Source organism: Solanum dulcamara, chromosome 5 (assembly GCF_947179165.1).
Source record: "Solanum dulcamara chromosome 5, daSolDulc1.2, whole genome shotgun sequence".
NCBI classification, from domain to species: domain Eukaryota; kingdom Viridiplantae; phylum Streptophyta; class Magnoliopsida; order Solanales; family Solanaceae; genus Solanum; species Solanum dulcamara.
The window spans coordinates 58,271,903-58,343,991 of NC_077241.1; the positions used below are offsets into that span (position 1 = coordinate 58,271,903).

Here is a 72,089-nt window from a genome sequence, read left to right on the forward strand (position 1 = left end):
GCATGACATGCTCACCAAATTCCTCAAGCTCAAACCTCTAGTTTTTTAGGGTACTAAAAATGAGGATGCCTACGAGTTTATTCTAGATTGCTATGAGTGGTTACATAAGCTAGGTATAATGTATCATCATGGAGTAGAGTTTGTGACTTTCCAGTTGTAGGGATATGCCAAGTAGTGGTGGAGGGCTTATATGGAGTGTCTTTTGCTTGTGTTACCTCTACTTACTTGGGCTTAATTCTATGATCTATTTTTAAAGAAATGTGTGCCCCGCACCCTGAGGGACAAGAAAAAGGATAAGTTCATGCCCTTAAGCAGGAAGGGTTATTAGTGGCTAATTATGAGGCCAAATTCCATACATTGTCCCGATACGCTACTCAGCTGGTTACTACTAGGAGAAGAGGATCAAGTTATTTGTGAACGGGTTGGACCCCGAGTTGATGGTACTTTCTATTCATATGACTTCTTCTAACAGAAGTTTCAACGAAGTCACAGACTTTGTTAAGAAAGTTGAAGGTGTGAGGAAGGATGGGCAAGCTAAGGCTTTGGCTAAAATACCCAAGAATACAGGTAACGTTCAGGTATCCTATTCTAGAGGGTCAGGCAGGCCGGTGGTTACTGCCTGGCCAATTCAATCAGCACTGCCCGCTTCCGCTGACAGTTTTTCAGGGTTAGGAAGCATCATTCCTAGGTAGCCATCCATCTTTTAATCGTGGTTGTTTTAATTGTAAAGAGTCAGGCCATATACAGAGGGAGATTTCTCACCCTCGCGGGACGGTTTTAGCAACCCAGTAGGCCCGAGCAGTAGTCCCAGCAACTGGAGGGAACAGTGGTAGAGGACGTCCATAAAGTGAGTGAGAAGGAAATTTGAGAGGCCGGGAAGGCCGAGGCAGTAGTAGTGTAGGTCAAGAAGCAGTCCAGACAGGTAGGGAGGTGGCCCATTAGGATGACCGAGCTCAGTTTTATGTATTCTTGGGAAAAACCAGCATCGGACGTAGTTATCACAAGTACTATTCTTGTTTGTGACCAAATGGATACTATTTTATTTGATTTGGGTTCCACTTATTCCTATGTATCTATAAGATATGCCTTGGGTGATATATTGGATGCCCCTATTCATATTTCTACCACTGTTGGAGAGTCAGTCATAGTCACCCATGTGTATCGTTCTTGTTCTATTATGTTTATGGGATACCAAACTTGGGTTGACTTAGTGATCCTAGACATGACGTATTTTGATTTGATCTTAGGCATGACTTGGTTGTCCCCCTACTTTGCAGTACTTAATTGCAATAAAAAAACTATAGCTTTAGAGATCCTGCAAAAGGAAAGGTTAGAGTGGGAAAGGGTGTACAAACCTAAGCAAGCTAAGGTCATATCCTTTCTCTAGGCTAAAACAATGGTGGGGCAAGGTTTTTTGGCCTATTTGGCCCATATACGGAATGTGGAAATAGAGTTTTTTTCTATTGAGTCTATTCTAGTAGTGTGTGAATTTTCGAAGATTTTTCCTTCAGACTCTCCTGGTATGCCTCCTGACCGAGATATAGACTTCTGTATTGATTTAAAGTCGGGTACGCATCTAATTTCCATTCCTCCCTATTGTATGGCTCTGGCGGAGTTGAGAGAGCTTAAGGCTCAGATTCAAGAGCTTTTTGACAAGGGGTTCATTCGTCCTAGTGCTTCCCCTTAGAGTGCTCCGGTGTTGTTTGTCAAGAAAATGGATGGTAGTATGAGAATATGCATTGACTATCGACCGCTGAATAAGGTCACCATCAGAAATAAATGCTCGTTGCCTTCTATTGATGACCTGTTTGACCAGCTACAAGGTGCTTTAGTCTTTTCAAAGATTGATCTTAGGTCTGGATATTATCAGTTGAAAAGTAGACCTGAGGATGTGTCCAAAACAGTTTTTAGGACTAGGTATGGACACTATGAATTTTTAGTAATGTCCTTTGGGTTGACCAATACACCTGTAGCTTTTATGAGTTTGATGAATGGGGTGTTCAAACCATTCCTGAATTTGTTTATGATAGTATTTATAGATGATATCTTAGTGTATTCAAAGAGGGAACAGGAACATGCAGATCATCCCCGAATTGTGCTAGGAGTTTTGGGAAGACAAAAGTTGTATGTGAAATTGTCCAAGTGTGAAATTTAGCTGCCTTTAGTTATTTTTTTAGGCCATGTTGTTTCAAAAGAAGGGGTGTGGTGGACCCACAAAAGATTGATGCAGTTAAGAATTGGGCTAGGCCTAGTTTTGTGATGGAGGTTAGAAGTTTTGTGGGACTGGCCAGCTACTATCATCGATTTGTGAAAAACTTTGCTTCTATTGCTACGCACTTGACCAGGTTGACTAAAAAGGAAGTACCATTTGAATGGACTAACAAGTGTGAAGAAAGCTTTCAAAAGCTCAAGACTCTCATAAACACAACACCAATTTTGACCCTATAGGTCGAAGGTAAAGATTTTATTATTTATTGTGATGCTTTACATTTCAGTTTGGGAGTTGTGTTAATATAGGATAAAAATGTTGTACCATATGTTTCACTGCAATTGAAGGTGCATGAGAAGAACTACCCAACTCATGACTTGGAATTGGTAGTGGTAGTGTTTGCACTAAAAATCTGGAGACATTACTTATACGGCATCAAGTGTGAGGTTTTTACTGATCACCATAGCTTACAACACGTGTTCACCCAGAAGGACTTGAATTTGAGACAGCGAAGGTGGATGGAGTTACTAAGGACTATGATGTCATTATTCAGTACTATCTAGGCGAGGATAATGTAATAGTAGATGCATTGAGTCGGAAGCTGGTGAGCATGGGCAGTTTATCTTGTTTGGGGGCTCTTAAGCACCCCCTGGCTAGAGAAATTCAACCTTTGGAGGCCAGATTCATGAGGCTAGGCATCTCAGAGAAGGGTAGGATAATGGACGGAGTTCATCTAAGGCCCACTTTCATATAAGAGATTAAGACCAAGGGATTTGAGGATGTATACTTAAATGAAAATAGAGAGAAGGTGTTAATGGGCAAGGCTCTAGACTCAACACTAGATGAAAGATGGGTTCTCCATTTTAGGAGAAGGATTTGTGTTCCTCGGATAGATGGACTAATTCAAAGGATCCTTTTTTAATCTCATGGATCACGATACTCTATTCACCCTGGAGTGACTAAAATGTATCAGCACTTGAAACGGATATATTGGTAGCTGGGTATGAAGAAAGACATAGCCAAATATATAATCAAGTGTCAGAACTGCCAACAGGTAAAGTATGAGCACCAAAGACCTACAGGTTTGTTCTAAAGAATGTCCATTCCTGAATAGAAGTTGGAGATAATAGCCATGGATTTCGTGATGGGACTCCCTAAGACTTTGGGAAAGCATGAATCCATTTGGGTGGTGGTTGGTAGGTTAACAAAGTCAGCACAATTTATTTTGGTTAGAGTGGATCATAATGCGCAATAGTTGGCCAGAATTTATGTGAAAGAGATAGTAAGGCTGCATGGGGTGCCCTTTTCTATCATTTCATACTGTGGTAGGCAGGTTACTTCTAAATTTTAGGGTAAGTTACATGAAGAGTTGGGTACTCAACTCACTTTCGGCATAGTTTTCCATCCACAGACAGACGGGCAGTCAGAAAGGACTATCCAAGTGCTGAAAATTATGTTGAGGGCATGCGTGATAGACTTTGGGGGATATTGGGACAGGTTTCTGCCCTTGTGTGAGTTCTCTTACAATAATAGCTACCACTCCATTATTGATATAGAACCATTCAAAGCCCTGTATGGGAGGGGATGCAGGTCTCCCATATGGTGGTTTGAAGCTGAGGAGGTGGAGCCATTGGGGGTTGACTTAGTGAGGGATGCTCAAGATAAGGTAAGAAGCATCCAAGCTAAGCTTCTAGTGGCTCAAAGTCGTCAGAAGGAGTATGCAGACCGAAAGATAAGGGATATGACATTTGAGGCTGGTGAACAAGTACTTCTAAAAGTATCACCCATAAAAGGAGTGATGAGATTTGGCAAGAAGGGCAAACTCAGTCCTTGTTATATTAGCCCTTTTGAAATTCTTGATTGTGTGAGGTCAGTACATACAGGTTGGCCTTACCTCCTAGCTTGTCTGGGGTACACTCGGTATTCCATATGTCTATGCTGAAAAATTATCATGGAGATGGAGACTACATCATCAAATGGAACTCGGTGTTTTAGATAAGAAACTTCGATATGAGGAAGAGCCAGTTGCAATTCTTGATCATGACATCCAAAAATTGAGGACTAAGGAGATAAATATGGTTAAAGTGCAATAAAAACATCATTCAGTAGAGAAACATACTTAGGAGATTGAGAAAGAAGGCTTCGTGGAATTGCATTTGGGCGAGTAAAACTCTCAGAATTGAAGTTTGCATGAGAGGTATATTTTAATACGTCTTTGAAAGGGGGGTGTTGTGAAAGAGGAGCTTGGAGAACAAACTTATAGCTCTCTATTTCCACCTATCCCACCAAAATGGGTTTATTCCCGCCAGAGTGGGGCCGTTAGAATGGGATCTGAGCGGGACAGTTATGACTTAAGTTGTGAAAAAGATCATAAATGGTCTTTTTCTACAAGTTCAATTTCTAAAACCCCAAGAGGCAACCTTGGGTGATTTCAATCGATTTTCCATGGATTTCCATGCTTAAGGTAAGGTTTTTACTCCCTAGATTCATACTTTGATTCTTAGGAACTAGAAGTATATGTGATAATCATTGGGGGAGTGTTTGGACTGAAAATCTAAGGTGGAAAATAGCCCTAGAATAAGGTTAGGATCATGGGTTTAGCCTAGGGAATGAAATTGTGTTATATTTCTTGATAGTTAGGCCATTATATTGATCCTTTATATGTATTTAATGTTTCTAGACAAGAATGAGAAGAACGAACCCGAAAGGGGAAGGCTATTGCGTTGTAAGTTTCTGAAAGCTTGAATTTGAGGTAGGTAATGGTCTTGTTTCCCGTATGTGTTTCATATACTTTTTCAAATTACTTCATGATATGCATATGTGTATATGAATAGGGAAGCATGCTAGATTATGTGTGAAAATGATCACTTGCTGGCCTGTTATTGTGATAAACATGTTCTTGGTGGCTTAAATATTATAAACATTGAATGTACTTGTGATTGTGATGTCTTGAGATTGGGTGTTATGTTCCGATACGTATTTGGATTGGATATCACATTACGATACATAATTTGGATCGGGTGTCATGTTCCAACACACACTTGGATCGGGTATCACATTCCGACACATACTTGGATCGGGTGTCATGTTCTGACACAAAGTTGATTGTTGTAGGTACCTTGAGAGGACCCTGGTATGAAAATTATGGTATGTGAAATACATTGAGTTGTGATACTGAAATGCAGTTGACTTATTCTGTATATGTATATGCATATTATGTTGAGATTTACTTGTCTATGATCCTCTTACTGGCTAACCGCATGATCCTACCAGTACATCGTGGTTTTTGTGTACTGATGCTACTCTTGCTCTGCCTTTTTGTTGAGTACAAGCCATATTCAGCCGGTTGCGGAGAGACTTCACCTGGAGGAGTGATCGTGTGTTTCGAGTTCAAGGGTGAGTTGTTCCTTCAGGCTGTCGTGGACTCTATCGTTGTTCTAGTCCTTTTTCTTTCCAAGACTTAGATGTTAGACAATGCTTTATTTATTACCAGTTTCTATTTGGGGTTACGCTCCTATTCTAGACTTGTTATATTAGAGTTTTGGTATGATGACTTTTAGTTTCTAGGGGTGCTAATTCCTCACATTTGAGGTTATAACTAGTTAGTTTTCTCTATTTATGGGAACTCAACACTTATCTCGATTTAAATCTGCTTCATCAATCTTTAAACTTGTGCACATGTTGTGATTATTATTGTTGGGCTGTTAGAATGGTACGATTCTCCTACTAGAATAAGTATTGTAGGTGTCAGTCACGGCGGGTTGGGGTTGTGACAGTCGGTAATTCTAATTGGTCTCTTTTCTACTAATAGATCTCTTAACTTTGTATCAACATTATTCCATTGACTAGGATCATATATATTTTTAGGAGTATGATTATTTAATTCATTTATAAGTTCGTGATTTTCTTGAGAATCTACATTCAATTTTTCATTAGTTTCCTCCCCTTTTTCTTTTTCTTCTTTTTGGATTATATCCTTACCTAATTCGACTTCAACTATGTTAGTGACTTGTTCATCTAAAGATCAATTTCCTATATTTTTTTATCTTAATTTGGTATTATTTTCTAAAAATTTATCAAGAGCACCTTTTTGAGATTTTATCAAGTTATCAACTTTTCTTTTTCTTTTAAGTTTTGAATGACCGGATTCATATTTTCTAATTGACATATTAAGATTTTAATAAATATATAAACACTATCTATAATATCAAATAAAAAATATAAGAAACAAAAGACACAAAAATAATATTAGAATTTAGAATGATATTACTCAATCCAAGAACTATGAAGACTTGATTTCCAAAAAAAATTGGCTACCTAGATATTTTTTTCCACAATTTAAATCATAAACTATCTTCCCTTCAAGTTGAAATTATCAATAAAATGAATAAAAATTCTTAAGCTTTGAATGAGAGAATAGAAGAATAAAATGGAAAAAGAGAGAAGGAATAGAAAAGAGAAAGAAGAAGGAAGAATATATAAAAACCAAACAAAGAATAAGGTAAAAAGAAATGATAACTTAAAAAAAAAAAAAGTACACCTTACTTTTTATTGGAAAGATAAAAAGTGAGTAGTTATATCAAATTTCACTTCTAATTATCCGCTTGAAATTGGGACTTTTCTAAAAAAAATATTTTTTTAGGGTCTAACCCTAACTAGTACACCAAAAAATGGTGTCCCTATATTTTGGGGGCCTAAGGCTAAAGACTTTTTCCCCACAGTGTAGACGCCCCTGAAAAAATAATAGTATAATAATCAAAAAATAAAATAAAAAGTATGAATAGTAATTTTCCAAATTTGGAGCACTATTATTCACCTCTCTATAATTGGAGACTAGAGAGTGAAATAGAGAACTCATTCTCTATATTACTCTCCAAATATAAAGAATATAGAATAAATATAGCGGGGTTAGAGATGATCTTAACAAGTGTCCGTTTTGAATTGACTTATTTTAGGTGATAGTTTTTGGATCAAATTAAAAAAAAATGTTTATAAATTCTTGTTTTTAAGTCATTGAGCATTCATCCAAATGCATATAAGTGAATCAATCTAATCATCCTATTCCAATGGTTTATAGCAACTGGCCAGAAAATAAAAAGTAAAATATCCTTGGTAAAGATTTTGTAAAACTTATAACCATCATCCAAATACATATAAGTGAATCAATCTAATCATCCTATTCCAATGGTTTATAACAACTGGCCACAAAATAAAAAATAAAATATCCTCGATAAAGATTTTGTAAAACTTATAACCATCATCACTCAGAATGATTGGCGTACCTATTATCATCAAGATTAATTCCAACCACCGCCTCACCAAGCCCACAGCTAATGTAATGAGTCACGATGGCCTGTCCCCGTCCCCGACTAATAATATTCACTCTTAAATACATCTTCTCTTATTATATATAAATTATTATTTGAAAAAATAAAAAGTGTGTTATCCCAAAATAGAAAAGATATTTTGTCCTAAGTTATATTTGTAAGAAGATAAGTTAAGGGTAAGACATAATTTAAAATGGTTGGAGTAAAATGTATGTCCATGTCCACAATTATTGCATCTTCATCTCTACCACCCACTGACCCCAAGCCTCCATTCCTCAAAAGCCAAACAAGAGTTGAGCAGAATGAAAGGAAACTCTCAGTTGCAGAGATTGAAAGAGCCATTGGTGCTGGCATTTTCAGAGATAGAGATACCAGCAGGTACCCCTCCTTTTACTCTATCTATTATACATACCTACAATCTCAATTATTTCTTTTTCTTTTTTGGTTTGTTAAGGAGTCATGTAAAGGAGAAGAAGACATTGTTTGATTCAATTTTGTCCAATTCTGTTGGGGAGAATGAAGGGGATGTCGAGAAGAAGCTAAGACAAACTGGTGAATGGCTTATTCATAAAACTCAACCCACATCTGCCTCTGCTGGTAATTAATTAGTAATTATTTAATCCCTTTTATTTTATTTTATTTTTTAATATAGAAATATAGAAATATTATTTTTTTGTCACAGGAAAACAGATTTTAGTTGCTGTGTTTCAATGGATTCTACCTATGTGGATTCTTGCATTTCTTCTCGCTTCTGGGATGCTCAACCTACCATTTCTTGATGACTTGCTTTTGTAAACAATTATCCCCTAATTACCACTACAAAAAGAAAGTTTTAAATTTACATTTTGCCAAGCCCATTATATATGTATTAGTGGGGTTAAATTTGAATGTTGTGGCGCTGTAATTCGTCTTCTGTTTTGAATTTCTGATTCTATTATTCAGATGTTAGTGCCTGAAAAATGGTTCTTCAGCTAACTAATCATTTTACTGCAAACAATAAATTCACGTGATGGGCAAAAGCTTAATAAAGATATATAATTCATAATAATTAAGGTGATTAATGCAAGCTACATGAGTAATATAATTAATTAAGAAGAACATGCTTGTTTAGCAGCTGCAGCCATTTGATCCCTTTGGATTCCAGCATTGCACATGTTAGAAAACCCACGAACGTGTTTTCTACCATAGCTACTCAATGATCCACAATGTGACTCAAATATCTTCACCTGTACGTACGTACATACATCAACGTAACATTAATTTTTTAATATATATAATCGTTGTTATAACATATATAGACGTGTAGTATATACTTACAAAGGATTTAAGACAGTCCCAATCATCAACAAGGGGTTGTCCAGCAGGTCGAACAATGTTGAGCACCTCTGGACCATTCTCAACTCCAAACATAATTTGTCCAATATGTCTTACACTCTTGTCTACATCTTCTCTTTCTGATATAGCTGCATTTAGTTTCCTATAAGCTTCTATTCTTCTTATAGACCCTTCAGGAGCACCCTCAAACTGTCAAATTAATTATTCAAGAAAACTTTTACATCTCTTATTTTTTTCACCTTTCCATTAATTATGTGATATTATTTTACGTATGTAAGAACATTAATTACCTTGGACAAGAGATACAAGAGTTGAACATCGCGCTGATTAACATGTCTTGAGTTTGAGGGGTAGTTGTTGGTAGAAGAAGTATGTTTTGGAGAATTAGAACCCATATATCTGGAAAGAGCATCCTTATGTATATGTAAATCACCATATTCCATCATATGGGAACCTTGTGTACCATTATTTAAAACTCTTTTACGAATCTGATCGAATTCAAAAAAAAACAACAAAATTTAACAATTAACAACTATGTACTCCCTAACTATATGATATTTGAAACTTTGCATAGAATAATTATATATATGTTACCCTTCGATACTGCTTCTTCAAAGTTTCAAGTCGTCGATCGTGCAAATCACTGATACAAAGTATAGTTAGTTTAATTTAACATACTATATATAGTATCACGGTTTAGTTAATAGAATTTCTTCATTATTCCAGCTATAGCTTGTGAATGTAGCTTTTTATTTTCCTTAATTTAATAACAAGCATGTGAAATCAAAGAATGGAACAAACATATACATACCTATTCTCTAGCCAAGAAACACTATACAAATCTCCCAAGCAGATATTCTTGTAATCCTTTGGTGGACACTCACCATAGCAGTACTTATGATCATCATTATCACTGAAAGAACAATACGTAGCCCAACTATTTTCATCGGGTTTTGATGCAGTCGTTACATAAATATTCAAACCTTCATGAAGTAGACCGTCAAACATGCTTCCAGACTCACAAGCTTCCATGTAAAATACCTAATTAATTAACAACCAACACGTTCATTATTCATACATTAATATATTAATCTCTAGCTAGCTAGTGATGAAAAGAATTAATTACCATCTTTTTGTATGTCCCAGAAGCATGTTTTTTCTTCAAGACCACATTCAAGTCCTTGGCATAAACAAATGGTCCTACAGGCATTCCTAAAATCATGACAAAAGATTAATTAATTAATTAAAAACTTTAGTGAACAATATTGTATTTTAATTGGAGTAAGAAATTAAAAAGCTAACCAATTAAACCAGGACCACCATGATCAGTATAGTAAATAAAAATATAATCATTTGGACCACTGTTCACAACTTTTCCACTGCCTCCAGTTAGAGCACTCTTATTTCCCAGGATAACACCATAAAAGTTTTTAGCGTTACAATCTTTTCCTGTGTAGTCCTACATATATATCTCACAAAAATTAAAAGGGTGTATATATTAAATTTAAGTAATAAAATCTTGACAAATAATCAGGGTGGAGGAGCTAGAAGTCTGGATATGAGTTTGGCTGAATCCAGTAACTTTTGCACTATATGTTATTGACATTTAAAATTGTTGTTATAAATTAAAATTCTAGCTTCGCCTCTACAAATTATGCATAAAGTACCTTGGATACTCCTTTGTACACATTATGACCATGTGGGTTATTTATGATAACTCCAGGTCTAGGATTTTCAGGATGGTAAGCAATGTCATCATACATGAATACAATGATGTGTTCATCTTTTAGACCTCCTTTCTTCAGTAGTTGATAAGCATGACATACATCAGCCTGAAATTATAACCCCAAATTAAGAAATTAATCAATCTTAGCAATAATATTTTTTTATTGAGGTTGAAACAAGTTAATATATATATATATATATATATATATATATATATATATATATATATATATATATAGTATGATTAGTGATTTTCTAAGGGAAATAAGACATTTATTTTGTCCTTCCATTAATTTATTTTTAACCATAAGTTTACTTATTCATATCTTTTCAATTTTACGACAAATTTGATTGCGTGCTTAGAGAATATATGATTTTTCATGTGGAATTAGCACATGTGGTGTCTCATTGAGATTAAAAGAGAATAGTAAAATATTAAATTTGTAAGGAAAGAATTGTAAATATATATGACCTGATGTCTGTAATTATACCAATTATTTGATCCAGCTACCAACACAGCCCATTTAGTTCCAATTGAATGGTCATGATCTTCAACAATACTTTCTATCACATTACGACCCTCAGCTAGTAGCACAAAAAGTGCAACTAGGAATGATATTTTGACAAACATTTTGAACTTTAGAAAACTAATTATATATTTTGTTGCTTTAATTTGATTAGTGATGAGTTGATTCATTGGGTAACATAAATTAAATTTATAGAGATTTCTAATTCTCTTATTCTACGCGTGTGATGGTGAATATAATTATGACGAGCTATTAATTTTTTTCTACATTTGTTTTCTCTACATATATGATTAATTAGTAGTATTACCATGTGGGGTAATTAGTCTAATAATAAACGTTCATCAAACATATAGCAAAGAGAGTTGTTAGAATTTGCCTACTTATTTGAACAAACAAACGACATTTATATATAAACGGGCAAATGATTTATGACCCTACTCCATTTATTAATCCTTAAATTCAGTGTAATTAGTTAGAAGATAATGGAGTAATATGTGGAATAATATAGAGAAAATTATGTGATAAGTCTGCTTTAAGACTTATAAATAATAGTAGTCCAATTATTAATCCTTAAATTCAGTGTAATTAGTTAGAGAATAATGGAGTAATAAGATCACTACCTGTGGAGTGTGGCCATACACTTGTCAAATAATATACTCCACTTCTTCACCTTTACATGTATTCTCCTTTAAAAAATATATAGTGAAGTGCATACTATTTGGTGTCTAAAATTAATTTATTACTCCTATTTGGTGTCTAAAATTAATTAAATAATTCTATTAGTTTACTTATTTAAATAGTTTATGAGTAATTGAGGTGCATATACAACAAATAATCCTACAAAATTGATTATTTAAACCTCTTAGCTCTTTCCTGCAAAAATTCTCAATTTTTCGACTAAATCCTAAATCAAGTATAAGTTGCAGAAGGAATCCATATTTTTGGGGAATTCTGATTCTCTTCTCAACCATTTAGCCCATTTGAATTGTATTCTATTCATCAATAAAGCTCACATTCATTGATTTTGTGATTTGCCTATTTTGCTTTAAATTATACAATTGTTAATTCTATTTTAAAAGTTTTTATAATTTAGTCACTGCCAAGGGATCGTGTACAACGCAATTATTCATACAAAATATAAGGATGCCAACTAAAGGTACCACTGTAAATTGTTACAACATTAGATGATCAGTCCCTGCACAAATGGATTTGAGGGACAGGAATACACAGAAAAAGATGAAACTTGCAACAAAAAAATACACCAACTTTCATCCGGGGGTAAATTTGAAAGTTACAACACCCTTTTTAATGTCAAAAAGTATTGCAAAAGCCTATTGTATAATGTTTTCCTATATAACACGAATTTACCACATCATGTCATTTTCGTAAGAGAATTTGTGCTTCCGAGTTATTCTACCGCAGTTGAGAGTCAACTCCATTCCAAACCTATTTGATTGCTCACAAGGATTGCCAATAAACCCCAAACCCTTAACTCAGCCATCGATTGCAAAAACCAGATCATTCAAGATGTCCCTTCCCTTTTTGTTTTTGATTTTTTTTCAAAAGAGTGCACTGATTAGCACTGACATTGCCCTAAACAACAGTTACAAGAGCTGACATTCAAATCTAAGAGCACATAAACAATGTCTTTCAACAGTTAAAAATCATATTTTAATCTGGGCAGGAAACTACAGATGCAAAGGTTTAAGAATAGACCATTGCCTCTTTAGCCTTGACCAACAGTATTTTGGTGTCTTCAATCTTACCTGCCTTCTCTTCTGCTGAAGACATAGTGTGGTTAGCCTTTACAGATAATTCAAGTCTTTTCTCCAGAATTTCAGCCTTCCTATTCCTAAGGAACATAAGCATAGTTTCCATTTCTCAGCCACTTCTTGATCATACTTTAACTTCAATTCCATTTCAGTGTTCCTCAAGTCATCTAAAGTTTTCCTATCCTTCTCAAGATCAATGAAGAAGTCTTGGCAACTAAACTGTCTGTCTTGCATCCCTCAGGTCTTGAACCATCTAAGGGAATATATGTTTGATCTTTACCAACAGCCTGGCTTGTTCGTCAGTGAGTAACGAGAGATTCTCATTCAGTAGGTTAATTGCTTCCTTCAATATCTTTTCATTAGCTGGGTCCGCCAACATCTTCAATGGTCCTCCAACAAATTGTCTTACTGTTTCCTTGGCAGAGTCCAGATTAGAAATTGGTGTACCTGATGGTGAAAGAAATGTTCCTCTGGGATAGATTTCAGGAATGATTCTACTTTGTGGAAAGTTGAGTTCACATCTTGAATTATTGTTGGAGTTCGATTCCGATTACGTGCAGATGTGCTTTCCTCGGGTCGATCCTGCTTCATGCATGGGAAGAGAAGAAGATAAATCCAGGATAACCATATTAAATAAACTGTCAGGATGACTTTTACTACCTTTTCCAAAGAAAGAAAATGACTGCAAAAAGAATTTCGACAATCAGCTTGAGGGGTAGTGGCATTTCCAATATCAGAAGATATTTTACTTTGGCCTGGTGCCATGTCCTCTAGTGGTCCCACAATGTCTGAGGATGCTGGCGGAGTTGCTTGTAGCATGGCCTGAAAAGAGAAGACAGATTGTTACACATCTAAAGATAAATCCAGGAAAAACATATTAAAGAAGCCGACAGGATAACTTTACCAACTTTTCCACAGAACAAAGACTTGAAACAGGACTTCGACAATCAGCTTGAGGGGTTCTAATCAGCTCATTTTCATTATCAGAAGATGTACTCCTTTGGCCTGGCGCATGTCCTCTAGCAGTCCCACAGTGTCTGAAGATGCTGGTGGAGTTGCTTGAAGCATGGCCTGAAAAGAGAAGACAGATCGTTATGCATCCAAAGAGAAATCCAGGAAATGCCAATCCAAAATCAGGATTCATTCTTTTGGTTATCAAAAGAAGCTGTCAAGATAACTTTACTACCTTTCTTGCAGAAAAAAGAAGAATTGAAACAGGTTGGACCTCGACAATCAGCTTGAGGGGTTCTAACCAGCTCATTTTCAATAGCAGAGGATATTTTCATTCCCAGTGGCATGTCTTCTGACTGTCCAAAAATGTCCAAGGATGTTGGCTGTGTTGCTTGTGGCATGGCCTGAAAACAGAAGATATAGATTGTTATACATCTGAAGTTAATCCAGGAAAATCATACTAAAGAAGCTGAGAGGATGACATTAATACATTTTCTGCAGAAAGAAGATGACTTGAAACAGGACTACCACAATCACTTTGCGCGGTTCTAAACAGCTCATTTTCGATAGCAGAAGATTTCCTTCTGGCTTGTGGCATGGCCTGAATACAGAAGATATAGATTGTTATACATCTAAAGATAAATCCAGGAAAACCATACTCCTGACAGGATGACTTTAATACCTTTTCTGCAGAAAGAAGATGACTTGAAACAGGACTCCCACAATCAGTTTGCGCGGTTCTAACCAGCTCATTTTCGATAGCAGAAGATTTCCTTCTGGCTTGTGTCATGTCCTCCGACTGTCTCACAATATCCAAAGATCTTTGCTGAGTTGCTTGTGGCATGGCCTAAAAAGAGAAGATACAGATTGTTAAACATCTAGACAGAAGCTGGTCTTGAGTAACGGCGTGTCTTCATATTTCACTTACGTCTTGCAATTTGCTGAATGGAGTTGATGACGACATTACAGACAGAGATTTGACACCATCCATGTTCGAATTGTTCCTTGTTGTTCATACATCAAGACGATAATTATTAAGAAAAAAGTGGTAGTTGTACTGAGAGATCATGGGGAAAGGTAAAAGTGCACCACCACCCTTAAAGTTTGTGAGAGGCAGCTCAATGCATAAACTTATACTGCCTCTGTCCCAGTGAAGGAAAACATAGTTCAAGACATTCAGTATACTTGCACATTAAATTACTGATAGTGGAAGAAAATACCTGTTCAGTAATAATTTAGAAGTTAGTTTAATAGAGAAAACATAACATCCAAGATTTAAAATTTGAATTGTAAAATGGATCTTAATTCTTGAAAGTTGTGAAATTGGTATATATGAGTAATAAAAAGGTCTCAAACATTTTGGAACGTCCAAAGAGTCATTAAAATGGGATAGGTGGTAAAAATTACAAAATTAATCTTCTGATATGTTAAGACTGGGAATCTGTATGGAAAGCGTTCAAATGTTTCCTTTTGGGGGTATAACTGCTTTAAAACAACCTGGTGGCTGTGAAAGGCACAACTGGAGAGGAAGAAATAAAAAAGGAAGAGAGCCAACTGCTGGGGGACACTAATAGAGGGTTAACTAAGTTTTTAAAAATCTGGGGGGGAAGGAGTTAAGAAGCCATCCTTCTAATTAGCAAATTTATAAGGGTAACACTATATATTCAGTAAAATAGTGGCCATTGAAGCAGCTATAACGTTTATGTCGCCAAAAATGCAAAAGTCTACAGGAGTGATGCAATTTTCTCAAAGAGACGAGAATCACAGAAAATTCATGAAACAAATATGACTACAAACTTTCTGTTAGTGCATCAGTTAAAGAGAAAACGTTCAGCCACAAGTACGGAATAACAGTTATAGTTGATAGCAAGACCAGCCTCTTGCCAAGAGGACTTCAAGCTAGACAATGACACCTCTACTCTAACCATGTCATTTCAGTACCACTGTTGATCAAAGCTTAACATGTTAATCCATCTTCCAGGCAACAGAATTACTAAAAAGACAATCTTATAGAGAAGATAGTCACATGTGCAGCTCAAATCACCAGGACCTACGTAATAAACAAACTGCAATCAATAACACAATTTGTTTACACCAACAGATGAAAAAAATGAACTGAAACAAGGAGAGGGAGTAAGGAGGATAGCACAGTTAGGAGGATAGCACAGTTTCAGGTGATACTAACTCAAGATTTCTCATTCCCAGTTCGCAAACAGCATTCCTCATGGCATGAAAAATCATCTTTTTGACCTGTGGTACAAAGAGCAGATTATCACCTTTACCAAAATTATGTTCAAGCAAAACTAAATAGAGGATTTCTGCAAAAGGTTCCACACTCCTAAAAATGTAACTGAAAGATTTAGAAGGCATCATCAAAGCAATATCCACCAAAAAAAGTAGAATAATAAGACAACATCTAATATAAGGACCCAGTGATGAAACTATATCAACTATTTGCATAAACACTTGATACGGATAAGTTATTGTTAGAATATATGGTAATATATTCTGACAGATTTGTAACAAATTTTATATATTTAGTTTCCATATATAGATAGTTAGTTTCTTTGTATTAGACGCTTGTATTAGGTGTATATATACTTATTATGTTAATGAAATAAAGCAAGGGATTAATTTCTTTCATGGTATCAGCTGTCTAGGGCAAATTGTCTCCTCCTTCTTCTAGGTCTCCCGCCGCCGCAGCCCCCCTCGCCTTTCTCGTCCTCGCCTTTTCACCATGTCTACCTCCAAATCTTCCTTTCATCCTGCTCTTGCTGTCTCCAACATCAAGAACCATGTTCCCATCACTCTTGAGATGGAGAATGTCCAATATTCCACTTGGGCGGAACTATTTAAGATTCATGCACGATCCCATCGGGTAATTGATCATATTATTCCTCCGGCGGCAGGAACGGAGAAACGACCTCAACAGGAGGAGGACAAAGAACTGTGGTCCACCCTTTACGCCACCGTTCTCCAATGGCTCTACGCTACTATCTCTCATGATCTATTGCATACAATTCTGGAACCTGACACCACGACAATGGAGGCTTGGAATCGCTTGCGTGATATCTTCCAAGATAACAAACACTCTCGTGCTGTCACCCTTGAGTACGGCTTCACTCATGTTGACATGGCCGATTTTCCCAATGTCTCTGCCTATTATCAACATCTTAAATCTCTAGCGGATCAACTCAAGAATGTTGGCTCTCTAGTGGCTAATGATCGTCTAGTTCTTCAATTGGTCTCGGGCCTTACCGAGCCCTACCAAGGTGTGGCGACTCTTATTCGCCAACACGACCCTTTGCCACAATTTTATCAAGCCCGTTCGATGCTCACTCTTGAAGAAGCTGTCTGTGCTAAGAAAGCAGCCCAAAGTTCCTCCGCTGCATTAGTTGATCGCTCGTTCCGAAGGTCCCACTGATGTTCCTGCTAATTCCTCTTCCCACCGCCATAATAGTGGTGGAAAGAGGCACCACAACCGCAACAATAATGGAGGCAGATCTCGCAGCAGCCATGACAGTCGTGGCGGCGGCAGAGGAGCTGGCAGCAGCGGTAGTCCTACTGGCCGTGGTGGTCAGCTGGGTGGCAGCAGCAGTCGCGGCAGCACTGGGCAGCATTCAACGGCGCAACACTCTCCACAATTTTCTCCTTGGTCTGGCGGACAACAGTGGCCATGGCTGGCCTCTTGGGGTCCTTGGGCTGTCCCACCATGTCCATATCCATCAACCACTTAGTCCCGACCCACTTATGGAAAGTAGCAGCCATAAAGAGCGGGTGTTCTTAGCCCCCGACCCCAGCAGGCATACACCGCAACCCCTACGCCTATAGATATTGAGGCCGCAATGCATATTCTTGGGATCACTCCTCCGAATACAAATTGGTACATGGATACCGGTGCCACTTCCCATATGACATCCAATCAAGGTAACCTCATATCCTATTTTAATAAGAGCATTAATCGTGGTATTATGGTTGGTAATGGTCACTCTATTCCAATTCACGGCTATGGTCACACAACTTTGTCTTCCCCGGGTCCTCCCTTGCACTTAAAAAATGTCCTCCATGCACCTCATCTAGTTAAAAATTTAGTGTCCGTCTGCAAATTTACCACTGATAACTCTATTTCTGTGAATTTTGATCCCTTTGGTTTTCTGTGAAGGATTTTCAGACGGGAAGGCTGGTAATGAGGTGTAACAGTTAGGGAGAACTTTATCCAATCACCAATCCAGGCACTTTACCATCTACTTTTACGGCTTTGGCACCTTCTCTTTGGCATGATCGTTTGGGTCACCCGGGCGCACCTGTGTTGAATTCCCTTAGAAAGAATAAATTAATTGATTGTACTCAAAGTAGTGATGTTCGTATTTGTCATTTGTGTCCTCTTGGAAAATATGTTAAGTTTCCCTTTTATGCGTCAACTTCTTTCACTCTTATGCCATTTGATATTATACATAGTGATCTTTGGACATCACCCATTTTGAGTTCCTCCGGTCATCAATATTATGTCTTGTTTATGGATGATTATTCTAAATTCTTGTGGACATTTCCTTTATCACACAAATCACAAACCTTTTCCATATTTTTAAATTTCAAGATATTTATTCGAACTCACTTTGAATGGGATATTAAGAATATACAATGTGATAATGACAAGGAATTTGATAATGGACCTTTTTGGGACTTCTGTAAAATCAATGGTCTGTCATTTCGTTTGTCTTGTCCTCACATGTCCCCTCAAAATGGAAAAGCCGAAAGACAAATCTGTACGATTAATAACATTGTTCGTACCTTATTAGCTCATGCTTCCCTTCCTCCTTCCTTTTGGCATCATGCTTTATAAATGGCAACTTACCTTCTCAACATTCTTCCTCATAAACTGTTAAACTATCACTATCCTCTTACCATTCTTTATCGGAAGGATCCCTCTTATTCCCATCTTCGTGTCTTTGGGTGTTTATGTTATCCTCTCTTTCCCTCAACACTAATAAATAAACTTCAACCTCGGTCAACCCCGTGTATTTTTTGGGGATATCCATCACATCATCGTGGGTATAAATGCTATGATTTTTCCTCTCGAAAAATCATCCTTAGCCGTCACGTACTCTTTGATGAGATGTAATTTCCTTTTTCCAAGTTACATACCCATCAAAATCACACATACCAATTTCTAGACGATGGACCCTCTCCATATGTGGCTCATCATCTCGCTACCCCTACGAACCCACCGGTTCCACCCCTTCCTGCCGCACTGCTGCCAGCCCCGCCGTATCCAGCGGGCGAGTCTGCCTCCTTGCCTGGGCAGCTTCCTTCCTCGCTGCCTGGGCAGTCCGCCCCGTCTTCCACTCTCCCTCCTCTCTCTTCTCCTCGACCCACTCCCGTCTTTCCCTCTAGTCTACCCACCAGTCCTGTTACTAGGAGTAAGCATGGGATCTACAAGCCTAAGAGGTCTTTTAACCTTCTTACATCCATCTCGAAGTCCCCTTTACTCCGTAACCCTGTGTCTTCTCTTCGTGACCCGAATTGGAAATTATCTATGGATCATGCTCTTATTAAAAATAAGATGTGGGTGTTGTTGCCACGTCCTCCTAATGTTAATATTATTCGGTGTATGTGGATTTTTGCTCATAAGGAAAAATCTGATGGTTCGTTTGAGCGACATAAAGCTCGTCTTGTAAGTGATGGTAAAACCCAACAGGTTGGCATGGATTGTGGTGAGACATTTAGTCCAGTTGTCAAACCGGCGACTATTCGTATGATTTTTAGTCTGGCTCTCTCTAAGGCATGGCCGATTCACTAGTTTGATGTCAAAAATGCTTTCTTACATGACGAGCTCAAGGAGACTGTGTACATGTATCAACCTTTGGGTTATCGGGATCCTAATCGGCCTAATCATGTCTGTTTGCTGCAGAAATCTCTATATGGACTGAAACAGGCTCCGCGGGCTTGGTATAAACGGTTTGCTGACTATGTCCATACTCTTGGGTTTTCTCACAGTAAGACCGATCATTCCTTGTTTGCTTATCATCGAGGTTCTTCTATGGCGTATCTTTTATTATATGTCGACGATATTATTTTAACTGCTTTCTCTGATAAGCTTCACCAGTCTATCATATCACTTCTTAGCTTCGAATTTGCTATGAAGGATTTGGGCTGGTTGAGCTATTTCTTGGGCATTGCTGTCACTCGTCATACAACCGGTTTATTTTTATCTCAAAAGAAGTATGCAGCTGAGATTATTAACCGTGCTGGCATGTCCTCGTGTAAGCCGTCTCCTACTCTAGTTGATACAAAGCCGAAGCTTGGGGCTACTACCAGCATGCCATTTGCGGACCCTTCACTTTATCGGAGTCTTGCCGGGGTACTGCAATACTTAACATTCACAAGACCCGATATTACCTATGCTGTGCAACAGGTATGCTTGTTCATGCATGATCCACGGGATGAGCACATGCACGTTCTCAAGCGCATCGTGCGCTACCTACAAGGTACTTTGGAGTATGGTCTTCACCTGTATCCCTCTTCCACAACCAACCTTGTCTCGTATATTGATTGGGGTGGGTGCCCCAACACATAACGTTCGACGTCGGGTTATTGTGTCTTTATGGGTGATAACTTGATCTCATGATCTGCCAAACGTCAGGCTACTTTGTCCCATTCGAGTGCCAAGGCAGAATATCGAAGGGTTGCCAATGTGGTTTCTGAGTCCTGTTGGTTATGAAATTTGCTTTTGGAACTTTATTGTCATATTCCACGGGCTACTTTGGTTTATTGTGATAATGTTAGTGCCATATATCTGGCTGGTAATCCTGTTCAGCATCAACGCATTAAGCACATTGAGATGGATATACATTTTGTCCGGGAGAAGGTGGCTCGTGGCCAGGTTAGGGCCTACATGTCCCCTCTCGTTATCAGATTGCAGATATCTTCACCAAAGGCCTTCCATTGGTGTTATTTGAAGACTTTCGGGACAGTCTTAGCGTTCGGCGACCTCCCGCTTCGACTGCGGGTATGTGTTAGAATATATGGTAATATATTCTGATAGATTTGTAACAAATTGTATATATTTAGTTTCCATATATAGATAGTTAGTTTCCTTGTATTAGACGTTTGTATTAGGTGTATATATACTTATTATGTTAATGAAATAAAGCAAGGAATTAATTTCTTTCAGTTATTAAAATGAGCTGTTATATTGATGCAATGAGAAAGTATTATCTTATGGAAGTAGTATTCCATCCACAAGCAATTATTGAGGAGCATAGAGTCTAGTGTCCAATCCAGGATGAAGAAATCTAAGGATTTTATTAATAGGATTCATGCTTAAGACAGAACTCGTTTATCCCTCAAACTGTATTGCAAAGTATTAAAACGACGAAGCGCTCACTTATAACAACACTGATTATGCTTACGACAGAACTCATTATCGCTCAAACTGTATGGAAGAGCATTAAACATTACTAGACTATTGAAAGCCACTTCATCTTTTCTTTCAAGGAAGGTATTATCTTCTCAAAATAAGACACAACACAAAACTCTTATTTGAACAGAGTGGGAGAATGTGATTTTGTGGTATAATAGGAAAAACACTAATACCCTAACCAAAGGATAGCGGCCTGTATCTCTGGATATCCAGCTTTGGAAGAAACTCGACTATAGCTAACCTTAAGAGCTCAATTAAAGATAAGGTTGGGTGGGCATTGAAGGCTCATTTAGTAGACTTAAAAGAGAGACATTGTTGTTGCCAGGCAAGGAACTTGTCTGGTCTGCATTATACTCATTCCCCTTACGAGAATTAAAATGTCCCCAAACAATTGAAACTTATTAGAAGAAAGATAATCCTCAAGCGTAAATAATTAAACTTCCTTTGTGTTTTCAAATATAGCCTTACATACAGACCCATGTCACACTTAGCTACATATGTCCAGAACAATTGAAGAGCCTATAAATAATAATCCCTCTGTCCTGAGAATAATCGCGAGGTCCAAAGTAACAGTCAAACATCAAATTCTAGATGTGAACTCGGAAATTAATTCCTCAAAACCTTTAAAATAGAATTTACATACTTGAAACTATATAAAAAGTAATCTAACTTGAAACTCTTTTACAACTACAAATAATTAGACATTTTAGACTAGTTTGACTCCCCAAAATAATAATGGTGTCATATGGGACAGAAGGAGTAATCTACTTAATAAGGTATGTGATTCCGTGCAAAGAGGAATTCTGACAAGAACATGGTCATAAAAAACAGAAGCATATAAACAGCTCTAAGAAACATGAAACAAGAGAAGCGCCTCTAATTTGTCTTCTTTAGCAACATGATCTCGGGGAAGTTAGCGGAATTCATCAGTCAAACTAATGCATTCACCAACATTTTCAGGTGAAACAAAGCAAAGAGTAACATTTATGCATGACTGTGGAAGAAAGAAACAATTTAGAATAACCAAACTAACAAGACCACTACTATTACTTTTTTATTAAAAAGACCAATATAATACAATTTTTTAGTCTTGACGTTACTTTACATCTTCTGTTCATTAGATATCACCGAGGTCTAACCTACACCAACTTCTAAGGAATCTACAGTTACTTCCACATCTCTAGCCACAATGCCACCACTTCTGACATCATCATCGTCTGCCTCTAGCATCAGGCCCAGATGATTCACATCTTGCGCCGGACCCTACACCTACTGCGGACTTGTCTCCTCTAATCAACTTATTGCACTTCAAAAACGTATACAATCCACTCATAATACTAACATTCATTATACCTTTTTAAGTTATCATCGTGTGTCATCACTCCATTATGCCTTTGTATAATATTTGTCCTTTGTTTCCATCTGCAAGTTTACTTTTGAAGCACTCTCATACAAGATCGTGACAATCTATAATTGACGAGATATCTGCTTTACATGCAAGTGGTACTTGAAAGTTTGTTCCTCTTCCTTTTGGTAAATATATTGTTGGTTGTCGTTAGGTTTATGCAGTCAAAGTTGGTCCAAACGACCAAGTTGATCAACTGAAGACTCACCTTGTTGCCAAGGTGTATACTCATATATTTGGCCTTGATTACAGTGATACTCTCTCTCCTCTGGCTTAAATACCATTTGTTTGTCTTTTTCTATCCATGGTTGTTGTCTGAATTGACCTCTTATCAGTTGGACATTTAAAATGCTCATCTCAATGGTGACCTAGAAGATGAAGCTTATATGGAGCAATCACCTGATTTTGTAGCTAAGGTAGGGGTAAAGTAGCCTTGTATGTCGATCGCATCAGTCGTTCTATGGTCTGAAACAGTCTTTCTCAAGCCTGATTTAGAAAGTTTAGCATAGTAATCCAAGAGTTTGGCATGACTCGTAGTGAAGTGGATCACTTTGTGTTTTACAACATTTTGCTCCAAATTTGTGTATTTATTTGGTGGTTTATATTGATGATATCGTTAGCACGGGCGATGATCAGGACGGTATCACTAATTTAAATCAATATCTTTTTTGGCATTTTCAGACAAAGAACCTCAACAGAGGGAAGTATTTCTAGGTATTGCCTATTGAGGTAGCTCAATCCATATCACATATTGTTATTTCACAATGAAAGTATACCTTAGAGATTTTTTGAGAGAAATGAATGATGGGATGAAGACCCATTGACACTCCTACAGGATCCGAGTGCTAAACTCATTTCAAGACAAAGGTAGCCACATAGTGATCCTAGAAGATATTGGTGGCTGGTTTGTAAGTTGAATTATCTCATTGCGATTAGACCTGATATTGCTTTTCATGTGAGTGTTGCAAGTCAGTTTACGGATTCTCAGTGTGATAGCCATTGTAATTCAGCTGTCTGAATTCTGCGATATATAAAGTTGGTCCCAGTTAAAGGACTACTCTTTGACGATTGAGGCCATGAGTAGATTGTTAGATATACCACCATTGATCGGCAAAAGCAGGAGGTAATTTGATATCCTTAAAGAGCAACAAATATAATGTAGTTGCTAGATCTAGTGCAGAAGTAAAATAACAAGCAATAGTTGTAGCAACTTGTGAGCTAGTATGGAAATGAGTTTTGGAAAGCATAAGGTGACAAAAGGCGACAAGGGTCTGCCTCACTGAGGCAAGACACGAGGCGCTCATCTTTTTGAAGTGAGGCGCCAATTAATACACTCTAGCTTTTTCCTTATCACTTCTTTTATAGACACATTTTACAATGCATACATTACACTCTAGGTGATGTGAGATACTAATACATATATTACTGTATTGCACCTGTACATATGTCTAGGTCTTAACTATCTACTTATCTAATACTGGAGTCGTGACTCTCTTTTTAAATGAGTATTGGAGTCATGATTTGAAGCATTCCACCTCATTTACAAAGAGGATATCATTACCTTCCAAACAAAAGCATACTGGAAAATAATAAGTTTCTAATGGAAAGAATTGGAGCTAGCATATGGCACATGCTTAGACTGGGTACTTATTGAGCAGATAACCTTGCAAATATTGAAGCCTCACAAGACGATCCCCTCCTTTGTGTCCAAGACAAAAAATTATACGGAAGTTAACACTAAGCAAATCTGATGGGAGCTGCTCAATTATGATATCTTCTTCTCTGTGCATGTAATTAAAAAAGAATGTATATATATAGGGGAAATCAAAAGGGTTTCAGAAACCGAAAGAGTTATATATAGGGGAAATCAAAAGGGTTGCAGAAACTGAAAGAGTTCCACAAAAATTATGCTAAAAAGAAGTTTGCGCAACTTCTCTTCATATTCGAACACAATTCAAAACACCTACCACCAGTTTTAAACTATACACTTCCTTGGATGATCACTTAACAACAAAAGATATGCATAACTAAATATGTGGAATAAAGTGGAAAGTTGACTGGGAAGAAATGTTATATCCCGCATTTTGGTATTTTCGGATAATTCGAGAAAAACCACGGGAAGTTTAAAACAAGACCATATTTTATTTTGTTTAGCACACAAGTTGCTTATGAAAATTATGAATTGGAAATATCAAGAATGGCTAGGGGCAAAAAAAAAGAAGGGGAAATTCGCAATATGACTCATGAAAATATGGAGGAAGCTAAGGAGCAAATTTGGAAATTAGAAAATAAAATTTTCATGAAGTGCGAAAAACAAAAAGAAAAAAAAAGGGCTTGATCACTTGAGCCTAGGTGGCCATCCATAGTGATGGGCCAAAGCCCATATGGATAAAAAAAAAAGAAGAAAAAAAAGAAAAAGGCTCAAAAGAATGACTTATTAGTCATCTTGATTTTTTTTAATTCCTAGAAGCTTCAAGAAGCTTGGAGAGAAAGAAGAAAGGGAGAAAATAAAAAGAGCCATTTGACCATGTTCTAATAGGCAAGAATTTTGGAAAAAATCTCACCAAAAATTATTCTTTCTTAGCCAAACAACTAATTGGAGGGTCCTTAACAAAGTGGAGTAATTGTTGGAGCAAGAAAACCATTCATTCTTGCAAGGCACAATTCTAGCCAAGTTGAAGAACTAAGTGAAAAAGGTAAGGTTTCAATCTTCTTTATATGTTATGGATGATTGGTATATGTTGTAGAGTGAAGAAATGGATGAAGTATATGGAAATAAGTGTGTGGGTGTTGGCCGTGTATGTGTGATGTTGTGTAGAAAGAATGGATTAATTTTATGTAGTATGTGGTTGTTGTTGTAAGGTATAGAAATAGATGAAAATTCATGAAAATATGCATGTAGTGGTGTGGCCAAATATGGGGGTGGTTTGACAAGTTATGGTGAATTGATTCTATTTAGTGTTTTAGTTGTTGTTATGGATTCTATGTTGCTAATAAAAGCTTAAGGATCCTTATAAAGTTGTAGTAGTTGGAGACTTGTTTTAGAAGTTTGTAAAGTTAATATGATGTTCTTGCATATATGGAAGCTAATGTTGTTAGTATGATGTGGTTAGTGTGTAAATTATTGGGTTGTCGTAATTGAATTTGAAAGAAGGGATTAGATTGTTATTGTTCTTATGGGAGTTAAAAGGTCTTGGAGGAAGTAGTATATTGATTTGGTATTGTTGTTGATAATTTGACCAAGTATCGGATTATTGTTGATAAAATTGGCCGAGTTAGATTCTCGGAGATGGTGTATTTACAGGGAAAGTGCTGTCGAAATTTTGATAGAAAAAAAATGTTAGTTTAGGATGAGAATCTTGGATATCTACAGCTAATGTTTGCATTCGTTAACATTGTTATAGATTTTTGGGAAGGCCAAGATTTAAGTGGGATTGACTAAGGAAGCGGACAAGGTATGTAAGACTTACCCTTTTCTTTCAAGGCATGATTCCAATGTTATGGTTTCATAAGTGCTTCCATATTTTCTTTGTTTTCAAAAGCTAGGTGTCAATGGTCCCAAGGAAATGACTACTTTTCCTATAACCCGTCAATATTTTCCAAAATGTCTATAGTTTCCCAAAACAAAGATTTACAGTATTACAAGCTTTTATGACAATAACGATGGATATGTTTTACAACGACATTGATGATGTCGAGGATGAGAATATGTCTATGATAAGAACGGCTTCATGTATGTAAGGTTTACTCTTCTTTCTCTTGGCATGTTTTGACATAAGTATATAGAGCTATCCTTTCTTTTGGCATGGGTTTTATGAAACAAGTATATGACATTTAATACAATTTCAAGGAAGTCCTATTCGTAGAGCCACTAGGATGGCCAATTTTCTTAAGTTTCCAAAGGATATTTTCTCGTGCTTAGATACGTGTATATGATTCCAAAAGTTTTATTTTGATATAATTCATGGTAATTTTTGAAGGGTACTTGACATGACTCTTATCTTGATTTTTGAATCATAGCTCATTCCGATTATTCTACGAGTCTTGAAAATTGGTCCTATGTGCATATGTATAAGATTTGGCGTCTTACGAGATTGTGACCTTATTATACGTTCTCTTAATATTATCCTCCGTTGATAGTCTCATCTTATAATAATTGTTCTTTCAAGGTGAGACAAAGCGACCATGGTTAGTCTATAATACAATTGGAGGTTACCGATCTTCCGTCACTCCGATAGATACATGAATTTCATTGAGCTCTCCTGCATGCTGTCTATATGTATATGTATATGTATATAGGGGATATGGGGAAGGTTCATATGTGGCGCTATAGATGCATTGCCACTTGGTCGGTTGGCGTAATTTTCATCCCAGACGCGGGATGCTCGGACATGGGACATATGTGGGCGATATGACATGTTATATTTTCTATGTATATGAAAAAGAAATATTTTTAAAGAAGATACAAGCATGCATGGATCCGGCCTAAAAGGGCACTCATATGTACAGGTTACTCTCTTATCTCACTATATGTTCTATGATTCTATGATATGGTTAATCATACCTTATGTTCTTTATTATGCTGATGTTCATGCCTCACATACTTGGTACATTACTCGTACTGACCCCCTTTTCTTCGGGGGCTGCATTTCATGCCACGCAGGTATACCCAGACGAGTAAAAGCTATTATAGAAGATGTTCTGGCGGGGTTAGCAACTCCACTTGTTCCTGGAGTGCTTCTTAGTCAGAGTATATGCGCTATGGTGTTTCGTTCGAAGTTAGAGACTTTGCAGACAGAGTCATGGCTATAGAGTGTTAGCTTTGTAAGCGGCGTCACCAGCCAATATGTTATTATGTCGTATGTCACGAGTTTTATGGGATGATAGATTTTGGAAAGCAAGATTCGCAAAGCTTAGCTATGTTTTTTTTATTTCTTTTGATGTCCAAGTCTAAATAGATTAAGTATGTAATATGAGGTAACGGGTTTGCTCGGCTCTGAGCATGGGGTCGGGTGCCCATCACACCCTATTAAGATCGGGGTGTGACAAAGAAAATTAGTTGTTCTTATATGAGACAGTTTTGAAGCATAGTTTACTAATTAGCACTTGGCTTTACTCATTATCTTCAATATAGAAACTTATTGCTAATATCCAAGTTCCCTTATCAGAAGTCAAAGATCTATTAGTCATCATTTATGTTCCTACATTTGGAAAAAGAAAGTCTACATACCGCTTACTCATCTCGTCTGTCTCAAAGACCAATATCGGATATTTTCAGAACTAAGAGAGTGTATTTTTATTCTTCCAACTTCTCAGCCATTAGCAATATTGCTTCTGCTACAACAGTCAAACTAAGACAAAAAATGAAATGGAGGGAGCATAAATTATCACCATCCAACTTTAAATCAGCCTTACTTTGGATAATTTTCGATAGCATATAAGCACTTAGAGTAACCTACATCCACTTTTCAACTAACCCTTAGAATAGGCTACTTTATTCACAAATTTGCACTTTGAAAGGTTCCGGTAATATGCTTCGGTCTCTAAGTTGTTTAGTCTCTTTGGCTGCAGAATGTCATATAATTAAATTATAAATAAAATAGGAAAACATTTGATAATCCTAAAACTTACCCAATATATACTGGTAAAAGAATTTTTATCCTTCACAGCCACTAAGGATTGGATAAAAATAAAAGTAGCTTTTTCTTTTGACAAGACAAGAAATGATAAACTATAAATTACTATAGCTTCAACTATTAGAATTTTTTTTGATAGGTTAAATTAAGTTTCCATAGCTTCGACTATTATCTTAAAGTTGAATTGAGGTCCGCAGTTAATTTAAAAAGGAAGAATCTAAAAAATTGAGAAGGGAAGAGAGAGAGACTGCACCTTCAAATTTCTAACTTGATAAGGGCAGCCTGCAGGTATGAAAACTGCATCCCCTAATTTTTTAACAAAGGTCCATGGTTCAATTCCTACGAAATAGAAAATAATCAAAATAAAAATGTAAGAAGAAAAAAAAGAGAGTTCCACATCGAAATAGGAACATTCAAGCTATGAGATTCATATATGAAACACTAACCACATTCTTCCTTAAGCTTATTTTTGTGATCCCTAGTCAAGTAAAATGTTTGATCATGTATAAGGTGAATAACCTACAATGTAAGACAAAGTGGAGTTGGTAGTTGTTACATGCAGAAAATTTTTGTGTTGTAAATAATAAGACAGAAAAAGAAAGAATGAAATGTCCCACAATTACCACTCTTGTATTGAATTATAAAGATCTGGAAAAGAAAAAGGGAAACCTTTTAAACATTAGAAGAAATAGAGTGATATTTATTTTCTTCATAAGTTCAAGTCTACCAAAGACATCTTTATGGTAAATTTCATAATATACAAACAACAAGCTTCATCACATGTATGGATTTCAAGATCACAAACAATATTTTCTTAAATTTCTTGTTTCATTATTCTACAATTTCAGAAGATTGTGTTTCGAAACAATCCCCTCCTCTGTACTTGAATAATGAGTTAAAAGGCAAATTTGGTCGAGTTAAAAATATGTTTTATGCCTAGGTAGGAAATATGTTTAATATTGAAAAATCTTGCTCAAGATCCAAAATTGGCACAAAGTGTAACATTATAGGTCCTGCTCTCAGGCAAAAGTCGAGGGACTGGTGACTTGGGCCAGAGGTTCGAGCTATGCTCCATGTGAACTAAGCTTGGTATTTAAGTGAAAAAGGATAAAGGGGTGGGCCCATTATCCCTGAGTTTCAAAGGTTGCGGTAGGTCTTACGGGCTGACCCAAGATAGATTTCTCGGTCATCCAAAAACAACTCAATATCTTGCCTTCTAAAGATGTCCCACACTGCACCTCCATTTATATCATCTATGAAAAATAAGAATTTGATAGAGAACTCAGATTTGTTATTTCCACAAGCTATTTTGATTTGAATAGCTATGTTTACATGTCTTAAAAAGGAAAGGAAATCATGCAAATCAATACCTAATTATAGTAGGAGTAAATCAAGCTATCTACTATATTTACATATGCTATAGAATATTCTATAATTCTAACATTCCCTCAAGTTGGTGCATACAAATTATATCTACCAAGCTTGTTGCATATATAACTCGTTCTGGGATCAGGTAGGAACTTGGTTTGGTGAATATGTCTGCAAGTTGATCACTTGATTGCACGAGCCTTGTAACAATGTCTCCTAAGAGTACCTTTTCTCTAACAAATAAACAATCAATCTCTATGTGTTTGGTCCTCTCGTAAAATACTGATTCAATGCAATGTAATGTGCAACTTCATTATCAGACACAAGTTCTATTCCTTTAGTATCTCCAAAGATATGTGAACTCATATGTATAAAGCAACTACTCAAGGAATTGAAAATTGTGTATCTTTGAGTTGGTGCGAGAGGTTGATTATAAAAGGTACGAGGAGAGGCAGAATAGGTCGAAGAAGTCTTGGGGAGAGGTGATAGGATAGGATATGAACGCAGCTTCAGGTTACCAAAGATATGACCTTAGATAGGAAGGTGTGGAGGACACGTATTAGGATATAAGGTTAGTAGGTAGTGTAGTGTTGGCTTGCTTAAGGTGGTTGGTGTATGCAACTGTACTAGTTGTATTATTGTAGCTCTTATTTTGGTATTTATCATTGTTTGGTATTGTTTTCAATAATCTATCCTAGTATGTTGTTTATTGTATTTTGATTATCGCACTGTTTTGTTGTTGTTTTTGCTCTCTTCTGGTAGACTTTGCATTGTTTCCTTATTATTTGTTGTATTTTCTTCTATGTGTCCTTCTTTGTACCTGAATTTGTTGCACATGAGCCGAGAGTCTTTTGAAAACAGTCTTTCTACCTCCAGAGGTAGTGGTAAGGTCTGTGTACATTTTACCCTTCCCATACCCCACTTGTGGGATCTCACCGGATATGTTGTTGTTGTTACTATAGAATATTCCTAGGATTCTGACATCCTCAATCATTTCACTTTTTTGCAAAAATAGGAAATCTTTCCACTCATCAATGTTACCATAATTCTTAATCCCTCCACTTGCTTCAAAAGCGCTAGTAAAATTGATTGCACCATCTGTTACCACGTTAGCAGCAATGTGTCTCTCTGGTTCCACACAGGAAGCAGATGCAACAATGATTGATTACCATAATTTAGTTCACTAGTATTGCTTTCTTTTTCTTGTTTGGATAAGTAGTTCATGAAGTCTTGAACGTCAATTAGTAGCCTATTTGGATTGACTTATTTTTAAGCAGCTTATAAGTTGAAAACTGCTTATAAGTTTAAAAAAAATAGGTGCATGCCAACTTTTTTTTTGACTTATAAGCTGTTTTCAACTTATAAACTGCTTAAAATAAGTTCATCCAAATAAACCCAACTATTTATTTGGGCTTATTTTAAGCACAAAATAACTTTAAGTTGGCCAGCCAAACACTCAAAAAAAGCTGAAAACAACTTACAAGCAGCTTATAAGTCAATCCAAACGGCCTCTAGATCAAGTATCTCACCTAGTAAAGACTGGTCCTCGTTGAACTTAGATAATGCTCTAATTTCACATTTGTGCTCCTCCTCAGCCGTTTGCAATTCTATTTTATTCTGGGCAACATGCTTTTCTTTCAATTTTTCAATATCTGAAAGCTGTTGAGGTGTCAAGTTTATTCCTTGTGTATGTGTCAGCTCATTTACCTGGAAAATAGTTTGAAAATAGATAACTTCCTAATTAGGATTTGGTGTCTTGATATGAATTGTAGCTGCAGAGGTTTCCTTTCATGCCATTTAAGAATCAACTAAATTGGATCACCCTACATTGAGATATGATTTTTTTTCTACAAACACTCAATTTTATCACAACACCATGTCTTACAAAAATTAATTTATTTGACCTACTTAGCCTCCAAATCTTAAGCTATGGTCTCATGAAAGTTGTAGGTAAAGATGTTGAGGTTATTCAACAATTTGAATCACCTAATTTGGACCATCCCATGAAGATATATGCCCATAATACAGAAGCAGTATCATTTTTGTTGAGAATTGGAACACCACATACAACTTTTTAGGGGGTGTTTCAATATCTCTCCCTTGGGATCATTCATCCTCGAATGAAGATGAAACTAGGAGACATCAAGCACGAATACCACCAATACATAAATTACTCAAAAACTTTGATACTCAAATTCTCAAACAACACGTACTCAAATAGTCAACGACCCAAATTCAAGAATACACATTGACTCAAAGGTAGAAGTAAGAAATATTAACTTGAACATTATCATTGGAAGGCACGAATAAATGAGGATATTTAGCCTTCATATCTTCTTCAGTTTCCCATGTAGCTTCCTTAACAAATTGATTTCTCCATATGACTTTGAGTGATACAACCTCTTTGGTTCTAAGCTTGCGAACCTGATGATCAAGAATTTGGATAGAAATCTCCTCATAGGAAAAACATCTTTTACTTCAATATTTTCAATAGGGAAAACTAATGAAGGATCTCCCAAACACTTCTTAAGCATCAAAATGTGAAGCACGGGATCAATAGCTGCTAACTCTGGTGGTAGCTCTAACTTATAGACTTTATTACCTACCCTCTTGACAATCTGGTAAGGACCAATATTTTGAGGACTTAACTTCCCCTTCTTTCCAAATCTCATCACACCGTTCATTGGTAAAATCTTCAAGTATACCCAATTATTCACCTTAAACTATAAATATCTTCTCCTAACATCGGTGTTGGATTTCTGGTGACTCTAAGCAGTCCTCAACCTCTCTTGGGGATGATCTTCACTTTTTCCATGGCTTGGTGAACTAAGTATGGTCCAATCAACTCAGCTTCACCAACTTTAAATCAACCAATTGGTGATCTGCATCTCCTCCCATAAAGGGCCTCAAAAAGAGCTATCTGAATACTCAAATGGAAATTGTTATTGTAAGAAAACTCAATAAGGGGTAAGTGATCATTCCAATTACCTTTGAAATCAATGACACATGCTCTCAGCATGTCCTCCAAATTCTGAATAGTGCATTCTTCCTGGCCATCAATTTAAGAATGAAATGCAGTGTTAAGGTTCACTCTCAAGCCAAACCCTTTTTGAAAGGACTTTCAAAACTGAGCAGTGAACTGGGCTCCTTTATTTGAGATGATAGACAGAGGAACTCCATAAAATCTGACAATCTATCGAATATACATTCGGATAGTCCTCTGTGATGTCAGTAGTCTTAACGGGTAAGAAGTGGGCTGATTTGGTCATCCTATCCACAGTCACCCAAATCAAATCATGCTGTCTATGAGACCTTGGTAAGCCTGTAACGAGGTTTATAGTGATTATCTCCCAATTCTATTCTGGAATTTCTATATTCTTAGCTACACCACTTGGCCTTTAGTGCTTAACCTTGACTTATTGGCAATTTGGACATTTGGAGACATAGTCTGCTATATCTCTTTTCATACCACTCCACCAGTAGACTTTCCTCAAATCATGATACATCTTAGTAGGCCCTAGATGGATAGAATACCTGGAGCTGTGAGTCTCTGCCATGATCCTATCTCGGATACCATCAACACTCAGAATACACAATCTGCCTTGGTACCTCAACACACCATCCCCCTTTTAGCGAAGACCATCACCTTCTGTTTATGTACATCTTTTTTTAACTAAATTAAAATAGGATCTTGATATTGTTTTTCCATCACCTCCTTTATAAGAGATGACGTAGACCCATTCTGAACCATGACTCCGCCTTCACAAGAGTCAACAAGTTGGACTTCCAATTATACAAGTCTATTCACTTCCTTTGCCAACTTCTGCTTTTCCTCTTCCACATGAATTGTAATCCCCATGGATAACCTGCTAAGAGTATCAAAAACTATGTTTGCTTTACCTGGATGATAGATAATGCTCATGTCATAATCCTTGAGCAACTCTATCCATCTCATCTGCCTCAAGTTCAACTCATTATGACTGAATAACTATTGCAAGCTCTTGTGGTATGTGAATACATCCACATGTACACCATAAAGATAGTGACACCAAATCTTAAGAGCAAATACCATAGCTTCCAACTCAAGGTCATGAGTGGGGTAGTTCCTCTCATGGGTCTTAAGTTGTTTGGAGGCAGAGGCAATGACCTTACCTTTCAGCATCAACACACATCCCAAGCCAACTCTGGAATCATCAAAGTAGAATTACAAAACCATCTGTTCCCTTGGGTAGGGACAACATTGGAGCAGTAGTCAATCTAGCTTTCAACTCTTGAAAGCTTTTCTCAGAAGCATCTGACCATTGAAATTTAGCCTTTTTCTGAGTCATCTTAGTCAATGGTGAGGATATGAATAAAAATTCCTCAACAAACCTCCTATAGTAATCAACCAAACCCAAGAAACTCCTTATATCAGTTGGAAAAGTGGGTCTGGGCCAGTTCTTGACTGCCTCAATCATTTGAGTATCAACTCGAATTCCATCATTAGATATAATACGGCTTAGGAACTCTATAGACGCAAGCCAAAACTCACACTTTGAAAACTTAGCATACAAATCTCTCTCATTGAGATTTTGAAGGACAATTCTAAGGTGGTTAGCATGCTCACTCTAACTTCTAGAGTAGACCAAAATATCATTAATGAAGACAATCACAAATGTATCCAGGTATGGCTTGAATACATGGTTTATAAGGTCCATGAAAGCTGCAGGAGCGTTAGTTAATCCAAAGGACATAACAAGAAACTAAAAATAACCGTAGCATGTTTGGAAAACTGTCTTTAGGATATCACATTTTCTCACTTTCAATTGATGATAGCCTAATCTAAGGTCTATCTTCGAGAAGCATGTGGCACCCTGAAGTTGGTCAAATAAATCATCTATCCTAAGGAGATGATACTTGTTCTTTATGGTAAGCTTGTTCAATTGTCGGTAATCAATGCACAGTCTAAGAAACCCATATTTCTTTTACGAATAGGATAGGAGCACCCTAAGGTGAGACACTTGGCCTAATAAATCCCTTATCTAAGAGATCTTTCAGTTGTTCTTTCAACTCAGTGGGAGCCATCCTATAAGGAGGAATGGAGATAGGCTGTTTATCAGGAAGGACATCAATACCAAAGTTTATCTCTCTATCATAAGGGATTCTAGGTAGATCATTAAGAAAGACTTTAGGAAACTCATTCTTAACGGGAACTGACTCAAGAGATAGAGCCTGATCATTAACATTTTTGACTCGGACTATATGATAGATAGATCTCTTGGAGATAAACTTTTTGGTCTTAAGGTAGGAAATAAATTTATTCTTAGGCACTATAAAATTCCCCTTCCACTCTAAGATATGCTCATTCTGAAATTGAAACTTGACAATTTGGGTTCTACAATCAATTAAGGCATAACAAACATAAAGTCAGTCCATGTAAAGAATTACATAAAAATCAACCATGTCCAACTTAACTAAGTCATCCATGATATTCTTTTGATAGATTGACACAGTACAATCTCTATAGACCCTTTCGGCTAAGATAGACTCACCAACAGGAGTAGACACACTGAAAGGCTCAAGAAGACACTCAGGAAGGATCTCAAACTTATCAGCCAAGCAAGGAGTCACAAAAGATAACGTAGCACCCGGATCAAGTAATGCATACACATAAAAAAAGGACTAGGAGCATACTAGTAATAACATCAAGTGCATTGTCTTAGTCTTGGTGACTACCCATAACATATAGACCGTTTGTTCCCCCACTTGCACTTCTCTGATTACCTCTGTTCTACGATGCTACAGAAGAAAATTGAGCTCTACTGCCTCCATCTCCCTGTCTCTTTGAAGGACACTCATTCTAAAAGTAACTTGTCTTTCCATATTCATGGAAAGCATTGGTTCCCTCACGACACTCTCCCAAGTGGAGCTTCCCACATCTACCACATGGTGGCTTTTCTCTAGAACCTTGAGCCACACTTCTTTGGGACTAAGAACCCTGAGCTCAAAAGTTCTAGTGACTTAGCGACCTCTGATCATACTTAGTATTAAGAGTAAGTGCAATTGTTGAGAAGGTGCATAATTAGAAGACCTCTTCTGAAAGAAGGACTTGTTATCCTTCCCTTGCTTTTGCTTATTCTCATGCCCAACAAACTTAGCCTTCTTGCTTAAGTGCTCCTCTCGGTCCTCTTTTTTGTCATCCTCAACCTGCTGAGTATACACCATCAATCTAGAAAAATTCATGTCAGAAATTATTACCATTGCCTTACATTCTTTCTTTATATGTTTGCTTAGGCTAGAGACAAAATTCCTCAGATTAGCCCTTAAATTTTGAATCATCTCTGGGCATAGTTGGAAAACTGAATGAACTTCAAACTATACTCCTTTACAGTCATGCTCTCCTACTTGAGGTTCACAAACTCCTCAACTTCTGCTTTCCTTAGCTCTTGGGGAAAGAGGTGGTCAAGAAAGGCTCTTTCAAATTCATCCCAAACTACAGGTCTAGCATTCTCGCCGCAACTCTGCTCCCACTGGTCATACCACATGTTCGCCACATCCTTGAGTTGGTAGGAAACTAACTCAATATCCTCAACCTCAGTAGCATGCATTGCTTTCAAAATCTTCTATATCTCATCAATAAAATTTTAAGAATCCTTCTAAACCTTAGACCCCTTGAAGACTAGCGGGTTCATCTTGAAAAAATCTCTAATCCTTGTGGTGGAAGAAGACTCTTGAGAGATAGAGATAGGAGTTGGTGAACTATGGTTATCCATCTTGGTAGCTCTCAGTTGATTGAACATGGCAATTGCTCCTCTGAATTCCACCTCTAAAGTAGGAACGGACTGAACCGTAGGTATTTGGGGTACCTTAGTGGACCTTGCAGGTCGGCCCCTAGTTCTCTGTGCATGCATCTCTAACTGTGGAACCTCGGTACTGGCAGTGTTCCTCTGACTGGTTGTATATTTAGGAGGCATGGTCTGCAACGTTTAAATGCACGAATTAAAAAGAAAGTTTTATAGAGTTAAACTATATCACTCGAACTCAGATTATAAAAGAAGTGAAATATTTTCTAATTTCATGTAGCCTCCTTATTATAAGTGTGGTGCACGACATACCCATAAGAAAAACTCTACTAGACACAGCTTCATAGACTCCCTAGTACTCTTGAACTTTAGTTTGTCACGCCCTGAAAGGGTACCCTAGGCGTGGTCGGTATTCAAAAGCCATCTCTAGTCTCCGAGAGAACCACTTGTTCTCATCACTCACCCGTTCATCAGTGGAAGACTTAAGTGAAAACAAGAATATTTATGTGGGCTCTCTATCATCAACATCAAAGAAAAGAAATAGTCTTTAGGAGAAGTAGCTTCAAAGGAAAACTACTCCAATTACATTATCAAACTTTGACTACGAAACCTTTAACACTATCAGACAATGCCAATGAGATGTCCATGGCTACCTCAAAAGAAAATAATATATTTATTTTAAAAAGAACATTTTGACCTATTAAATAATTATATTATATTTTAAAACTAAATTATTGTCATGATCCATTGGCACGAGTCATGATGGAACCTAGTATAATTGTAATATCCCGGGCATTTGAAGGTTGAAATATGATATAATAAGTTTAAGCATTCTAAAAATGATCTCGGTGAATTTTTAGGACTCATATTTTGGAAGATAAAATTTTCTAAGAAATTGCACAAACAGTAGAATACGTGGCAAGTCCGCCTCGCGAATGTGTTCCCACAGTGCAACTTTTCTCCAAGTCAAAATCTGGCCAAAATCTCATTCTCTCAAAATTAGCCTATTTGGGAACAAGTTTGCGCCGCAGACTTGGGTGTGATTTTTTATCCGAATTCAGTTTTTAAGTGGGGACATATTAGACATTTTCCTAATTGTTAGTTAAAGAATATGAACATTTTTAGGACCTAATTTGACTCTATAAACCATCCTAAACCTCTAAATTTATTCATTCTATCACAATTCACCTATTCAAATAATTCTCACTCTACAAAAGCTTTTCAGGATTCCATTAAAGACTTTCAAGAAATTCTCCCAAGCTCGCCATTGAAATTCTAAGTTTCTTCAAATTTCTTTGGTCTTCTTACTCAATGTATGTGAGTATTTAATCCTAGGGTACTTTCACCAATGGAGCCCAACAAATTTCCTACTTTTTTCAATCAATTAAAGTACGTATTTGTATGGGTTTATGATCCCTATTCCAATTGCATGAATTATGATTCTCAATTATGATTTTGATCCAATCTCAATATAAATTGATGATTATTGCATGGAATTAAAGAGTTTTTCTATGAATTTTACTACATTGATCTCTATGGTTTATGATATGGATTATGGGTATTTTCAATTAAGCATCCAATTGATATTATTTTCACCAATTATGTATGAGTTGATATAAAGTATATGATCATGCATGTTTTCAAATCAATTTCATGGTTTTCAAGTCAACTGATCATGTACTTATGTTTTTACCTTAATTTCAAGTATAAGCTATAATCACGGATTTTAAGTATGCAATAAAGTTTTATGAATGCGGGTGACTTAAGACCCTAATGATGTTTGTATGAAAGGGATTAGTAATGATCAAAGGCCTACACCCACATTACATGAATCATATGACAATAGGCTATTCTTATGAATAAGTTGTATGAATTATGATAATAAAAAGCTTATGATTTATGGCAAGTATGATTTATCTTATGATATATATTCCTTGGGATGTTGACTTAGAACTAAGAGGACTTTGAGGTGGGGACTCGATCCAAGGGGTCCTTAGTAGTAATTTCTAGTCCCTTAAACTAAGTTACCACTGTAGGTTTTCCAATATGGCCTAGTTAATAGATCCACATATAACACATGTTCTTGATATAGAGTCTACCTTGGCAAGTAGCCTCTCTCTTACTCAATGTGGGAGTTACATCAGAATTTAATATTATAGCTCGCATGGTCTTAATATCGATTACAATTATCTCCCACATATGTATGGTCATTATGACATTTTACAAGATTATTCCTATATTTAATTTTATATTATACTTTTATGGTTTATTGTACATTGATCTTTTTTATGCCTACTTATGATTTCACTATTTTTTTATCATGCTATTTGAAATTATCCTTTACAAAATATGGTTTTAATTATGCATTGCATTCCCTACATACTTTGTACGTTCAAACATACCAAGCATACTTTATTGCCTATATTATATCATAATGTAGGGACAGACTCTCCATCTTATTCTTGTGGCTAGTCGGTGATCCATTTACAGAGTTTGTGGTGAGTCCTCATGCTTCGAGGGAAAACTGAGTCAATCTTCCTTTTATTGTCATTTCTAGACTATATTGATGTTTTGAGACTATCTTATGTCATGTTATTACTTTCTTGAGGGTGAGCTAGAAACATGTTATAGTCTCTGCCTATGTAGTCATGTAGAGGCAGGTTGGGCATATGTGTAAGAAGTCTATGTTGTCTTGATTCTATTCTTGGACTTTTATAAGTTTCTGCTTATTGTTTATCTTATGTATGCTTATGATATGCTTAGAGGCAAGATTGGGTCCTCTTCGAGAATCCTAATCATCGTGTCAAATTTAGCCCTATTTGGTCATGACAATATTCCATCGGTAGGTAAGACAACTTGTATCCCAGAAGTGCGAGTAACAGAATTGTGGGTAGAAACTAAATAGTACTAAAAAATACTAAAGCAAAAACACAAACAGTAGGAATAAGCGGAAGCACAACGAATAACTATATACAAAGCAAAATATAAGATCCCTTCAAGAACCTGGAAATCACAAATACAGAACTACTACAAAATACTAATACAGGTCTAAAAATTGGACTACAGAAATAAAGACTGGCTCAAAATGTAAAAGACAAGTCAATTATGTACAGATGGAGATAGAAAGATCCCAAATGCCAAGTGCTCTCCCTCTTCTTTGATGCAGACTACAACTGGCTTGAATCAATGCTGGTAACTGGTGCTCGAACCTATATTATAAAAATAGATGCAAAGTTTAGTATGAGTACCAAAACAAATAAGTACCTAGTTGGCATCATAAGCCGACTGAGCTTGAAAAGATAAAAGCAATAAGAAAAGATAGAATCTGAGATAAATAAATTAAATAGATAGATCATAAGAAGATACACATGAGTGTAAGGACCTAACAGGATCCCTATAAGCTCATAAGGTACACTCGTGCCCAAGTTAAATAAAATATCTGAGCTGAACCCCATAAGACCAATAGGTACACAAAATTTCTAAAACTACTAAGAATGATGAATGGTGAATCTAGAGCCGAAAGAGCGTAGCTTGGACCTCGAACTATAGTTAGCCTCGAAATAATCAATAGTATCCAAAAATAGCAGCCAAGCTAAGAAATCCAATGCTTGGACCTCAAACCGTATACAAATCTCAAAGGGGAAAATCAGTAATAATCTCCAGATATTCAATGTTGACAACCTAGCTAAGAAGTCCAACACCTAGACTGTAACACCTTATGTTATCCTAACCTAAGCTAAGCTCGAATACTAGGAGAATAATTAAAGAATTAGACTGATCAATGGACCATGCGGGAGGTCTACGATTCATAGAATGTTTTGCGAGTAGTGGGAATGACTTGTAGATCTCCCTAACACTTAGTAACATTTTGATTTGGAGAAATCCTCTTTAAGAGTGACTTTATGGGCTGTAAAGGTTTCTATGAGTCGTAGGAATGACTCATAGAAACACCTAACACTTAGACAAATTTTAGACCCAGAATGTCACTTCTACGAGTTAAGTTGATGACTCGTCAAGAGTCTACGAGTTGTTATTATGACTCGTATGAAAATTTTAGAGACTCATTACTGCAGGCTTCTAAAAAACCTGTAGGACGAGTAGAGTCTACGATTCCTTGAGTCTTTGACAACTCATAGACCAACCCTTTCTTCAACCTAGTTTCCATGATTTAAGATGACAACTCGTGGAAGTTTCATAATAATGACTCGTATGCGACCTTTTTTAAGATTTTAATGAGGGCAAATTAGTATTTTCCTACCCTTCTTAGACTAAAGCCCTGACATTTTAGGACAAAATTAAGTCCCTTAATAGTACCCTGAATGCATAACCCTCTCATTAACACTTAGAGTATTTGAGAGCGAGGATTTGAGAAGAGGAGAAAGGCTAGGGTTCAAGTTCTCCAAGCAAGGTCTTTGAACTCTTGATTAATCTTTGAGTCCAGGTATGTAAAGTTGAACTTAAACATGAATTTTTATTCCTCCATGCACTCATGATATTGATAGTTTGATTGTGAAAAGATTGAGTCCTCATTTATGCATTCTTGAGAATTTCTTTCCAAAAACTTATATGTTTTAATGATTATTAATAAGTTAATATTTTTTTCTACGAATGAATTCCCTGAATATATGATTTGAATTACTTTTTTACTTAAACTCTAGTAGCATATTGATTGATGAATGAATCATATATATCTTTGGGATTGCGTCTAGAAGCTTGAACTGTGAATGTATGATTGTGATGGGAATATAAGTATGATGATAGTATTGATAGTGTTGATGAATTGATAGACCTAAATGATGTCATAAATGATAGTCTAAAACCTCTCTTAACTATATGATTTTTTTTATCCCCCATTTTGGAGGATTTATAGTATTTCCACACTTCTCCTCCAATGTGACTCAAACCCAGGACCTACCGGTCGTGGGTGGATGTACTTAACCAACTAAGCAACCCTCACTTGTCTTAACTATATGATTGAGAGTTATTGGAAAATTGATTGGTTAAAAGGACTAATTTGATTGAACAAATGAGTTGAAAGGAGTCCAAAAAAAACTTACTAATTTGGATTGATTATTTTATGAGTTTGAGTGTTGGGAGGAGTATTGAACACCAAATTGGGTAAGAGTAAGAAATAAGTCAAACCCAATAACTATGTTGCCAAATGTAGGATAGGATTGAACCATTTAAGTCGAATATTTCTCAAATTATTATTCTGACATGATAGGACTTGATTTTTTATGGATCCATGATTGTTGATTCATTCTTACCTTGGCAAGGTATAGACGGATGTGGCAACAATGTCGGCTTATTGTACTGTCGCTGCCTCATAAGTGATGGTTGTCGGATAAGAGAAAATCTCATATAGGTCTTGATAGTACTCTTAGTTAGATTAGATTGGATTTGATTTGATTATATATGATTGTTCTTTTTCTAAATCTTCTTCTTGTTTAGACTTAGGACAACTTGATTGAGTTTTTCATTCTTCTTATTTGAGATTCTGAGTTGATTTGATTCTACCATGATGCATGTTTTATTCTATTATTTTACATACTTATACATTCCTTATACTGACATCCAATTGGGCCTACATCATTTCATAATGCAAGGAAAGGTATCGAAGATCATCAACAGATGCATCTTTATGGATCTATTCACTTTCAGCTAGTTGGTTAGTCCTCTCTATTTCTGGAGGATACCACAGTTATCTTTCCGTCTTTGAGTTAGATTTTTCTTTATTTGATTTGTGGTAGCCATAAATCTGTCATTGGCACCTCTTAGATTGTTTATAGAAGCTTCATAGACTAGAGTGTTGATTTGATTTATTTTGACTAGTTTCATTCTTTCTAGTTGTGATTGGATAGATGGGTGGCCTTTGGACTTATTTATTAATAGTAATATTTATAAAGTGAGTCTTCCATTGATTGAATGTGAATGAATGAATGTGTTATCGGACTAAGTGGTTTACTTAAGGACCTGAATGAATGTGTAATTGGACTAAATTGTTCACTTAAGAACCATTAATGATCTTCGAGTGTCAGACACGTCTAGGGTACCCTCTCGGGGCGTGACAAACTTAATATCATAGCACAGAGTTTAAGATTCCTAGAATGTCTATGAAGCTGTGTCTAGTAGAGTCTTTCCTATGGATTTGTCGTGCACCACACTTATAATCAGGAGTTTATAGGATATTAGGAATTATTCTACTTCTTTCATACTCTGAGTTCGTGTGAAAGTGTTTAACTCTAAAAGTTCCTTCCTAATTCGTGCGTTACATATTTACATATAATGCCTTTAAAGTGAAACACCAGTTAGAGGAACACCGACTATACTGAGGTACCACAATTCGAGATGCCCCCACCATCGAGAGTGAGAACTAGGGACCGACCTGCAAGATCTACCGAGGCACCCCAAGAGCCTACTACTCAACCAAATCCTACTTCATAAGCTGAGTTTAAAGGTTCCATCACTATGCCCACACAACTGATAGCGGGCCAGAGCCAGAGTTCACCGCCTCCCAGCTCTAGTTCTCAAGAGTAGTCAGCTTTAGTGAGGATTCGGGAATTCTTGAGGATGAACCCAACAGTTTTCACGGGTTCTAAGTTTGAGGAGGACCCTCTGTAACACCCCTCAAAATGCTCATAAGTGCCTTAAGAATGCCTTAGGAATAGGCCGTTCAAGTAATGCATTATCCTTAATCTTTTTGGAAAATTCGAGTTCGGAATATCGATCAGGAGGTCAAAACCTATAGGAAAATCGTCTCGGTGGATTTTTAGGACCCGCAGATTGAAAGATAGATTTCTCAAAAAACTGCACAAACCAGTAAGGTCTGCGACAAGTCTGCATCGCGTACTTGCTTTCCTCCACATTGTGGACTTGCTTGCCTCTGCATCGCAGACCTGACAATGCATTTTTGGCCAAATTTAGTTTTTTAGTAAGGGCACTTTAGACTTTTTCCTAAATTATTAGTTAATGAACCTAGATATTTTTAGGACCTAATTCAACTCTATAAATTAACCTAAACCCCTAATTCTATTCATTCTACTACAATTCACCTACTCAAATATTTCTCTCTCTACAAAAGACTCTCAAGGACTCCATTGAAGACTTCAAGTAAATTCACTCAAGCTGTCCATCAAAACTCTCAAGTTCTTTCAAATTAATTGGTGTTCTCACTTAAGGTATGTGGGTATTGATTCATCGATTCTTTCATTCATGAAGCCCAATCAATTTCTCAAGTTTTCTATTAAATTAAAGTATGATATTTTATGAGTTTTATGGTCTCTAGTCCTATTGTATGAATTATGATTCAAAGAATGATTATGAGTCTATTTTGATATAAATTGATGGTTATTGCATTAAATTGAAGTGTTTTTCCATGAATACTCCTATTTTGATTTCTAGGGCTCATGATGAAAATTATAGGTATTTTCAATTTTACTTCCAAATGATATTATCTTTATTAATTATGTATGAGCTAATATAAAGTTTATGATCATGCATATTTTCAAGTCAATTTTATAATTTTTAAATCAATTGATCATGCATTCATGTCTTACCCTAATTTTAAGTACAAGCTATGATCATGAATTTTCAAAGTATGAATTATGATTATGTATTTCAATTATGATATATTTATGTATGTATAATTTGTAATATGGAAGGACAATACCCGTATTGCACCCATGGTATAAAAATGAGCTACTCTATAATTTCAAACCTATGATAATGACTATGATATATGAAATCATGATTTCTATGTTATGTATGTATTCCGTGGGATTTGACTTAGCACCGAATGTAGACTTGAGGTGGGGGCTCGAAATAAGATGTCCTTATATAAAGTCTCTTGTCTCATAACTACGTGCCACCGTAGGATTGCCTTTTTGGCCTAGCTAGAGGATCCATATATAGCATATGCATGACCCACCTAGTAGGGTAGAGTCTACCTTGGCAAGTAGATTCCCCTTTCCTCTGATGTTGGGGCAATATTGGGATTCCATGTTATAGCTCGCATGGTCTTATTATCAGTTATGGTTCCTATACCACATATGTATGGTCCTTGTTATGTTTTAAATGACTAATCCTATCTTTTACTTTATATGATAATCTTATGGTTTATTATGCATTGATCCTTCTAAAAGACTACTTATGATTTTTTACTACTTCTCCTATCATGCTATTTTAAAATAGTCATTTGCACAAACATGGTTTTCTATGCATTGCATTACCTATATACTTAGTACATTTCAACGTACTAATGCATACTTTTGCCTACATTATCTCATAATGTAGGGATTGAGGTTGAAGATCATATTCCTCTACATGGCTAGTTAAGCCTTCTTATCGGCGGTATTTATGATGAGTCCTCATCTATCGGGGACTAGTCATCGAGTTGGTTATTGTTTCAACGACTTTTATTATTTTTCATATTGAGGGTGAGCTAGGGACATGTCTTAGCCACCGCCCATGTTCATGAGTAGAGGCATCTAGTTGGACAAATGTTTTGAGTCTATGTTGTCATGTGATATTCTTAAATTTCTATTCATAGTTTAAACTCTCTTATGATATTTTTGCTTTTATTTTACCTTGTGTATGCTTATGATATGTACAAAAGGCTTGGGTGGAGCCCTTCAGGGTTTCGATCGCCGTGTTATGACTAGGCCCTAAGTTGGATAATGACAAACTTGGTATCAGAGCACAAGATTTTTCAAGTGTCCTAGGGTTCCAACATGCCGCATCAAGTAGAGTCTTATTCATGGGTGTGAAGCGCATCACACTTATGAGTAGGAGGCTATGAGGCATATTAGGAATTCTCACTTCTTTTATGATCCATGTCGTTTGATAAAGTGGTACTCTAAGACCTTCCTTTCTTATGATTGTTCCTTGCAATTTTTCAGAATAATCCTCCGAGAAGACAAATCCCTCAAGCAAATGGTCCTCTTCCCGAACAAGTAACTGATGAGAAGTTTTGGACCGCTATCACTATGTTAGCTCGCATAGTGGACAACCAAGGAGAAATGGCTCCTTTAAATGTGATTACACCGGCTTTAAGAGTTAAAGTCTTTACAAGGATAAACTATCCCGAGTTCCATGGTTCGAAAGGCGATGAGGATTCCTAATACTTTGTTTATGAGGTATATAAGATTATGGATATTATGGGGATGTTTGCTAAAGAGAATAAGGAGATGGCGGCCTACCGACTTAGGGGTGTCGCTCGAGTGTGGTTTGACCAATAGAAGGACAAAAGGGTTGAAAGAGGCCCTATAGGTTGAGAGGATTTCAAAGTTGCATTTCTTGATTGTTTCTTTCCCTTAGAGTTGAGGGAGGCGAAGGTGATGGAATTTATCAACTTAAAGCAAGGGAGTATGAGTGTAAGATAGTATGCCCTCAACTTTATAAAGTTGTCCAAGTATCCTCCGACTTTGGTGTCCGACCTTCGTGCCCAAATAAGTAAATTCATTTCGGGGGTGTCCGACTTAGTTGCTAGAGAATGTCGAGCCGCTATGCTTGTGAAAAAAATGGACATATCTCAGCTCATGACCTATGCTAAATAAATAGAAGGAGAAAAGCTAGAAGAGAGAGGATGAGGGAGTCCAAGAGGGCTCAATTTGAAGACGGATTTTCTAATGCTAAGACCGGTGAGGATAATAGCCGTTTTCAACAAGGCCAAAGATTCCAATGTCAAGGTTCCCCTCGAACTTTCAGCCAAAGGTTTGATAAAGATAGGGTGTCATACCCTAAGGGCCATGGTGGTGATGTGAATGCTAGTGGTACTACTCTCCTTACCTGTACCAAGTGTAAAAGGAATCATGGGGGTACGTGTTTGATGAGAATGGGTGCTTGTTACGGATTTGGTAAAATGGGGCACAAGGTATCCAAATGCCCTAACAAGAGGAGAAAAGGACATCGTCAAAGGCAAGCTACTCAAGGTGGACAAGCTCAACAAAGTGGTGGCCCATACCACAATAGGTTCTATGCACTTCAACCTAAGCAAGATGTTGGGGAGTCTCCCGATGTGGTTACGGGTAAGTTGCGGGTGTTTGACTTTGATTTTTATGTTTTAATTGATCCGGTTGCCACATTATCTTTTGCTACTCCTTACCTTTCTATAAGATTTGATGTATGTCCTGAAATCTTGGTAGAGCCCTTTTTGATTAATACCCTTGTGTGACTCAGTATTTAGGGGTAGGTTTGAGTAATGCTAATGAGGGTGGTTTTCCTGTTTAAGATGGTTAGAAATTATGATGGGTAATGAATGAGAAATTGATGGTTGATGAGAACATAAAGGTTCTCTCACAAGGGGGAGATAGAGTATTTTATTACCAAGGTCAGTTTGTGTCCCAATGTTGATAGCCTAAGAGAAATGATATTGAGTAAAGTTCATAGCTCTAGATGGATGAGTTAGGAAGGATTGGAGGAAGAGTGGATGTTCCATATTGTGATAATTGTTGTTGTTGTTGGTCCATTTGAGGTGATAGATATGGAGGAAGAGCTAGGTAAGACCTTATTATAGGCAATAGATAGGTAAGAGTATATTGGTGTGTTTGTTAGTAGGAGTTAATGCAAATGTAGATGTAGAGGTATTAGGGTAGACACGAAAATTATTAAGTGTGGTTGTAGATTTGTGAATGATTGTAGTAGTCTATTGATGACTTCTTGTTAAGGGTTTCATGTAAGTGTATTAGAGTTGTTATAGAACTAAGCTTGAATGTAGTGTTGATGGCATATGGTTGAATATATGATACATTGTGTGTTTCTTTATTAGGTTTCGAGGTTTGTGGAATACGGGTAGTAAGGAGTAGTACTCTTGGGATAAATTTTCCTATAGAGGAGTAGTAGCCTAAGGTATATGTGTCAATATTGAGAAAGTTTGTGGGTGATCCAAATTCTATTATGCCAATAGAGAATATGAGTATTGAAGAGAGTTTGACTTATGAGGAGATTCCGATTGAGATTTTAGACCAGCAAGTGAAGAGGTTAAGAAATAAAGATGTATCTGTCAAAGTGTTGAGTTGGACATGGTTGATTTTGATGTGATTCTTGGCATGGACTGGATATATGCTTTTTATTCTTCTGTTGATTGTAGAACTCAGATTGTTAAGTTAAGTTTTTCGAATGAGCCTATCTTAGAATGGAGGGGTAGCCTTGTTATTCATAAGGGTAAGTTTATCTCCTACCTTAGGTCCAGGAAGTTGATCTCTAAAGGATGTATTTATCACATCGTTAGAGTCAAAGATTATAGTTTTGAGTCCTCTACTCTTGAGTCAGTTCTGATTATAAATAAGTTTCCTAAAGTATTTCCTGAGAATCTGTCTGGATTCTCTCATGATAGAGAGATTGACTTTGGGATTGATGTTATTCCCGACATGTAGCCTATCTCTATTCATCCATTAGAATGGCTCTTGGAGAGTTGAAAGAGTATGCTCACCAAACAACATTTTTTAGCTTTCTTCAGGATTTGGCCCAGAGCGCCGGTTTTGTTTCAGAAGAAGCATGATGGATCTATCTCCTAGATAAGGTATTTATTAGGTTGAGTGTCTCACCTTAGGGCGCTTCTATCCTATTTATGCGAAAGAAAGATGCATCTTTGAGAATGTGCATTGACTATCATCAACTGAACAAGGTTACTATAAAGAACAAGTACCCCCTTCCGAGGATTGATGATCTTTTCGACCAACTTTAGGGTGGCACTTGTTTCTCCAAGATAGAACTCAGATCAGGCTATCATCAATTGAAAGTAAGAGAGTTTGACATCCCGAAGACAACTTTCAGAACCAGGTATGGTCACTATGAGTTTCTAGTCATGTCCTTTGGTTTGACAAACAGTCATGTAGCATTTATGGACCTAATGAATAGAGTGTTCAAGCAGTATCTAGATATGTTTGTGATTGTACTTATCAACGACATACTAATCTATTAGAGGAATAAGGAGGAGCATGCTAACCATCTCAGAGTTGTCTTCCAAACTCTCAAGGAAAAGGAGTTATATGCTAAGTTTTTCAAGTGTGAGTTTTGACTAGCATCTATGGCATTCTTAGGCCATATTATTTCTGGATATGGTATTTGAGTTGACTTGCAGAAGATTGAAGCGGTTAAGAACTGGCCAAGGCCCACATCCCCAACTAACATAAGAAGTTTCTTGGGTTTGGTCAGCTACTACCATAGATTTTGTGAAGGGTTCCCATCCATATATTCACCATTGACTAAGCTAACTCAAAAGAAGGCTAAATACCACTGGTTTGATGCTTGTGAGAAGAGTTTTCAAGAGTTGAAAAAAAGGTTGACTATTGCTCTAATACTATCCCTACCCGAGGGAACGGATGATTTCATTATCTATTGCGATGCGTCCAAAGTTGGATTGGATTGTGTGTTGATGCAGAAGGGAAAAGTGATAGCTTACGCTTATAGACAACTCAAGATTCATGAGAGAAACTACCCGACTCATGACCTCGACTTGGCAATCATAGTATTTGCCCTCAAGATTTGGCATCACTATCTTTATGGAGTACATGTTGATGTATTCACCAATCACAAGAGCCTACAATATGTATTTACGCAGAAAGAGATGAACCTGAGACAGAGGAGATGACTTGAGTTGCTCAAGGACTATGATATGAGAATTCTCTACCATCCAGGTAAAGCTAACATTGTTACTGATGCTCTTAGTGGGTTATCTATGAGGAGTATGGCCCATGTAGAAGAGGGAAAGAAAGAATTAACTAAAGAGGTGCATAGGCTTTCATATTTAGGAGTTAAACTTATTGACTTTAGTAAGGGTGGTACGATTATTCGGAATGGAGCTGAATCATCCCTAGTTGCATAGGTGAAAGAAAAGCAAGATCAGGATCCCACCCTCCTCCAACTGAAGGATAATGTTCACAGGTAGAAGGTAATGACCTTTTCCAAAGGGGAAGATGGAGTGTTGAGGTATCAAGAGAGATTGTGTGTTCCAAGCATCTATGGAATTCAAGAGAGAATCATGGAAGAAGCCCATAATTCCATGTATTCCATCCATACAGGTACTACAAAAATGTACCATGACTTGAGAGAAGTATATTGGTGGAGTGGAATGAAAAGGGATATAACAGAGTTTGTGTCTAAGTGCCTGAACTGCCAATAAGTTAAAATTGAGCACTAGAGGCCTTGCGGAGTGGCTCAGAACATTGAGATTTTAGAATAAAAGTGAGAGATGATAAATATGGACTTTATTACATGTTTACCGCGATCACGCAGACAACATGACTCTATTTGGTCTATTATGGATAGAATGACCAAATCGAATCATTTCTTGCCGATCAAGACTACAAACACCGTAAAGGAATATGCTAGACTATATCTTCAAGAAATTATTAGACTACACAGAGTTCTTTTGTCCATAATCTTAGATAGGGGAGCTCGGTGCACTGCTCAATTTTGGAATTCATTCCAAAAAGGTTTGGGTTCAAGAGTGAACTTTAGTACTATTTTTCATCTACAGACAGATGGCCAAGTAGAGCATACGATTTAGACTTTAGAGGATATGTTGAAAGCCTGTGTCATCGACTTTAAAGTTAATTAGGACGATCATCTACCTCTTATTGAGTTCGCATGTAATAATAACTTTATTTGAGCATTCAGATGGCTCCCTATGAAGCTCTATATGAAAGGAGATGTAGATCACAGATCGATTGGTTCGAGGTTGGTGAGGCTAAGTTGATTGGACCATACTTAGTCCATCAAGCTATAGGGAAATTAAAGATTATCCAAGAGAGGTTGAGAACTGCTCAAATTCTCCATAAACCTACAATGATATTAGGAGAAGAGATTTGGAGTTTGGATTCCATGGTTGGGTATAGTTGAAAGTTTCACCCATGAAGGGTGTGATGAGATTTGGAAATAAAGAAAAGCTCAGTCCCTATTACATTGGTCCTTATCAGATTGTGAAAAGGGTTTGTAACATAGCCTATGAATTTAAATTTCCCCCAGAGTTAGCGGCTATTCATCCTATGTTTCACATCTCTATGCTTAAGAAATGTTTAGAAGATCCTTTGCTTGTTGTACCGACTGAGACCATTGGGGTGAAAGAGAGTTTGAGTTATGAAGAAATCCTGGTCTAGATTCTTGATCGTTAGGTTTGCAAATTGAGAACTAAGGAGGTAGATTCCGTCAAAGTTCTATGGCAGAATCAGTTTGTTGAAGAGGCTACATAGGAAGATAAAGAGGATATGAATGCTACATACTCTCATCTATTCATGCCTCCTAATGATGACGTTGATGGTAATATTCCTTCTCCTACTTTGATTTGAGGTTTATTTTGAATTTGAGTATTTGATATGTATTATTGAGTCTGAGTAGTTGATTGTTCGAGGGATTGATTGTTAGGTTCTTGATTGTATTCGTGCCTTGAATAAATCCTTGGCTTGGTATTCATTCGAGGAAGAATGATCCAAAGGGGGAGATATTGTAACACCCTGTGTTATCCTAAACTAAGTTAGGCTCGAAAACTAGGAGTAAAATTAATGAATTAGACTGATCAATAGACCATGAGGGAGGTCTACGATTTGTAGACTATTCTATGAGTCGTGGGAACAACTCGTAGACCTCCCCAACACTTAGTAAAATTTTGATTTGGACAAACCCTCTCTACAAGTGACTTTACGGGTCGTAGGAACAACTCGTATAAATACCTAACACTTAGCCAAATTTCTAACCCTGAATGTCACTTCTTTGAGTTAAGTTGACGACCTATCAAAGAGTCTACAAGTCATAATAATGACTCATATGAAATGTTCATATACTCAGTATTTCAGGCTTTTGAGAAACCTGCAAGACGAGTGGAGTCTACGACTCATCAAGTCTTTGACGACTCATAAACCTGAGTCGTAGACCACCCCTTTCTTCAGCCTAGTTTCCACGATTGAAGACGATGACTTGTAGAAGTTTCTATGAGTCATAATGATGACTCATAGATGATTGTTTTTAGGATTTTAATGAGGGTCAATTGGGGTTTTCCCATCCCTCTTAGACTAAAATCCTGATGTTTTAGGACTAAATTAAGTCCCTTAAAAGTAACCTGAACGCATAACCCTCTCATTGACACTTAGAGTATTTGAGAGCAAGGATTTGAGAAAAGGAGAAAGGCTAGGTTTCAAGTTCTCCAAGCAAGGTCTTCAAACTCTTGATTGTTCTTCGAGTCCAGGTATGTAAGGTTGAACTAAAACATGAATTTTGATTCCTCCATGTGCCCATGATTGTGATAGTTTAATTGTAAACGGATTGAGTCCCTATTGATGCATTCTTGAGAATTTCTTTCCAAAAACTTATATGTTTTAATGATTATTAATAAGTTTATGTTTTCTTTATACAAATGAATTCCCTAAACATATGATCTGAATTTCTTGTTTACTTAAACCCCAGTAGCATGTTGATTGATGAATGAATCGTATATATATATATATACATACATATATGTATATATATATATCTTAATATTGAGTCTAGAGTCTTAAACTGTGAATATATGATTGTGATGAGAATGTGAGCATGATGATAATATTGATAGTGTCGATGAATTGATAGACCTGAATGTTGTCATAAATGATAGTCTAAAACGTCTCTTAACTACATGATTGAGAGGGATTGAAAAATTGATTGGTTGAAAGGACTGATTTGATAAAACGAATGAATTGAAAGGAGTCCAAAATAGACTTACTGATTTGGATTGATTGTCTTATGAGCTTGAGTCTTGGGAGGAGTGTCGGGCACCAAATTGGGTAAGAGTAAGAAATATGTCAAACCCAATAACTATGTCACCAAACGTAGTATAGGATTGAACTATTAAAGTTGGATATTTCCCAAATTATTATTCTGACATGATAGGACTTGATTTTTTATGGATCCATGATTGTTGATTCGTTCTTACCTTGGCAAGGTATAGACGGATGTGGCAACAACGTCGGCTTATTATACTATCGCTGGCTCATAAGTGATGGTTGTCGGATAAGATAAAATCCCATTTTGGTCTTGATAGCACTCTGAGTTAGATTGGATTGGATTGGATTATATATGATTGTTCTTTTTCTAAATCTTCTTCTTGTTTAGACTTAGGACAATTTGATTGAGTTGTTCATTCTTCTTATTTGAGATTTTGAGTTGATTTGATTCTACCCTGATGCATGTTTCATTCTGCTATTTTACATACACATACATTCCTTATACTGACATCCAATTGGGACTGCATCATTTCATAATGTAGAGACAGGTACTAGAGATCATCAACAGACGCATCATTGAGAATTTATTCACTTTCATCTAGTTGGCGAGTCTTCCCTGATCTGGAGGATACTGCAGTTATTTTCTTTGATTTAGCTTTTTCTTTATTTGATTTGTGGTAGCCATGAACCTATAATTAGCACCTATTAGATTATTTGTAGAGGCTTCATAGACTAGAGTGTTGATGAGGTTGATTCATTTTGTTTTGACTAGTTTCATTCTTTCTAGTTGTGATTGGATAGATAGATGACCTTTGACCTTATTTATGAATAGTAATCCTAATAAAGTGAGTCTTTCGCTGATTGAATGCGAATGAATGTGTGATTGAATTAAGTGGTTCACTTAAGGACCAGCAATGATCTTCGAGTGTCAGTCACGTCTGGGGTATCCTCTTAGGGTGTGACACGGACCTTGAACCGTGGATGTGTCTAAAATGGGGAAGAGTCTGAGATCATCCATGAACAATCCATAAGAAGAGGGGGAGAGTTAAAAGGTCGTTCAAGCTGAGGTGACACCTAATATAATGCTAAATCTACGAGACCCAAGTCTGCTATTTTAGTCTACAGGGAGCTAAGTCTTTCGAATCGACTTCAAAGTAAAAGCAAGGTCTAAAGGCTCCATCTATTGCAAGTCTATAGCAATACTAGTCTAAGCCTAAACTAAGGCCAATATGCTCAAGGTCAATAGAAAACAATATTTATCAAGGCCACACGGTATGGATGACCGCATTTAAAACAATAACATGCTTACAAGTACCTGGTACTACCTAAAAAAGCCTAAACATGATTGATATACTAATAGAATGCTCAATCACCTAACCAACCCAAATTCTACATAATCCTCATGTTATCCCATAATCAAGTCCACTATAGGAAGAGGGATGTCGTAGCCTACATATAGGACGATCACGCGCTTCAAAATTACAGAACCTGAATTTTCCCTTTTTGAATGACCTTCAAATGCTGCCACGCTATTAAAAATAGGTACACAACGTCAATACGGTCGTTTTGATACTAAATTTACTGAAAATAGAGACAGACAAATTTTGGAGTCAAAAAATAAAAATGAGGAACTTGCTCCGATAATTTCAAAATTAAGTCCATGAAAAGGTCTCATTTACCACCCTGAACTAGTGTTCCATCGGGTTCGGATCACCAAGAATCAAAGCATGCAAGAATCTCATAAATTTAAGCTCAACTCAACAAAGGCAACAGGTTTACAAGCGAATTAACCTCAAATGTAGCCTCCCTACTAACTCCCGAACACTCTTATGCGATCTCCCAACAATTACCCACACTTTAGCCTTTGAATCACCCAATTTCACTAAGAAACAAGAGAGATAAGTGATTCTGAACTTTGGGAATTATAATTGAAAAACAACCTTAAAATAAATCCCTATTGTCGCAAAAACGACCCTGAAGGTTGCTTAAGCGACCACCTCAAAGATGCGGGCCTTGCTAAAGCGAGGACCCTGTCGCTTTAGCGAGGGGTATCTTTAGCGACACTCGCCTAGGGGCCATGGTCGCTTTAGCGAAGTTGATTTAGCGACCAAGAGTGGATTTAGCGATGACACCAGGTACATTTGACGTAAAGAATTTTTGAAAGTGCCCAAGTCTCCGACGGGGTGCTTAGGATTTATGTGGAACCCCATGCGCGCAAACAAGATATGCTACCTCACAAAATTCGACGTTCCAGACTCAATGGTACAGTCAAAATTCCTATATGAGGTCATTTTGAAAAAAAATGAGTACCCCACCCAAGTGTCATTTTTGGTCCAAAAATATCCTTATTGTTACTTAATGGGTGAAAATATCATTTTTAAGTACATACACTTTTTTTAACATATTCTTTCATAGAGATGATTTTTTAATTAGAAAATATTTATCCTGCTGCAATTTGAAGAATATTAAAAAATAAAAATATTATATATATATATATATATATATATATATACATATATATATATATATATATATATATATATATATATATATATTATAATTTTCTAAATGAATATTAATGATGGGGTTATGAGGACATAGAATAATTATTATGAGGGCACTAAAAATATTATTTTTAAAGACCTTATTCTTATTTTTTTCTTTTAAAATAACTTTAACTAATAAATAAGTAGGAAATAATCTTTTTTCCTTGTTAATCTCATTTAATAATTGAAATAGAATAAATTTATGTATCTTTTTAACTGATATTATAGATCATATATATAAGATCACAATAACCCTGGCATAAATGTTTATTTAGCTAACAATAAAAAATTCTAAAAAAATAGGAAATATTTTTATTTGTTAATCTATTACGAATTGAAGTACCATAACCATTTTCTAGTTGAAAAAATCATCATTAGGAAAATAATGTGTTTAAATATATCTTAATATTGAGTCTAGAGTCTTGAACTGTGAATGTATGATTGTGATGAGAATGTGAGCATGATGATAATATTGATAGTGTCGATGAATTGATAGACCTGAATGTTGTCATAAATGATAGTCTAAAACGTCTCTTAACTATATGATTGAGAGGGATTGAAAAATTGATTGGTTGAAAGGACTGATTTGATAAAACGAATGAATTGAAAGGAGTCTAAAATAGACTTACTGATTTGGATTGATTGTCTTATGAGCTTGAGTCTTGGGAGGAGTGTCGGGCACCAAATTGGGTAAGAGTAAGAAATATGTCAAACCCAATAACTATGTCACCAAACGTAGGATAGGATTGAACTATTAAAGTTGGATATTTCCCAAATTATTATTCTGACATGATAGGACTTGATTTTTTATGGATCCATGATTGTTGATTCGTTCTTACCTTGGCAAGGTATAGACGGATATGGCAACAATGTCGGCTTATTATACTATCGCTGGCTCATAAGTGATGGTTGTCGGATAAGAGAAAATCCCATATAGGTCTTGATAGCATTCTGAGTTAGATTGGATTGGATTGGATTATATATGATTGTTCTTTTTCTAAATCTTCTTCTTGTTTAGACTTAGGACAACTTGATTGAGTTGTTCATTCTTCTTATTTGAGATTCTGAGTTGATTTGATTCTACCCTGATGCATGTTTCATTCTGCTATTTTACATACTCATACATTCCTTATACTGACATCCAATTGGGACTGCATCATTTCATAATGTAGAGACAGGTACTAGAGATCATCAACAGACACATCATTGAGAATTTATTCACTTTCAGCTAGTTGGCGAGTCTTCCCTGATCTGGAGGATACTGCAGTTATCTTCTTTGAGTTAGCTTTTTCTTCATTTGATTTGTGGTAGCCATGAACCTATTGTAACACCCCTCAAAAGTTTTCCTGAGATTCGGGCCTTCTTTGTATACGTGTGGGGCCCATCGTATTTATTTCAAAGTATGTGCTTGAGTTAAGATGAGTCCCTGAGGAATTTAAGAGCGTTGGAGGTAATGTGGGGTCATTGAGGACCCCTAGGACCGAGCTAAGTCCAAAGGATCCGTCGTGGCTAAGTTTAGGACGAGTTCATATAAGGGTCGACTTTTAACGACCTTACCTTTGGAAGGATGTCAGTCTGGGTGGACCACGACCTATCAAATTAAAGGTCATCGAGTCTTCTTTCCAACACCACCAAGGACGTAAATTTTGGAGTTCGGAGTCAAAATATATGATCATCCGAAGATGAACTAGCACGATAGGAATTCTATTTTGGCTTGGGTTGCAACTTCTGGGGAAATGGTCTTGGCGCTGTAAGGGCGCGACGCACCACTATCGCGCCAGAAACATCCCTCAGTAGTTTGGTCCCTGGCGCGACGCCCCACTAAAAGTTGTGCAGGGTTTTTCAGGCCAAATTCCCAGAATTCAGAACAATGGGCTTGGCGCTGTAAGGGCACGACGCGCCACTATCGCGCCAGAAACATGCCTCAGTAGTTTGGTCCTTGGCGCGATGCGCCACTAAAAGTTGTGCTGGTTTTAGGTGTGATTGGCCTTGGCGCTGTAAGGGCGCGATGAGCCACTATCGCGCCAAGGGCGTTTTAGCCTATTTTCAGAAATTTTGAGGAGGGGCAATTTGGGAACTTACCCAAATTATATATATGTAACCCTTGGTCTTTTGGGAACCCATTTGGCAGCCCCCACTCTCTCTCTAAAAATCCCTAGGAGCTTCTCTCTCTCTCTCTTCTTCATCTTCTCCATTTCCAACAAAAAGAGTCCAAGAGCTTTAAGATTTGAGTCCCCCATTGAAGACCCAACATCAAGGTTTCTTCAAATTCTTCAAACAAGGTATGTAAGGCTATCCAAAACATGGGCTAAGTTCACCCATGTGCCCTATTCTTGCTTGAGGTTAGATAATTATGAAAAATAGAGTTCTTGGTATGGTGTATCTCTATATGAACTTTGTCTCCTATTTATATAATGATATATGTGTTGATGTTGTTGAGCCAAGAAGTCCTTAAATTCCTTCATGATTAGTATGAATTAATGGAGATGAATTGTTGTTATGTTTTATTGACCTCTTTAGCCATGTGAATATGTTGTTTAAGTCAATTTCCTTAAATGTGCTATTCTATTTGAATGGTTGAGTTGAAGTCATAGAGTTGTGTTAAATCTTGAGGAGATGTCATAAATGTTCATATAGAGGAGGCTTGATTGAGTTGATATGAGGAAGAAATTGACAAGTGGACAAGGTCCTAAATGAGACTTGTCATTATGCCTCAATTGAATTGCAAATGAGAACCAAGTTGATGAGGTGGTATTGTACCACATGAAACTAGCCGTGAAGGCTTGTTTGAGATGATTCGAGGAGTCTTATGAGCATAGAGTCATGGGAGGAGTATCGAGTACCGAAGCGGGTGAGAGTATAGTCCATACTCGAACCGCAGAAACTACGCCGCCAACGTAGGTAGGGATGGAACCGTTAAAGTCGGATGCTTCCCGAGAGATTGGAACCGTTAAAGTCGGATGCTTCCCATGGGATCGAACCGTTAAAGTCGGATGTTTCCCATTTGTATTGTCCTGAAATGATAGGACTTGACTAATTGATGGTACTCATGATTAGAGAGGCGTTCATACCCTGGCAAGGTATGGATGGATGTGGCAACAACGTCGGATTGTTGTACTATCACCGGCTCATAGGTGATGGTTGTCGGTTAAGAGAAACTCTCATTTAGGCCTTGTTAGTGCTCCGAGTCAGTTGAGTTAAGTGGCTTATGAGTTAGTCCTGTCTAAACTATTCTAGTTGGACTTAGGACATTGAGTGAGTTGTGATGTATACATGTATGAGTTGAGGTCCTGAGTTGATATTGATGTTTTCTTAATGTGGTTTCATCCGGCCATTTTACATACTCGTACATTCCATGTACTAACTCCATTTGGCTTGCATCATTTCATGATGCAGAGATAGGTACTAGAGATCATCAACCAGCGCTCCGTTGAAGATCCACATACACTTCCAGCCAGTCGGTGAGTCCTCCTAGTTCCCGGAGGATATTGGGCCTTCTTGTACAGTTTTGTTGTCTCTTCTTTTATTTAGATTGTTGGTAGCCATGGGCTTGTCATTGGAACCTTTTAGACTTGAATAGAGGCTTCGTAGACTGAAGTGTGGGGAGGATTGAACTGTTATCTTGAGGAGTCTTAATTTACTATTCTTGTTGGGTTGTAAATGTTTAGCCTTCGGCCCTTATAGTATGAAAAGTATTTCATTAATTGAGTTCCGCTAAGAGAATGTGAATGAATGAATGAGTGACTGGACCAGGTGGTTCGCTCGGAGGTCAGAAATGGCCTTTGGGTGCCGGTTACGTCTAGGGTACCCTCCCGGGGCGTGACAAACATGGTATTAGAGCACAGAGTTCAAGTGTCCTAGGGAGTCTATGAAGCCATGTCTAGTAGAGTCTTGCTTATGGGTGTGTTGTGCACCATACTTATAAGCAGGAGGATATAAGACATTAGGAATTGTTTCACTTCTTTCATACTCTGAATTCGTGCGATAGAATTAAACTCCATGAAACTTTCTTTCTAATTCGTGCGTTTATACATTACAGATAATGCCTCTGAAACGTGCCGCTAGCCAGAGGAATGTTGATAATGTAGGGATGCCACGGTCAGAGGCACGCCCAGCAAGGGCTAGAGGCCGACCCGCGAGATATGCAGAGGCACCTCAAGTGCCATCTACCCCACCTACACCCATATCAGAAGTTGAATTTCGAAGGGCAATTGCAATGCTCACTCAACTAATGGCTGCCCGAAATGGTAATTAGAGTTCGCACTCTCAGCTCTAGTTCCCAGGAGCCATTTGCTGTCATTAGAATTAGAGACTTTCTGAGGATGAATCCACCGGCATTTACGGGTTCTAAGGTTGATAAAGACCCCCAGAACTTTATTGATGAAATATGGAAGATTTTGAAAGCTATGCATGCTACGGAAATTAAGGGGGTCGAGTTGGTGTCTTATCAACTCAAAGACGTGGCAAACATTTGGTATAACCAATGGGAGTAGAGTAGGGGTGAGGATGCTGAACCTGCTAGGTGGGATGAATTTGAGGGAGCTTTTCTTGACCACTTCTTTCCCCGAGAATTGAGGGAAGAGAAGGTGGAGGAATTTGTTAATCTGAAACAGGAAGGTATGTCGGTTAAGGAGTATGGCCTAAAGTTCATCCATCTGTCCAGGTATGCTCCAGAAATGATTCCTGATGTGAGGACAAAGATGAGAAAGTTCGTCTCCAGATTAGGGAGGCATGAGAATGAGCAGAGGCAAAGCAAGGGCAGCAGGTCCTTCTTCCAGAAGAGGCCTTCCAACTATGCCTCATCTACCGCCAGTGCACCGATGCCACAGAACAGGTATGATAGGCAGGGACAGAGTCGTCAGAGTTTCAGACCCCAGGGTTCTCAATCCCAGGTCAGTGCAAGTCAAGGTGCGAGGGAGAAGCCATCATGCAGTAAGTGTGGTAGGCTCCAATTTGGAGAATGCAGAGCGGGAAGGGTTGGTTGTTATAAATGCGGCCAAATGGTCCATTTTTAGAGGGAGTGTCCAATAGGGGGAAATAGAGTCCAGCATTCTGTCACCGCACTGCTAGCTAGAGGTAATCAGAGGGGTACTACTTCAGGCACCAGTGGGGGTACCAACCGCCTATATGCCATGGGTAGTCGCCAAGATCAGGAGAACTCTCCAAACGTCATGACGGGTATGATTCGAGTCTCTTCTTTTGATTGTTATGTATTAATAGATCCGGGTGCCACCCTATCTTTTGTGACTCCTTATGTGGCTAGTAAATTCGATAAAATTCCTGAACGTCTTCTTGAGCCTTTTAGTGTGGCCACTCCTGTCAATGATTCTGTCTTAGCTGAGAGAGTCTATAGAGATTGCACTGTGTCTATTTATCACAGGGATACCTTAGCCGACCTAGTTGAGTTGGACATGGTTGACTTTGACGTGATCCTTGGCATAGACGGGCTCTATGTCTGTTATGCCTCTATTGATTGTAGAACTCAGATTGTCACATTCAAATTCCCGAATGAGGCTGTCATAGAGTGGAAGGGTAGTCCGATTGCGCCTAAGGGTAAGTTTATTTCATACCTTAGGGCCAGGAAGCTAATCTCAAAAGGGTGTATTTATCACATTGTTCGAGTGAAAGGTGACAATATTGAGTCTCCATCCCTTGAGTCGATTCTAATTGTCAACGAGTTTCCAGATGTCTTTCCTGAAGATCTGCCTGGAGTCCCTCCTGATAGGGAGATCGACTTCAGGATTGATGTTCTTCCTGATACCCAGCCTATCTCAATTTCTCCTCATAGAATTGCCCCAGCCGAGTTGAGAGAGTTGAAGGAGCAATTGAAAGACTTATTAGATAAGAGATTTATTAGGCCGAGTGTCTCACCATGGGGAGCTCTGGTCCTATTTGTTCGAAAGAAAGATGGGTCCCTTAGAATGTGTATCGACTATAGGCAGTTGAATAAGGTCACTGTGAAGAACAAATACCCTCTCCCCAGAATAGATGACTTGTTCGATCAACTTCAAGGTGCCACTTGTTTCTTAAAGATTGACTTGAGATCCGGCTACCACCAGTTGAAGGTGAGAGAATGTGATGTTCCGAAGACTACTTTTCGGACTAGTTATGGCCACTTTGAATTTTTGGTCATGTACTTTGGGTTGACTAATGCCCCCGCCGCTTTTATGGATATCATGAACCGAGTATTCAAACCGTATCTTGATATGTTTGTGATTGTATTCATAGATGATATTCTGGTTTACTCCAAGAATGAAGAGGAGCACGCCTATCATCTTAGAGTTGTTTTACAAACTTTGAGGGACCAGGTATTGTATGCAAAGTTCTCTAAATGTGAGTTTTGGCTTGCATCAGTGGCCTTCTTAGGCCACATTGTATCTGGAGATGGTATCCAAGTTGATGCTCAGAAAATTGAAGCTGTGAAGAATTGGCCTAGACCCACATCTCCAACAGAGATATGGAGCTTCCTAGGTTTAGCCGGGTACTATTAAAGGTTTGTAGAGGGATTCTCATCCATATCATCACCATTGACTAAACTGACCCAAAAGAAGGCTAAGTTCTAATGGTCCGAGGCTTTTGAGGAGAGTTTCCAGAAATTGAAGACTAAGCTAACCACTGCCCCTGTTCTAACCTTGCCCGATGGTACAGAGGGTTTTGTGATCTATTGTGATGCATCCATAATTGGTTTGGGTTGTGTGTTGATGCAAAGGGGGAAGGTGATAGCCTATGCTTCAAGACAGCTTAAGGTTTACGAGAGGAATTACCCAACTCATGACCTTGAGCTGGCGGTTGTGGTGTTTGCGCTTAAAATCTGGTGCCACTACCTGTATGGAGTGCATATCGATGTATTCACCGATCACAAGAGTTTGCAATACGTCTTGAGCCAGAGGGAACTCAACCTGAGGCAAAGGAGATGGCTTGAGCTACTCAAGGACTATGATATGAGCATCCTCTACCACCCAGGTAAAGCTAATGTTGTTGCTGATGCTCTTAGCAGGTTGTCTATGGGTAGCACTGCCCACGTGGAGGAAAGAAGGAGAGAATTGGCGAAAAAGGTACACAGATTAGCCTGATTGGGAGTTCATCCGGAAGAGAACAATGAAAGTGGAATTACTATTCAGGATAGGTCTACGTCCTCACTTATGGCAGAGGTAAAGGAGAAGCAAGACCAAGATCCCATCCTTCTCCAATTGAAGGGAATTATTCACAAACAAGAGGTAATGGTTTTTACCAAAGGGGGAGATGGTGTGTTGAGGTACCAAAATAGATTATGTGTGCCGGATGTCGATGATGTTCAAGAGAGGATTATGGCCGAAGTGCATAGTTCCAGGTATTCCATTCATCCAGGCTCCATGAAAATGTATCATGACTTGAAGGAAATCTATTGGTGGAGTGGGATGAAAAAGGATATTGCGGAATTTGTTTCCAAGTGCTCGAATTGCCAACAGGTGAATGTTGAACATCAAAGGCCATGTGGTCTAGCCCAAAACATAGAAATTCCAGAATAGAAGTGGGAGATGATCAACATGTACTTTATTATAGGCTTGCCGAAGTCCCAAAAGCAACATGATTCCATTTGGGTGATTGTGGATAGAATGACAAAATCAGCTCACTTCTTGGCGGTTAAGACTACTGACACCACAGAAGATTATGCAAAGTTGTATATACAGGAGATCGTCAGATTGCATGGGGTCCCCTTGTCTATTATCTCAGACAGGGGAGCTCAATTCACTTCCCAATTATAGAAATCCTTTCAGAAGGGATTAGGTTCGAGGGTGAACTTGAGTACAGCCTTCCATCCCCAAATATATGGCCAAGCAGAGCGCACAATTCAGACATTGGAAGATATGTTGAAGGCGTGTGTACTTGAATTCAAGGAAAATTGGGATGATCACTTGCCTCTCATAGAGTTTGCATATAACAATAGCTATCATGCAAGCATTCAAATGGCTCCTTATGAAGCCTTGTATGGGAGGAGGTGTAGATCGCCCATTGGGTGGTTTGAAGTTGGTGAAGACGAGTTTATTGGGCCTGACCTCGTTCACCAAGCCATGGAGAAGGTACGAATTATTCGAGAGAGGCTAAAGACAGCCCAAAGTCGCCAAAAATCTTACACCGATGTGAGGAGGAGAGACTTAGAGTTTGAGGTGGATGATTGGGTGTATTTGAAAGCGTCACCCATGAAGGGAGTCATGAGGTTTGGAAAGAAGGGGAAACTTAGTCCCCGATATATTAGTCCGTACCAAATTTTGAGATGGATCGGGAGTGTTGCTTATGAATTGGACTTACCCTCAGAGCTAGCTTCTATTCATCCGGTGTTCCACGTTTCAATGTTGAAAAAGTGCTTGGGCGATCCCTCGTTGGTAGTCCCCATTGACAGCGTTGGAATTAAGGATAGCTTGTCTTATGAAGAGGTCCCAGTCCAAATTCTTGATCGCCAAATCCGCAAATTGAGAAACAAAGAAGTCGCCTCAGTCAAAGTCCTGTGGAGGAATCAACTTGTTGAGAAAGCCACATGGGAAGCGGAGGAAGCCATGAAATCTAAATATCCACATCTATTCGTGCCTACCGAAGAGGATGTCGAAGGTAATGTCCCTTTTCTTGACATTGAATTCATTTGTTCATTTTGAGTCTTGATTAATAATTGATTGAGAATTTGATTGATTGAATGACTGAGTTTTGATTATGATTTGTACCCCGATTCCATTCTTGGTTGCCCGTCATTCGAGGACAAATGATCCCAAGGGGGAGATAATGTAACACCCCTCAAAATTTTTCCTGAGATTCGGGCCTTCTTTGTATACGTGTAGGGCCCATTGTATTTATTTCGAAGTATTGCTTGAGTTAAGATGAGTCCCTGAGGAATTTAAGAGCGTTGGAGGTGATGTGGGGTCATTGAGGACCCCTAGGACCGACCTACGTCCAAAGGATCCGTCGTGGCTAAGTTTAGGATGAGTTCATATAAGGGTCGACTTTTAACGACCCTACCTTTGGAAGGATGTCAGTCTGGGTGGCCCATAACCTATCAAATTAAAGGTCGTCGAGTCTTCTTTCCAACGCCACCAAGGACGTAAATTTTGGAGTTCGGAGTCAAAAGATATGATGATCCGAAGATGAACTAGCACGACAGGAATTCTATTTTGGCCTGGGTTGCAACTACTGGGGAAATGGTCTTGGCGCTGTAAGGGCGCGACGCACCACTATCGCGCCAGAAACATGCCTCAGTAGTTTGGTCCCTGGCGTGACGCCCCACTAAAAGTTGTGCAGGGTTTTTCAGGCCAAATTCCTAGAATTCAGAACAATGGGCTTGGTGCTGTAAGGGCACGACGCGCCACTATCGCGCCAGAAACATGTCTCAGTAGTTTGGTCCTTGGCGCGACGCGCCACTAAAAGTTGTGCTGATTTTAGGCGTGATTGGCCTTGGCGCTGTAAGGGCGCGACGTGCCACTATCGCGCCAAGGGCGTTTTAGCCTATTTTCAGAACTTTTGATGAGGGGCAATTTGGGAACTTACCCAAATTATATATATGTAACCCTTGGTCTTTTGGGAACCCATTTGGCAGCCCCCACTCTCTCTCTAAAAAGCCCTATGAGCTTCTCTCTCTCTCTTTTCTTCATCTTCTCTATTTCCAACAAAAAGAGTCCAAGAGCTTCAAGATTTGAGTCCCCCATTGAAGACCCAACATCAAGGTTTCTTCAAAGTCTTCAAACAAGGTATGTAAGGCTATCCAAAACATGGGCTAAGTTCACCCATGTGCCCTATTCTTGCTTGAGGTTAGATATTCATGAAAAATAGAGTTCTTGGTATGGTATATGTCTATATGAACTTTGTCTCCTATTTATATAATGCTATATGTGTTGATGTTGTTGAGCCAAGAAGTCCTTAAATTCCTTCATGATTAGTATGAATTGATGGAGATGAATTGTTTTTATGTTTTGTTGACCTCTTTAGCCTTGTGAATATGTTGTTTAAGTCAATTTCCTTAAATGCGCTATTCTATTTGAATGGTTGAGTTGAAGTCATAGAGTTGTGTTAAATCTTGAGGAGATGTCATAAATGTTCATATAGAGGAGGCTTGATTGAGTTGATATGAGGAAGGAATTGGCAAGTGGACAAGGTCCTAAATGAGACTTGTCATTATGCCTCAATAGAATTGCAAATGAGAACCGAGTTGATGAGGTGGTATTATACCACATGAAACTAGCCGTGAGGGCTTGTTTGAGATGATTCGAGGAGTCTTATGAGCATAGAGTCATGGGAGGAGTATCGAGCACCAAAGTGGGTGAGAGTATAGTCCATACTCTAACCCCAGAAACTACGCCGCCAACGTAGGTAGGGATGGAACCGTTAAAGTCGGATGCTTCCCAAGGGATTGGAACCGTTAAAGTCGGATGCTTCCCGTGGGATCGAACCGTTAAAGTCGAATGTTTCCTATTTGTATTGTCCTGAAATGATAGGACTTGACTAATCGATGGTACTCATGATTAGAGAGGCGTTCATACCCTGGCAAGGTATGGACGAATGTGGCAACAACGTCGGATTATTGTACTATCACTGGCTCATAGGTGATGGTTGTCGGTTAAGAGAAACTCCCATTTAGGCTTTGTTAGTGCTCCGAGTCAGTTGAGTTAAGTGGCTTATGAGTTAGTCCTGTCTAAACTATTCTTGTTGGACTTAGGACATTGAGTGAGTTGTGATGTATACATGTATGAGTTGAGATCCTGAGTTGATATTGATGTTTTCTTAATGTGGTTTCATCCGGCCATTTTACATACTCGTACATTCCATGTACTGACGCTATTTGGCCTGCATCATTTCATAATGCAGAGACAGGTACTAGAGATCATCAACCGGCGCTCCGTTGAAGATCCACATACACTTCCAGCCAGTCGGTGAGTCCTCCTAGTTCTCGGAGGATATTGGGCCTTCTTGTACAGTTTTGTTGTCTCTTCTTTTATTTAGATTGTTGGTAGCCATGGACTTGTCATTGGCACCTTTTAGACTTGAATAGAGGCTTCGTAGACTGGAGTGTGGGGATGATTGAACTGTTATCTTGAGGAGTCTTAATTTACTATTCTTGTTGAGTTGTAAATGTTTAGCCTTCGGCCCTTATAGTATGAAAAGTATTTCATTAATTGAGTTCCGCTAAGAGAATGTGAATGAATGAATGAGTGACTGGACCAGGTGGTTCGCTCGGAGGTCAGAAATGGCCTTCGGGTGCCGGTTACGTCTAGGGTACCCTCCCGGGGCGTGACACCTATAATTGGCACCTATTAGATTATTTGTAGAGGCTTCATAGACTAGAGTGTTGATGAGGTTGATTCATTTTGTTTTGACTAGTTTCATTCTTTCTAGTTGTGATTGGATAGATGGATGACCTTTGACCTTATTTATGAATAGTAATCCTAATAAAGTGAGTCTTTCGCTAATTGAATGCGAATGAATGTGTGATTGAATTAAGTGGTTCACTTAAGGACCAGCAATGATCTTCGAGTGTCAGTCACGTCTGGGGTATCCTCTTAGGGTGTGACACGGACCTTGAACCGTGGATGTGTCTAAAATGGGGAAGTGTCCGAGATCAGATAGATCATCTCCGTAGAGGACAAGTAGGCAACATGACTAGACCTTGAATCTACGATGATAGCGGCTGCCGAATAATGTCACGTCAATTTATCATCATGAATCCCCGTGGATCGACGTCCTTTCTCAGATAATCAATTCAGCACTCCAAGCTTGACTCAACTCCAATCCTGGATCATTAATCTAGGTCCAAAAGCTCAGATCATCCATGAACGATCCATAAGAAGAGGGGGAGAGTTAGAAGGTCGTTCAAGCTGAGGTAACACCTAATATAATGCTAAATCTACGAGACCCAAGTCTGCTATTTTAGTCTAACGGAGCTAAGTCTTTCGAATCGACTTCAAAGTAAAAGCAAGGTCTAAAGTCTCCATCTATTGCAAGTCTATAGCAATACTAGTCTAAGCCTAAACTAAGGCCAATATGCTCAAGGTCAATAGAAAACAATATTTATCAAGGCCACATGGTATGGATGACCGCATTTAAAACAATAACATGCTTAAAAGTACCTGGTACTACCTAAAAAATCCTAAACATGATTTATATACTAATAGAATGCTCAATCACCTAACCAACCCAAATTCTACATAATCCTCATGTTATCCCATAATCAAGTCCACTGTAGGAAGAGGGATGTCGTAGCCTACATATAGGACGATCACGCGCTTCAAAATTACAGAACCTGAATTTTCCCTTTTTGAACGACCTTCGAATGCTGCCACGCTATTAAAAATAGGTACACAACGTCAATACGGTAGTTTTGATACTAAATTTACTGAAAATAGAGACAGACAAATTTTGGAGTCAAAAAATAAAAATGAGGAACCTGCTCCGATAATTTCAAAATTAAGTCCATGAAAAGGTCCCATTTACCACCCCGAACTAGTGTTCCATCGGGTTCGGATCACCAAGAATCAAAGCATGCAAGAATCTCTGTTACGACCTAAGCCTAGGGCCTAGATGTGACATGGCGAATGAGGAACCCGAAAGTACCTCAAACAAGCCTCTTAGCATTCTTTTAGCCTTTCATAGGTAATGATGATAAATAAACAAGCGGAAATCATAATAAATCTTCAACTTACATATGTCCAACAATACCTCTAACTATTAGATTTAACGGGGCTAAGATAAGTCCCTAGCTCACCCTCAATCATAATAGAAGAAATTCCATAGTAAAATATCTTAACATATCATAAACTAGAAAGATAAAGGAGTATTGTTCCCGGAACATGGGAACTCACCAAAAGTAGTCTTCAATGGAATATCAACTAGCCACGTGGAGGAGAATGAGGAGGAGCACTGATCCCTACATGGTGATATCATGTAGGCAAAAGAGTATGCGTTAGTACTTTGAATGTACTAAGTATGTAAGGATGCATGAACATTGAGAAAACATTAAAACATTTATGTAATATGGAACATAATTTAATGTATGCATAATAAATCATATATATATCCTTTAAAACATTCATTTTGTGGGAAATTAACCATAACCGACATTTAAGACCATGCGAGCTATTACATGGAATCCAACATAACCCCCTACGTTGGCCGGGGAGACTACTTGCCAGGTAGAACTCCGTCAACTTCATTCATTTCTTTAACTTTAACTTTAAGGGCTATTTATGGATCCATTAGCCTAAGCCTACAAGGGCTCCTATGTTGGCACATAGTTAATGAGACAAGGGGTTGCTACTAGGATTCCCTTACCGAATCCCACCTCAATGCCTTATTCGGTGCTAAGTCAATCCCACGGAATAGTTTAATACTTCAAAATATTCATAGCATATAACTTGAGAATTCAAACATCATATTCGGTAGAATAGCTCATTAAAACATTTGATAATTCAAATATGCAAGAATTGTCCTTATTGCATAAAGAATCCATGATTCATATCATTTCATCATTCTTTCATTTCATAAGACTCCCTTTTTGATCATAGATATTACTTTCATAAATATTTATTTGGAGTCAAAGCTTTCAAGTCAAACTTTGTTAAAAATATAGTAAAACTAGGTGGGTTCAAATCACTTTAACTTGCAAATATGTATGTAAATAAATATACATAAATACTTTGAAATTCATTAATTAAAAATCATGCTTTAAACAACCCACCATGAATTTCAAGAACCTTTAAATAAAAGAATTACTTGTAAACCATCAATTCATACATATGAAATTATGTTGCATCAAAATAGAGCAATAATCATTAGTTTAACCATGATTCATACTATTAAGTAAAATTAAGAATTAACATAAGAAAATATTACTTGAAATCAAGATATTTAATTGAAAGAGTTTTTGGACTACATGGGTGGAAGAACCCATGGATAAACACCCACATAACTTAGAGTAAAGCTTAAAGAAAATAAACATAATTTATTATATAATCAAAATAATTTAGACATGAGAGTGGAAGGAATACTCTCATTGAAACCTTACATACCTGGAAACCGAAGCTTTAGTTGGTACCGGAAGACTTAATGACCACTCTTGAGTCCTAGCTTCTCTCCTTGCCGGAACATTTTGTGTACTACCCGGAATATATGAATTACCGGAATAGTATTTCTTCACTACTAAGAACTAAAACTATATTTGAGAATGTGTAAAGAAGTGTATAGAGAGAAGCTTGAGAAAGCTTGATGAATAAAATGAGGAAATAAGGTGGGTATTTATAGGTGGGAAAGAGGACCTAACAATAAATAAAATAATTATAAATAAAAATCTGAAAATTTAGTGAAATATATTGATGTCATGGATGATATTAAATGGAGGACAATTTATGTCATGAGTGATGTCAAATGTATCTAGATCTTTCTATGGTAGGTGAAATGAGTTATCTTTGACAGAATACTCTTTTTGGGAGCTACGTTTGAATAAGATATATTCCTTATTAGGATTTGGTGTCTTCATAAGAATTGTAGATATGGAAGTCTAGTTTCATATCGTTCAAGAATCAACCAATTTGGATAAACCTACAGTGAGATATGATTTTTCTTCTATAAACACTCATTTCCGTCACAACATCCTACCTTACAAAGATTAATTTATTTGACCTACTTAACCTCCGAATCTTAAAATATGGTCTTCATAAAAGTTGTAGGTAATGATCTTGTGGTTACTCAGAAATTTGAATCACTCGACTTGGATATTCCTATGAAAAGTTATGACCAAAATACAGAGGCTGTATCATGTTTAGGCAAAAATTGAAACATCGTATACAACGTTTTTAGGGGATATTACATTATCTCCCCCTTGGGAACATTCGTCCTCGAATGAGAAAAGACTTAGCTTGAGTAGAGTAGAGTATTAACAAACAACCTATCATTAATGCAACAGTGTAATTTAAAATATCGTTAAAAAAATATTTCATAATTTTGCAAGCATATGACAAGAAAAGTTGAAATGTAAGGATTTCAAGTAATTGAGCAAGAACAACTTAATACCTTAGGTTTGGGTAGAGGGGAAAAGATGAGGGTATCTCTTAATCATATCCGCTTCCGCTTCCCATGTTGCACTTTCTATTTGTTGATTCCTCCAAATGACTTTAACAGATGCAATTTCTTTGTTCCTCAATCTCTTAACTTGCCGGTCCAAAATTTCCACAGGAACTTCTTCATAGGTCAAGTTTTCTTCAATATTCACTACTCCCATAGGTACAATGGAACTAGGATCACCCACATGTTTTTTCAACATTGACACGTGAAACACCGGATGAACCATGGCCATTTCCAATGGTAATTCCAACTCATATGCAACCTTACCAACACGTCTCACGATTCTATAAGGCCCTACATATCTAGGGCTCAATTTCCCTTTCTTACCAAATCGAACCACCCCTTTCATGGGTGAAACCTTCAGATACACCCAATCATCCACATTAAACTCAAGATCCCTTCTCCTAGTGTCAGAATAGGACTTTTGACGACTTTGAGCCGTCTTCAACCTTTCTCTAATGATCTTCACCTTCTCTAAAGCATCAAGTACCAAATCGGGGCCCAACAAGGTCATCTCACCTACTTCGAACCAACCAACCGGTGATCTACATCGTCTCCCATACAAAGCCTCAAACGGTGCCATCTCAATACTTGAGTGGTAACTATTATTATAGGCAAACTCGATGAGAGGTAGATGGTCATCCCAATTCCCTTTAAACTCCAACACACAAGCCCTTAACATATCCTCTAGTGTTTGAATCGTCCTTTCGGCTTGCCCATCCGTTTGAGGATGGAATGCTGTGCTCAACTTTACCTTAGTACCGAGGCCTTTTTGAAATGATCTCCAGAAGTGAGAAGTGAATTGGGTACCACGATCCGAAATAATGGATAATGGCACACCATGCAACCTCACCAACTCCCGAATATACAACTTGGCATAGTCTTCGGCACTATAGGAAGTTTTAACCGGTAGGAAGTGAGCTGACTTAGTCATTCTATCAACAATTACCCAAATTGAGTCATGACGCTTCCGGGTATGAGGCAGACCCACTACAAAATCCATATTCACATCTTCCCATTTCCAAGTTGGGATTTCAATGTCTTGGGCTAGTCCACCCGGCCTTTGATGTTCGGCCTTCACTTGTTGGCAATTCGTACATTTGGACACAAACCTTGCTATGTCCTTCTTCATGCCACCCCACCAATACAACTCTTTTAAGTCTCGGTACATTTTCGTTGAACCGGGATGAATGGAGTATGTAGAATTATGAGCCTCCATCATGATCAAACTCCTTAAGCCATCAACATTTGGAACACATATCCGACCTTGATAGTACAGTACCCCATCTCCCCCTTGGGAAAAGACCTCTATCTTCTTTTCCTTTACCAACTTCTTTAACTCGATAAACTTTGGGTCAAGATCTTGCTTGGATTTAACATCCACCACCAAAGAGGATGCAGACCTATTTTGAACAACCATACCCCCATCATTAGTACCACACAACTTCACCCCTAATCTAGCCAATCGGTGAACATCTTTCACCAACTCCCTCTTACTTTCATCCACATGGGCCATACTCCCCATAGACACTCTACTAAGTGCATCAGCAACCACATTAGCTTTACCCGGATGATAGTGCACACTCATGTCATAGTCCTTAAGGAGTTCTAGCCACCTCCTTTGCCTTAGGTTAAGGTCCTTTTGGGTGAACACATACTGAAGACTCTTATGATCAGTATACACATCCACATGCACCCCATAGAGGTAATGCCTCCAAATCTTCAGAGCAAAAACAACGGCCGTCAATTCAAGGTCATGGGTAGGGTAGTTACGCTCATGCACCTTTAATTGCCTAGAAGCATAGGCTATGACCTTGCCGTTTTGCATTAAGACACAACCTAAACCAATCTTTGAAGCATCACAATAAACTACAAACCCCTCTAATCCTTCTGGGAGAGTTAAAATAGGAGCAGAGGTAAGTCGATCTTTTAAGGTCTGGAAACTCTTCTCACACTCATCTGTCCATATGAATTTGGATTTCTTTTGGGTCAATTTTGTCATAGGAGATGAGATGGAAGAAAAGCCTTTGACGAACCTTCTATAGTACCCGGCTAGACCTAAGAAACTCCTAATGTCTGAAGGAGATAATGGTCTAGGCCAATTTTTGACTGCCTCTATTTTCTTAGGATCAACCTTGATTCCATCACCGGACACTATGTGACCAAGAAATGCTACCTCCTTTAACCAAAATTCACACTTACTAAATTTTGCAAATAATTGTCTATCTCTCAATGTTTGAAGCACAACTCTCAAGTGATTTTTATGTTCTTCCTCACCCTGAGAGTAAATTAAAATATCATCAATGAAGACTACTA

The 72,089-nt window shown here is 37.7% G+C and overlaps 2 protein-coding genes and 1 pseudogene across 2 annotated transcripts; 1 reads left to right on the forward strand and 2 right to left on the reverse strand.

Moving 5' to 3' along the window:
• Nucleotides 1-7,670: 7,670 nt before the first annotated feature.
• Nucleotides 7,671-8,477, forward strand: LOC129888334 (probable NAD(P)H dehydrogenase subunit CRR3, chloroplastic). Its single transcript, XM_055963332.1, has 3 exons — nt 7,671-7,914; nt 7,991-8,133; nt 8,219-8,477. Exons 1-3 carry the CDS (start codon nt 7,730-7,732, stop codon nt 8,329-8,331), a joined length of 441 nt encoding a protein of 146 aa, XP_055819307.1. The 5' UTR covers nt 7,671-7,729; the 3' UTR covers nt 8,332-8,477.
• Nucleotides 8,478-8,549: 72 nt separating this feature from the next.
• On the reverse strand, nt 8,550-11,280 carry LOC129888333 (vacuolar-processing enzyme-like). The gene is made up of 9 exons (XM_055963331.1): nt 11,069-11,280; nt 10,539-10,703; nt 10,174-10,330; nt 9,998-10,083; nt 9,683-9,912; nt 9,466-9,514; nt 9,162-9,359; nt 8,854-9,060; nt 8,550-8,762 (listed from the first exon to the last, which is right to left on the reverse strand). The coding sequence occupies exons 1-9, from the start codon at nt 11,225-11,227 to the stop codon at nt 8,625-8,627; spliced, it is 1,389 nt and encodes a 462-aa protein (XP_055819306.1). The 5' UTR covers nt 11,228-11,280; the 3' UTR covers nt 8,550-8,624.
• Nucleotides 11,281-12,827: 1,547 nt separating this feature from the next.
• Nucleotides 12,828-32,362, reverse strand: LOC129890625 (uncharacterized; annotated as a pseudogene).
• Nucleotides 32,363-72,089: the final 39,727 nt, after the last annotated feature.

Excerpts from the sequence above, each read along its gene's own strand:
- LOC129888334 (XM_055963332.1), top strand. The coding sequence starts at position 7,730 with ATGGTTGGAGTAAAATGTATGTCCATGTCCACAATTATTGCATCTTCA. Across the intron at positions 7,915-7,990 it reads AGAGATAGAGATACCAGCAG|GAGTCATGTAAAGGAGAAGA; the intron begins GTACCCCTCCTT and ends TGGTTTGTTAAG. Across the intron at positions 8,134-8,218 it reads ACCCACATCTGCCTCTGCTG|GAAAACAGATTTTAGTTGCT; the intron begins GTAATTAATTAG and ends TTTTTGTCACAG.
- LOC129888333 (XM_055963331.1), bottom strand. The coding sequence starts at position 11,227 with ATGTTTGTCAAAATATCATTCCTAGTTGCACTTTTTGTGCTACTAGCT. Across the intron at positions 9,913-9,997 it reads CTGGGACATACAAAAAGATG|GTATTTTACATGGAAGCTTG; the intron begins GTAATTAATTCT and ends TTAATTAATTAG. Across the intron at positions 9,061-9,161 it reads TCTTGTATCTCTTGTCCAAG|TTTGAGGGTGCTCCTGAAGG; the intron begins GTAATTAATGTT and ends TTAATTTGACAG.